The sequence below is a fragment of the Amaranthus tricolor genome, chromosome 2 (genome assembly GCF_026212465.1).
Source record: "Amaranthus tricolor cultivar Red isolate AtriRed21 chromosome 2, ASM2621246v1, whole genome shotgun sequence".
Taxonomy (NCBI): Eukaryota; Viridiplantae; Streptophyta; class Magnoliopsida; order Caryophyllales; family Amaranthaceae; genus Amaranthus; species Amaranthus tricolor.
The window spans coordinates 1,119,229-1,180,176 of NC_080048.1; the positions used below are offsets into that span (position 1 = coordinate 1,119,229).

At 32.5% G+C, this 60,948-nt stretch overlaps 6 protein-coding genes across 8 annotated transcripts; 3 read left to right on the plus strand and 3 right to left on the minus strand.

Moving 5' to 3' along the window:
* The first annotated feature begins 585 nt into the window (after positions 1-585).
* On the plus strand, positions 586-5,301 carry LOC130806974 (somatic embryogenesis receptor kinase 1). Its single transcript, XM_057672244.1, has 4 exons — positions 586-1,341; positions 2,445-2,705; positions 3,309-4,193; positions 4,571-5,301. The coding sequence occupies exons 1-4, from the start codon at positions 900-902 to the stop codon at positions 5,059-5,061; spliced, it is 2,079 nt and encodes a 692-aa protein (XP_057528227.1). The 5' UTR covers positions 586-899; the 3' UTR covers positions 5,062-5,301.
* A 3,968-nt stretch (positions 5,302-9,269) lies between these two features.
* Positions 9,270-10,741, minus strand: LOC130806975 (uncharacterized). The gene is made up of 2 exons (XM_057672245.1): positions 10,634-10,741; positions 9,270-10,109 (listed from the first exon to the last, which is right to left on the minus strand). Exons 1-2 carry the CDS (start codon positions 10,700-10,702, stop codon positions 9,465-9,467), a joined length of 714 nt encoding a protein of 237 aa, XP_057528228.1. The 5' UTR covers positions 10,703-10,741; the 3' UTR covers positions 9,270-9,464.
* An 8,517-nt stretch (positions 10,742-19,258) lies between these two features.
* Positions 19,259-20,621, minus strand: LOC130806976 (uncharacterized). The gene is made up of 2 exons (XM_057672246.1): positions 20,487-20,621; positions 19,259-20,054 (listed from the first exon to the last, which is right to left on the minus strand). The coding sequence occupies exons 1-2, from the start codon at positions 20,541-20,543 to the stop codon at positions 19,440-19,442; spliced, it is 672 nt and encodes a 223-aa protein (XP_057528229.1). The 5' UTR covers positions 20,544-20,621; the 3' UTR covers positions 19,259-19,439.
* A 20,126-nt stretch (positions 20,622-40,747) lies between these two features.
* On the plus strand, positions 40,748-44,092 carry LOC130806979 (putative disease resistance protein RGA4). Of its 2 annotated transcripts, none has more exons than XM_057672249.1 (2): positions 40,748-43,780; positions 43,874-44,092. In XM_057672249.1, the coding sequence occupies exons 1-2, from the start codon at positions 43,255-43,257 to the stop codon at positions 43,927-43,929; spliced, it is 582 nt and encodes a 193-aa protein (XP_057528232.1). In that variant the 5' UTR covers positions 40,748-43,254; the 3' UTR covers positions 43,930-44,092. Both variants share the same exon structure in this region; 1 of them encodes a protein (XP_057528232.1).
* An 86-nt stretch (positions 44,093-44,178) lies between these two features.
* On the minus strand, positions 44,179-50,738 carry LOC130806978 (peptidyl-prolyl cis-trans isomerase FKBP53). Of its 2 annotated transcripts, XM_057672247.1 has the most exons (10): positions 50,648-50,738; positions 50,458-50,531; positions 49,579-49,808; positions 49,305-49,435; positions 47,751-48,108; positions 47,007-47,280; positions 46,220-46,307; positions 46,078-46,119; positions 45,931-45,979; positions 44,179-45,294 (listed from the first exon to the last, which is right to left on the minus strand). In XM_057672247.1, the coding sequence occupies exons 1-10, from the start codon at positions 50,658-50,660 to the stop codon at positions 45,213-45,215; spliced, it is 1,341 nt and encodes a 446-aa protein (XP_057528230.1). In that variant the 5' UTR covers positions 50,661-50,738; the 3' UTR covers positions 44,179-45,212. The 2 variants fall into 2 exon arrangements, with proteins under 2 accessions (XP_057528230.1, XP_057528231.1); XM_057672248.1 differs by lacking the exon at positions 46,220-46,307.
* Positions 50,739-52,052: 1,314 nt separating this feature from the next.
* Positions 52,053-55,713, plus strand: LOC130806980 (uncharacterized). The gene is made up of 2 exons (XM_057672251.1): positions 52,053-52,295; positions 54,758-55,713. The coding sequence occupies exons 1-2, from the start codon at positions 52,053-52,055 to the stop codon at positions 55,412-55,414; spliced, it is 900 nt and encodes a 299-aa protein (XP_057528234.1). The 3' UTR covers positions 55,415-55,713.
* Positions 55,714-60,948: the final 5,235 nt, after the last annotated feature.

Genomic DNA, 60,948 nt, shown 5'->3' on the forward strand with positions numbered 1-60,948 from the left:
TTAAACAGTGCATTTATATACAACTGTGTAATTGAAATAATTGTGATTTATTGTATCTATTAATGTATGAGTTTTTCCGAAAATATAAAGTTGTAAATATGGTAAGTGTAAAAAAAATGCTAATTAGTTAAATTCCATTAATATTAAACAATGAAAAAAATACAAATGACATGCTCACAATCAAACTTCCTTTTTGCTATTATACAGTAAACTTAATAGGATGTATGATTTGTTAAAGTATATAACATATTTCGAGACCTCAACTATCTGCTTAAGCTTTTGGTTGAGTTGGTTTTTTTAATATAGTATCAGAGCCTACGTGACAAATGGTTACAAGTTAGAATCTGATCCACCCCTCATTTCGAAATGAAATATTTCGCGTCAGGTATAAGAAGAGCTTGTGCTGCTATCACAGTTCTAGCACGGAGTACTTTCGTGTGAGAGGATGTCTTAGAGAATATAACATATTCAAAAGTTTTAACCATAGGCTTAACCTTTCACCACGAAATTACTACCACATCGAATCCTAATTACTCTAATTAAAAATAAATGGTAAATGCATACCAACTGTCCCTCCTAGTTTAGGACCCAACATCCTTCTTTTTTAGAGAATGCTTAGCTTGGGACACATCCTCTGTCTCTTACCTTACTTAAACATCTTTCTGTTTGTCCACTTGAAACACTCAAAACATCACTCCTCCTCTCACTAGAAAAAAACACTTTTTTTTCTTTTTCCTTTTTTTTATACCACACAAATTTTCATTCCAAACAAAGATTCTGGTTGGTTATTAGGATTATAAATCAATTTAAATCCCCTTTTTCTCACTGTTTATGCATTTAAAATCTATAACAATGGAGGCTTAAAAAACCCATCTTTTGTTCTTTAAAACCCTCAAAAAATGCCCAAAAAAACCATGTTTTTCCCCATTAAATTCCTCATTACAATACTAATTTGTTTATTTTCCAATGTTTTTTCTAAATCAAACCCTGAATTAAAATCACTTCTTGAGCTAAAATCTTCACTTGATCCATCAAGTTCTTACCTTTCATCATGGACTGAAAATGGTAACCCTTGTGATGGAAGTTTTGAAGGTGTTTGTTGTAACGAATATGGTCAAGTTTCTAATATTTCACTTCAAGGAAAAGGGCTTAAAGGTCAACTTTCCCCTGCTATTTCTGGGCTTAAATATTTAACTGGGATTTATTTGCATTATAATTCTCTTGTTGGTGAAATTCCTAAGGAAATTGGTTCTTTATCACATTTAGTTGATCTTTATCTTGATGTTAATAATATTTCTGGGCCCATTCCTCCTCAGCTTGGTAACATAGAAAATCTTCAAGGTTAGTTATTTTTTTGGATATTTTTTAAAATTTATCATTTTTTAGTCCGTTCGTTAATACTCACTACTGATTGTAATATTTTCGAGTATAACATTTATGGGTCTTAACCCATTAGCATAAGAGTTGGTTTTTTGATATATATCAGAAGTCAATATGACAAAAGATTAGTCTGAATTTCTTTTTAAGTCTTAAGATATCTCTTAGTTGGGAGTAATTTTTTTAGTAATTATTTGTTGATTTTAGGTGCAAAAGATTTGAACTTGAATGAAATTTTTGATTTTTTTGGTTACTCTAAAGAATAATCTCATCTCATGATTCTTTTTCTTTTCTCGGGTAAAAAAGATTTGTTCTTGTTTGAAAGTTCCTTTGTTAAAGTGATTGTGGAATTTTATTTTGGTATAAAGATTCACATTTTGGGAATTAAAATAAATGTTCATGTCTTGTCTATGTCTTCTACTTGTATAGTAGAAGTACTTGCATGTTTATGAGGAGGTGTACAACCAAACAGAAAATTACCATAACTTCCTTTTTTCAAACAAAATAAAGTTATTTTGGGTTTCCAAAGTTGTTTGAGACATGCAACATTATTAGCACAATTTAAATTCCTTTTTATCCAAATCCTTTTTTTTAAATCAATATTATATTTTCAAATTTCAAAATGAATAGTCTAGTCTTTGAGATGACATGGAAAATGGAAGATGATTCGGAGGGCTAAGAGCGGAAAAGAATAAGAAAGATTTATTAAGAGGTAAAAAATTGAAATGAATGGTGAAGAAGAATTGATGTAGACAACCACTTGAACTGATCTAGGTCGAACATACTATGTTGGGATTAGAGGTGTTCATTCGGGTAATCGGATTGATTTGAAATTGGATTTCGTGTCCATTTTGTTCTTTACATAATTTATACTCCATAATTTTTTATGTCGGGTCAAATCGAGTTCGGTTACAGACATAAATTTTGGATTATCGGGTCTGTTTTGGACAACTCTAATCGGGCTCAAAACTTGTTGAAAATGTATTCTTTATTTTCACATTCAAATTTGTACTGTAAACATTAAAAATCTCATGAGATCTTGTTTCTAATGGGAAATTTTCTTGCAGTTTTGCAGTTATGTTACAATCAGTTAACAGGAAGCATCCCAACTCAATTGGGTTCTTTAAAGAAGCTGAATGTTCTTGCATTACAATCAAATCAGTTAACTGGTGCCATTCCTGCAAGTTTAGGAGACATAGAAACCTTAATGAGGCTTGATTTAAGCTTTAATCACCTATTTGGTTCAATCCCAGCTCCAATTGCTGATGCTCCTTTGCTCAAATCTCTTGATATTAGAAATAATACTCTTTCTGGCAATGTTCCTTCTGGTGAGTTTAAGTCATTTCACTCATATTTAGTCTTTTTAGTCATTAATGATGGATATTAATTAGGTTTTATGTAGCTTTTGTAGTGATTATAATTGATTTTTTCTGGTTAAAATGGTCAATTTGGAGTATAAAATAAATCCACATTAATCAAGTGAAATTTGAATAAGATGCTTAGGTTGATTTGGTTTTATTGAAATGGCATCAGAAGTCAACATGACAAAAACGTCACTAGTTTAAATCTCATCCACATCTCAGTTTTTGAAAGTGGAAATATTAACATAAGGGGGGCTTGATAGAGTATTTAAAATATCATGGGACTTGGGTAAAGATGCTAATTCGGGTCATCTGGTCGATTTCGAATCAGGAATCAGGTGTTTCGGGTTGGTTCAAAATTGAGTTTTGTTTTCATATTGGTTTTTACATTATTTTAAATTCATTTTAAAGTCGGATCAAGTCGGGTAAGGTTATAAGGTCGGGTTATCGGGTCAGTTTTGAACACCTTTAGACTTGAGCTATAAATTTAAGTTTTTAGTTGAATTGGTTTTCGTTATTACAATTCTTACCCATTTCGACATGTTTTATCCTGCATATGTTTTTTTGCAGCTCTACAAAAATTAAATCAAGGGTTTCAATATTCAAATAATCCAGGACTATGTGGAGTTGGCTTCCTAACTCTGGCAGCTTGTCCTGATTCTGATCATCTTGGTCAAATCAGGCCTCAGCCTTTTGGAGTAGGACCTGAAAATTCAACTGAGCTTCCTAGGAAAGAAATCCCAGAAACGGCAAATGTTAAGCTTCCAAATTGTGGCGAAACCGGATGTTCAAAGCCCCCTCGAAAACATAATGCTTCGGTTGCTGTCGGAGTTGTAGTTGTAACCCTTGCATTGTCACTCATTAGTGTCTTCATGTTCACTAAATATAGGCGTACGAAGCAGAAACTCGGGAGTTCTTTCGAGCTGTCAGATTCCCGTCTCAGTACTGATCAGCCTAGAGAGTTCGGTAGGAAAAATGGATCACCTTTGATTAGTCTCGAGTATCCTAATGGGTGGGATCCTTTATCTGATGTTCGGAGTTTTAATGGGTTCTCGAATGATGTGATTCAAGGATTTCGGTTTAATTTGGAGGAAGTCGAATGTGCTACTCAATACTTCTCGCCATCGAACTTGTTGGGTAAGAGTGGTTTATCGGCTGTGTATAGAGGAGTTTTGAGAGATGGTTCGGTCGTTGCTGTGAAACGGATTAGTAAGAGTAGTTGCAAGTCCGAGGAGGCTGAGTTTCTTAAGGGTTTGAATGTTTTGACCTCTTTGAGGCATGAAAATTTGGTTAGATTGAGAGGCTTTTGTTGCTCTAGGGGAAGAGGTGAATGCTTTCTCGTCTACGATTTCGTTCCTAATGGGAATTTGTTCAAGTACCTTGACTTAAAAGACGGAGATGCAACCGTTCTCGAATGGTCTACTCGAGTATGGATTATCAATGGCATTGCCAAAGGTTAGTCCCCTTTCCTCTAAAATTCTGATATGTCTCGAAATTTTAGTGAACTCGCCCTTTGTTCTTGGACCAAATTTTCGTTACTTGATAGTATTTTGATATGTATGGTATGTCGTCTTCCCACCCTCTTCGGACCTTGATAATAGCTCCTATGAGTGGGATATATCGAGTATGTTGTTGGTAGAGCTGTTCATGGGCGAGCTTGGGCTGGTATCGGACTGGGTATGCCTTAAAAATCTACCAGTGGGCTCAAATTTTCAAAATGCGGTCATAATTTTCTGTCTCTACCCGCCCGTTTTCTAGCAGGTGGGACCCGCAGGTTAGCGGATATTTCTGCACAAAATTAACATGACTCGCATTTTTACTCTTTTATGCAGGAATCCAATATCTACACAGTACAAAACCGAACAAACCAGCATTAGTTCACCAAAACATTTCAGCCGAAAAGGTTCATATAGACCAACGTTTCAACCCCGTGATCACTGATTCCGGTCTTTACAAGCTCCTTACAAATGACACCGTCTTCTCAGCACTTAAAGTTAGTGCGGCAATGGGATACCTCGCTCCCGAGTACACCACAACAGGCAAGTTCACCGAGAAGAGCGATGTCTATGCGTTTGGCATGCTTGTATTCCAAATAATCTCGGGTAGGAGGAAAATCACCAATACCATTCATATGGGTGCTGATTCATCGCGATCCCAAGACTTTGTCGACCAAAACCTTCATGGGAAGTTCTCGGAATTTGAAGCTGCTAAGTTAGCTAAGATTGCTTTGAGTTGTACCCATGAATTGCCTAACGAAAGGCCTTCCATCGATGCGGTCATTCTAGACTTAGGTAGTTGTACGAGTTGTTATCGATCTCCTTGACTCAGATCGGGACTAATTGATACTAATTAAGGGATGTTTTTGCCCTAATTTTCCAATCTCCTATGTCTGAGGAGAAATGTATGTCTCCTTATGTCAAATGTGCTTTGTAACCTGTAGTTGTAGGTACTTGTATTGTAGAAACACTGGAGAAATGCAATGAGATCTCCTGTTTGTAGTACTGCTACTTTCTGTTTTCATGTTTAGCATGATATTCAACTATATTTCATTCGTCCCCTTAAATTTGATACAACATCATGTTGGAAATACTTTACAGGTGAGGAAAATTTCACATTATTAAATAGTGGATTGTGGATTTACATATAATGCTTGGTGGGTAAGTTTCCTAATACCATATGGTTTCGGGTACTCATTTGTGGGTTTGTGGGCCCGAGCTAACGGGTGCCCTGCGGATGTGTCCACATGATTGTGACCATGGGATGATTATGTGACGAATTGTAATGGCCTAACACTTACTTTACCGTTCCATTGCGACGTTAAAACGAAGCCCATAATCTTCCAGATTAATAAGCATAATGTAGCAATCTCAATGTGATAGAAGAGTATCATAAAACTCTTCTATTTGTATAACGTAGCAATTTTAAGGAGACAGAATAAATACTACAAATAGTTTTTGTCGGAGACATCATATAGACAATTGGTTACAAATATCGACTATATTTGAAATTCCTCGATTAACACTCTTCTGTCTCTTTAAAACGTTCAGTTTTAACCAAAATTTTATTTTTTTGGTATAATGCAGTATAAAGCCGACAAGGCGATAATTTATACTAGCATAAAATTAAGTGTTAAAGTTTAAAACAAGTTGAAGAAAATAAGTCCTTAATGCAGATATTATATCAATTGTATACTTATATGAAACAACATAGCACCTCATACATAAAAAGTTAAGAGCTTCAAATTGAAGCAAAAGTCCAAAGATTGTTTATAAACTCATTATCAAAAATCAATTATGTATGTCTTTATGTTGATAAAATGAATCTAAGGAAGTATGGATGACTCTAATCTTTTTGTCTCTATTGATTTGACATCATCAAAACTTAATCAAATTGAAGTTTGTTTTTCTTCCACAAGACCAAAACAAATCAATACACTTAGGCTGCAGTCCTTTTCATGCCTTTTAATTTCAAAATCTATGTCATGTCTTAGTATTTGTAGTGTGGTGAATGGTCTATAATTTCCACTCACTGATATTCCTTTAATATTGCAACAAAGCAATTTTGTACAAAGACTTAATAAAATGAGATTATTTGAATTATTGTGGGGAAAATATTTTTTAAAAAGTTAAAATATATTAATGGGAATAAAAAAAATAGTTAAAACAATTTCATAAAAAAATTACAGTAAAATAAAAATTAACAGACAAAAAAAAGTATGACAAGATCAGAGTAACAATGACAATATAATACTATCTCTCTTTTAGGCTTGTAGCTATATTAATCTTGACTCTTGATGCACAATTTAATGATTTAAATGGGCCAAGAGAATATTAATTAATACTTTAAATATTTATGAAATTTGCTCGATTTTTCTTTTTAATCTGTTTTACCAAATTTATACAATTTTTATTTTTATCATAACTCATCATTTTTATTTAACTTTCATTCACACATTTAACATACATTTTCTATTTATACAATTCTATCACTTCTCCATAAATATATTAATTTACCTAATTTTCTTTATTTTTGAGTAAGTTGTATGGGTCAAATTTGTTGGATAAATGAAGAAATATTATTAATTATGATCAATCATGATAAGCCCAAGAAAAGTTTGATTTTTGAAGTTAACCTACATTAGTAATTTAAAGATTGTTACCCATAAATCTATTAGGCACATTGTTTGATGCTATATATGACAAAAATAATAATGAAAGTGAAAATACAAAGAAAAAAGACAAATATATAGGGTGGTCTTTTAAAAATAGGTTAGCAAGTAAGTTATAGGATACTCATGTGACAATCTTATTTATATACAAACCCCTAAAATTAGCTGTCCTATTGTTTGTTATTCATCTTCTTAACCTCTTCTGTTTGGCTTTTCTTTTTGAACCTTATTTCTGCCAACATTCTTATCTTTTACCTCTTTTTATTGCCATTGCAATAATATTAGTATAATTAGGTTTTGAGTACCCAATAATTGTGATTTTATTTTTTAATATGTGCAAAGAGATTTGTTCAATGACAACTAAAGGGTAATTAGTGAAATACTCACACTTAATTATGACATGTTGTGTGGAAAAATGTCATTATTAGTAACAAGTATAATAAAACGGAGGTAGAATATGTTAAAAGGGCAACTCAATAAAGAATTAAGCTAATGATCAAGACTTCAGACTATATATAGGACGAATCAGGTTAGAGTTTTGATTTATAATTAATAGAATTTTAATTCTTGAACGTTTCGTTTTTCACTAACTGATAATTACTCTTTTATTATCTTAGAATTTATTATTGTATTCTCTTGACTTTCCTTATTCTTGTAACCTCTAATGAGCATACTATAAATATTGATGGAATAGAATCCCTAAAATGTGGGGAATTAAATACACCGACTTTGAATAATATGTCGTGCGATGAAATTGGATAAGTTTTAGATCAAGAGGTTAATTGGACAAACACGAACCCAACGACCCACCTAGAATTGTTTGCAAGGAAGAGTCATTATGTGATATGAACATAGATATAAACTTAAAAATTAAATCTGTAAATATAGTTTAAATAAAAGACGTCGATATCATATTTTTAAAAAAATGTCTATATGTCACTTTATAATAAACAAAGACAATTAATACATCGATTTATGCTATGCTAATAATATTATTTTCTTAATTTTCACACGTAGTAATATTTGATGATACAAAAGTTGGTTCTTGGACTTTGGGCAAACACCACCATGCATATTTTTTCTCTTGATCCAAATACTTTGCATTGGTTCTATAATTTAAATATCGCTTATTCTTGTGAGAGACCGTTTCTCGGTAAGACGATCTCAAATATGGATGTCATAATTCATAAGAAACATATTTTCTCATAATTTGTAATAGTTGAGTTATTTAACCTTTATAAAGACGTTTTGTATTTCAATATTGGTTGCACAAAGTGGTGTAGGTTACGGTTTCACCGAGAGATGCGGCTCATATATGAGTTAATTGTCCATCTTATATATATTATGAGATTATAAGCTTCTTGTTTAAGGTCGTCTCACTGACAGACGACTCTCATAAGATAGTAGCTCTATTGGTTGGACTACAAACATATTTCACAATAGTTACAAATTACTTGGGCCATTAAAGGGATGATTCTGGGCCTGTTGAGTAATCATTCTAGCATATTGGGCCAACTCCATACTTATTTCTTCTAAAATTATAATCTATTTATTTATCACAAATTATTGTGAGAGACCATCCCTAATTAGGCCGATTCATTATATATTTTTAAAATATTGTAAGTAGAAATTAAAAATGATGTAAGTAGACATTAAAAATATTGAAAGTAGGTATTAAGGATACCGTAAATAAGCATTAAGGATAGTATAAGTAAGCATTAATAATACGGTAAATAGTTATTAATTTTTAATGAATTAGACTGGGCTTAAGATACATCTTTCATGAGACTGCTTGTTTATTTATTGGGCTAATTCCAAAGATCCAACATTTGAAGACCAACTGGAAAATGTTGCTCGAACTTGAGAATGATCACGTTGATTTGGAAGATATTAGTCTCTTCGGAGACTTCTTTTTTGAATGACAATTATAAAAATTTGTGAAAATTTAATGATTTAGTTTAGGATGGCTGAATAATTAGATTTGATTTTACTATCAATTAGTTGTTATGGCTGAATTATTTAATGACAACTATATTTTTGGAAATTGTTTTTAAAATTAATTAATAACTAGGTTCCTTTAATTTTAGGCGGAAACAAATAAATAAAATTTAAAAGAACCAAAAGAAATAATTGGTTTAATTTTGCATGATCTAACCCTCGAAAATTATCTTTAACATGCCAGTTCTTATCGAAGTAAAATTTAATAGTCCATAATTTAGCTAGATTTAATTATTTTCGAGGATTTCATTAATTTAATAATTGGTTTTAACGTTCAACTTTTCTACTCATATTTCTATTCTTCAATTTTGAGTTTGATTCAATTAATGAATTTCTCATAATAACATATGCATTAAATGCTCTATTTCTAACTCTTGCATCATATATATACTTATAACATAAAATTATATACAAATTAACTCAAAATCTTTCAAATAATCTCATAATTTTACTACCATATATTATATATATATATATTATACTTCATGACATGAACCAATGCATTAAAAACAAGACCTTTGGTTCTTCTAATTAGGATTAATTAATCAAGTAATCCATACTTAATCATCCATATCCTTTCCATTAGGGCATCTAACCCTAAATACATGTTCTTCTCCTGTATGCTGATCTATTCTCTTAATCCAATGACTCTTCCTCCCAAAACTACCACACCTCCTTTGTTCTTTCTTCTCATTACCTTTTTCCATTTTAGTCACCAACAAACCTTCCCCAATTGGTAACAATTGAGTCTTCAACCCTGTCCATTGCCATGAACTCGAACTCGAACTCGAACTCGAACATAATGCATTACACCCCAAAATTATACTTCCCTTACACTTCTTCATACAATTCATTTGCATTGCTCGAAGAATTGACTCGTGGTTGATAAGTTTACAATCGTTTAACACAAAATCGGCTTCTTTATAGTCTTCAAGGAGTAGGGTTATAGGATTTCCTATCACAAACTCGACAAGTTCAGTCGAGTTTTCATGACTTAGGGCTTGTTTGGTTGATTGTAACTCTTGGAGGCCACGAAATATGCAAATTACTCGACCTCCAGTTTGATAAGCTGCAGCTAATAGGGCTAGCAGAGTGGTGAGGCTTGTTTCCTCACCGCTCGTGACTACTATTAGCTGCGCATTGTTTCCTGCAGCTATTGCTGAGATGAATTCTGATATATCTGGTTCAGTTGGTCTCTTAATTCCCTACATCAAAAAGAAATAATGCACAAATTAAGTTCCTATAAAGAACAAAGAAAAAAATATATATGAAAAAACATAGTCATGCGTGATATGTACATCTGGTTCAAATTAGCTAATATTAATATATACTTACATTTAATAATCAATATTATTTTACTTTTTATTTTTTTATTATGTATATAAGAAAAAACATAGTTAAGTTTGATAGTAGAATCTTGTCTGAATCGTTAAAATGCATATTTTTCCATTACTAAAGACATAAAGAGTTAATATAATGAATTGGATAGCATATTAAAACTAGAAATATAACAACGGTTTCTCTAACTTATGTAACAGGTGTATAAGTTTATTACTTGTTTGATATTTCATTTAGAATATTCTCTTAAATATTATTACTTTTACTAATTTTAGAGGATATCTCCTATTAGATTTAGAATAATTGCCAGTTTGTTTTTAGGTGCTTAGGTTTGGAAAAACGATATAACAAAATATTTGTACAAATGAAAGCATACAAACTTAAAACGTACCATTTTTAAGGTTTTAAGGTAGGCTTTGGTTGCATTCTCAGCTGACCAGTTTGTGATTTTCCCCTCCATTTTTTTTAATTGAAGATTGTGATTTTGCTTAAAACTTGTTAAAGAGTTAGAAAATATATATAGGAGGCAAAACAAGAATAATAAAAGGTGGTTGTTGTATCAAACACTGACATGCCAACTGGCTTTTGTATCTTAATTCATATTACTCCAATGTCATGGTAAAACTGCTATGATATACCATATCTTAGCAACGTCATTGGTCCTATATCCGATATGGTTACGTGAACAAGTGTCAGATTTGACTAATTCGATAAAATTTAATTATCTTTTTAGATTTGTAACGATTATAAAAATGATCGTACTATAGAAAAGCCCTAAAATATGAAACATTTTCTTGTATTTATGAGAACGTTTTATCTGTCAATTTATCGATTTTCTGTTAAAAGTTAAAAACGACGGTGATTCTAATTTCTAACCTTAAATTAATAAAACTACAAATGAAGATAATTATACTAAAAAGTCGAGAACGACACTGATTATTATTTAAGCAATGATGTAGTTTTAGTATAATCACCTTCATTTATTTTTAATTAATGAGAGAATGTCAAGCTCAACAATGTTGAACAATAATAGTAAGTATCTTGTCAACAAATTTATAGATAGGGTTTTTTGGGGGGAATTATATGTGCTTAGCTTAATCACATCATAAGTGAGTTAAGAAAATACATGGGTTTCATGTATAAGTGTCGTTCTTGAAATGTATCAATTTCGTTCTTGTCTTTTATGCTCCGGTTTAATTAAATCGAAGAAGCAAATAAGAAACTAAGGTTGCTACTACAATTGTTTGGGGTCTAAACCGCAGCATATAAGGCTCTAAAACCCGCAATAAATGAGGTTTCTTCTATAGAAAGTCAAGAACGACACTACTTTTAACCCTAAACAAAACTACAAATGAAGATAATTACTAGTAATAAAAACCTCATTTATTGCGGGTTTTAGAGCCTTATATACTGCGGTTTAGGCCCCAAACAATTGTAATAGCAGCCTTAGTCTCTTATTTGCTGCTTCGATTTAATTAAACCGGAACATAAAAGACAAGAACGAAATTGATACATTCTAAGATTGATTCTATATAAAGTCAAGAACGACACTTATACATGAAACCCATGTATTTTCTTAAGTCACTTATGATGTGATTAAGCTAAGCACATATAATTCCCCCTAAAAAAACCTATCTATAAATTTGTTGACAAGATACTTACTATTGTTCAACATTGTTGAGCTTGACATTCTCTCATTAATTAAAAACAAATGAAGATAATTATACTAAAACTACATTATTGCTTAAATAATAATCAACTTGATTTGATTCCTATCTTATATGAGCACGATGATTCCTGACTATGTTGCATCATTTCCAATGTTAATTAACTAGTATTAGCTGTTATGTTGTTCTATAGTTGGACATTCTTGAAAAATCAAACACATAATCATCAGAAATTAAATAATTTAAATTATATAGTCTTGCTAGCTAGCTAGCTTGTTGGTGCAGAGATTTGACCTAGGAAACATACAATATAAGGGCTAAATATTAGAGTTTCTGGTCTGAACCATCAGTTTATGCTTTTATGACTTCTTGTCACGTTGACTTCTGATATCATGTTAATAAACCAACTCAACCAAAAGCTTAATCTGATGTTTGAGGCCTCAGAATATATATAATTATATACTCTAACACTAAATTTTACTTTTTCAGTAAATAACAAATCATTTGATTAAAGATCCTAGTAATTTTGAACTGTATAACATATAACATATAAGAATGGTAGTCCATCTAGTTTGTTCAACACATATGTAATTGTGAGTGTTCGACCTATCTTATACTAATATCCTCGTTTGCCTGTTGCATGCATTCTTAATAACTTGTTTTGTAATCTTGATTAATGAATTATTAGAGTTTGATTATTATCATTTGTTTAGTTTAATTTAGTACTGCAAAACAGTGTGCTAAATTTCCTTGTATATGTACTAAATTTGTACTGTTTGTTTGAGAATCAGACGCGGTATTATTGTGTGCAATTTACTCAACACTTTAAATTTTTAATCCTTTTTAGCAAACGTTTGATATATTCTATTTTTATGTATTAGAATTAGAAGATTTTAAAATTTTATTGGTTCTAAGGATGTGTCATTGTTGTTATTCAACTTAATATGTTAATTAGTTTAAAACATTTTTTGTGTGAGTATATAATTACATTTTAAAGATACAATCAAAAACTCAAGTAAGTGGTTATTGTAGTTCTAAGATTAATAGAATATCATCAACTGTATACCTTGAAGTTATACCTATTATATAGGAAGAATTGAACTCCATTAAATGGTATCAGAGGCCAAAGTGATGAAAGGTCACTAATACTGATCTCATCCACTCCTAATTAATTCACGTCAAATATTTAGTGTCGTGTACGAGGAGATTAGGATATGACATGTTTACACTTCTAATCTAAAGATTCTCTTGTGAGGATACATAAATTATAATAGAGTATATGCCATATCTTAGAGCTATAACCATACTGTAAAAGTAAGGCCGAATCAGCCGTGTTGTAAAGCTTTTCAAAACAATCAAATCAATATTTTTCGCATTGTTAAGGTGTTAAAAAAAATCACATTTTGAGACTTATTAGTATATATATTATTATTCGATCGATGTTTAGCCGTTACGGTAACTGCATCACTCATATTATCGTATGAGTACCATTCTGTTACTGCGATCATGACTATTATCATATTTTTTTACATTATGACTACAACTATCACCTTCTATCTACTTGGGTGCTTTTTTCACCAAATGGTAACAAACAAACATCATATAATGCACAAAAACAATCATACACACAAAATTTTTAGTATTTTCAGCAATGTTTGTGCAGAAAATCAGGAGTTATTTACATAAAATGCAGCTTTTAAGGCTGGTCTAGATCCTTCATTGAAGCACCCAACAAACATAGTGTTGTCAGATAAATGCATACTTACTACAAGTCATTAATCAAGTGTAAAACCCTCTGCAGGATAGAGTTATAATTATGTTCATTTGCAGGTACATTCACATACAGATAAATCTTGATATCCTGCATGTTAACAAACAACCAAGCCAAGAAGTTATTATCAGATGGCAAATTTTCCTACTCCCATGCATTTTCCCATACTTTGTTGGTTTGTAATACCTATCTTTATTGTTATCTTTTAAGTTACATTGCATCTATTTGTTCCAATTCTTCCCCCTTTTCCTACTAACATCTATATTGTTTTGTCTTTGGTCCCTCTCACCAGTAACACATGATCTATCAACTCCAATAGTAATTATGGCTATGCATGGATAATGAATGTGTCTCTTTTTTCTTTTTGGGTGGGTAAAATAGTGACATAATTGTCAAGTTACCGACTTAACCAAAAGTTTTATTAAACTGATGGTTGAGGCTTCAGAAAATGTTATATAATCTAACACGCCCTTTCATACAAGAGTTCTTTAGGTTAGAATAAAGTGTGGATGCAACACATACTCTCTTGTCACGCCGGCTTCTATCCCTTTAAATGAGAGGTTAGTGACATTTGAATCTATGACTTCTTGTCACGATGACTTTTGATATCATGTCAAGGAACCAATTCACCTAAAAGCTTATGCTGATGGTTGAGGCCCTTGAATATGCTATTATATACTTTAACAATGATTATATCAATTCTTTGAAAAATAATTTTCCTGTATTACGGGTTTTGTTTTAATAATATGAGCAACATTTTGACTTGACTCTATTATATGTTAAGATTGATCATTGTTCGTATTATCAACAAAATGAGAACAAAAATATTATTTGGAAGATTTTAAATTTATTAGTATCATTTAATTGACTTTATCGATCTATTTCTTTTGATTTGTAACATTAAGTAAAATAATACGAAAATTTATGTACTAATCAATTATTGCAAATTCAAGGAGACGTGTACGTATTATGAATTACAAAGATAATATATATACAATGCATCTCCTAGCTTTAATTCCTCTCCCTTTTCGTACTATCCTCTCTTATAATTCATCACTTGTCCTCTCAAGAGAAATACTTGATCCATCAACTCCAATAGTAATTGTGGGCATGGCTAATTTAATTATTGATTGTTACTTCTTTCCTCTTTTATGCTATATATTTTCTAGAATGAATTTTCAAATCTTAATTATTATTTTAAACTTAATTGTGATTGGGCTTTTGTTACAATAATGAAAAAAGTTGGTTTTAAAAAAATCACTCAATAACAACCTTACTTCATCATGATAACGCACTAAACGCTCGGATCTATCTAGACTGTGACTTTGATTATTTGATTAAAATAATATACATCAATCAAGTTGTACGTATATAAAGATAAATGTTTGATCCTCCCTAGCTATACTAAAATATTAATGTATTATGGGTAAGCTTCCTAATATCATATGGTTTTAGAAAATAGAAAACCTCATCCAGCATGTATGCAAGTCAATGCTTATTATTTGTGGGTATGAGGGCCCGAGCCCACGGGTGCCTATGGGTATATCCCCATGAGTATACCCATAGAATGATCATATGACAAATTATCACGGCTTTAACAGTCGCGATTGAAGAGAGCTCCTAATCTCAAGTATCGCCTGGCATGAATAAGATCACTATTGTACAAGAAAATTTTGATGTACCCATTAATTCTTCCCATACTTTAACTTGTTGTTTGCCATGTTTACTATGATCCAAGTTACAATGTACCTTCTAGTTTCCTCCCCCTTATCCTAATAACACCTCTTGAAGATTTCTGACACAAGTTATCACCAGAAACAATGCTGCCATTCCTGCAATCTTGCAAAAACATATAAAATATCCATAAACCCTCCATTTTTTTGGACACTCCTAGCTTCCAACCAGCTTCCCGTAGATAATTATTTTATCCATTAACAATTTACAAAAGAAAAGACTTCTATTGGCAGAATATGGTCTCCCTAACTCAACACACAGATCTGTTCCTGCTAGCACTGCCCCCTTTTCTCCTAAACAGCTTACTAAATCATTGGTTCCGTGGTCTTTATCTCCTTATGTATAATTTTATATAAAACTCCGCTGTGCTTGCTTTTCGCTTATTGTCCATTCTAAACTTGAATAAAAGAGGAGGGTGAACGGTACGCAGTGATGACAACCAGCTTAGTAAAACTTAGTCACATGATCATCATAACCGAAAATCAATTCTCATAGGGTGTCTCCTATTTAGCGTCGCGTTGCATTTTATTTTAGCGCCTTGACCCCAATCTTCTAAGATTAAGGTTCTGACACTGTTGTTGTATACAATTTTATATAAACTTGTTAATCAAGAAGGTTATGGTTGGATTAGAATCAAATTGTAAAATCGTATAATACAAATAAACTTTTTGTTAAAATATTTAATCTCTAAGATTGGAATTGTGACTTGAAAGTTTTTTTTAAGTTTATTTTGAGGGAATTAAAGGAGAAACGTTTAATAATTAGTTTAAATTTCATATCAATAATGATGTACTTAATTTTTGCCAAATTAAATTATGAACGTTTCAAACATATGCATTATGTAAAAGAAATTTGTGAAAATTGGTGAATAAAAAAAATTAATTATAATTGATACTAATTTTGTTGGATATATAGTAAAAATGTGTTTTAATCCAGAATCGTTAGATCCTATAAATATTACGATCCTACTTAAAACGAAACTCTCGTCTATTTACGAATGGTAGAACATAAGATCATATATCAGAATTAAGATTTTATTATCAATGTCGTTAACTATATGATTCATTTCATTACTTGAATATCATTAATGGACTTGTTCCACGATTCAGAAGAATTGGATATATATTACACAATTTTTCCTTGTGATAAAGAAGACATTAATTATGATTAACGTTAGGTAGCAAATATTATTAGCAACATATTAGAGTATACTTAATAACAGATCATGGAGTCTCAACAAAAGGTCTAACCCCTTAATAAGTAGAATATTCAACATTATGTATATCTTAAAGCATCAACTATCAGTTAAAGTTTTTGATTGAGACAGCACGAACTAAATATTTTCGTTGGGTTTGCAATTAAAATTTCTTGAGATTCTTCATTCTATAAAAAAAATTCCTAGTGCTCCTCAACAAGATGCATCGAATTTAATACTGTCTAATTGGGGATAAATCAAAGATATATTTTTGCCAATAGAATTTACAGATAAGCCTTACAAGGGACCATAGCATGCATACCTTACCTATTCATTGAACAACAATAATGTGGTCCTTACGTGCACTCGTGCATCTTCCTGTATTTTAGATTCTCCTACATCTACTCAATTAATTTTATTTTGTTTTAAAATTGGGTTTAAATAAATCTTATTTACTGTATTTAAGTTGTTGCAGTTGGGCCAGCTCATGATCATATGGTATACAATTATATAAGCTAACAAGGAAGTATCATGTAGGCACACTACAAATAACGAATTGTTGGAATATACTTCCTTTGGTTTTTATTAATTGCTATAAATAATGATATTTCTCTCATAAAATGTCACTATCTGTTGTAATTAATAAAAATTAGAAAAAGTATAACACATTATGAACCTCAACTAAAAGTTTAAAATTTTAATTGAGTGAATTTCTTAATTTGGTATCAGAGTCCTGCTTGATAAGATGTCATATCAAGTAACCAACTCAACTAAAAGCTTAAGCTTGTGGTTGAGGACTCATGGTATGTTATAATATACTCTAACACGGATAGATTGTCAGGGCTGAAATGTTCACCTAATAATCGCTATTTGAAATTTCGAGGAACTACGGACAAAATTTGGTTCGTTCGTCATTGTACCACTCGTCGGTAAAAATATTTTGTAGCTACGTTATGCCATTGGACCGGAAAATTTTGTTGTTAAAACGATAAAATAAAAGTTGGTAAAAGCACGCGTGAATAATAGATAGAGAAAATTTTAATACAAAAAATACATAACATACGAATTTATGATCATAAAATACACATATCGAAAATTAGAACGTTTTTTGAAACCAATGTTTGTAATACATGCGGGCACTAAAGGGCACCTTTAATTTAGTCAGCCCATGACATTAATATATCCGCCGACTACGACGAGTAGTCGTGGAATGGTCACTATAAGCGACGAATTTGTGGTGATCGGCTGGTCGATCGATGGCCAACTCATGATCATATTAAGTACAATTATTTATAAGCTAAGATGGGAATATGATGCAAGGCAAGTTGTTTCTGATGTTAATCAGTGATTATTCACATGAAACCAGAATGTATTTTTGGCCTTTAGGGTGTTTAATTAGGTATTAAGGACTTATTAGAATAAATGAAGATTATTATGATGAACTGAATTTAATACAAAGTGTTGTATATTTAGAGTTGAAAATTTATTTATATAATTAATCAGATCTCTGTATAATACTACTGTTATATGTCAGAGCATCCATCAGTGACAACAACATGTATATTGTCTAGTACAAGTTGGCATTGTAGAGTGTATATACTCTTTACATGTTACTTTGTGTATGGTGTACATCTTTCGACTTGTGAATTTTGTGATATATACGTACTAAACTATGTACTCTTTTGGTAAATTGGTTTGATCAACATGTAAAGGTAATTATATATGCTAATGAATATAATTTTTGATTATATTGTTAGAGTATATAATATATATTAAGATGATTCTCATTATCGATTTAAGTTTATGGTTTCAGTTGATTTTTTGATATGATATCAGATTTCAACGTGACAAGAGGTCATGGTTTCAAATCTCAATTACCCCTCATTTTAAGTGGAATGTTCAATGCTAGGTATGAAAATAGTATGTGCTGCAATCTGCATCCGCACTTTTAGCCTAAAAAACTCTCGTATGAAAGACATGTTAAAGTATATAATAAATTTTGAAGCCTTAAATCAACCATCATCTTAACCTTTTAGTTACATTTTGAATTAGTCTTTGACAAACATATAAAAAAATGTTCAAAATCAACTACACCGATGAGTTTAATTAAAATTAGTTTGACTTCTTTGAAAATCTATTTTACAAATGTCTATAGCTGTCGTTATTTACGCATTTTTCTTTTTCATTTCGAGATCAAAATTTTGATGTGAGGATAATTAATTAGTTGTCTCATTTTTTTTAAAATTGAAAACACTACATAATTTTTAATGTTTATTATTAGTATGTAATAGTGTTACATAAATAATTTGATTTTTAAATTTGTAATTTGGTTAAAATGATTAAAATTAACCAAAATAGAATATAATTTACCTTATCCGATTTGTAATTTGTGAAGATTGAAAATTAACGATTGGTATGTAATGAGAGAATGGGACTCTTAACATCAAAGGAATTGGCCGGGTATTACTAGTTTACAAGCCATAAAATATTTAATTAACTATAAGAAAAAAAAATTGTTCTTTCAAATTTATTTTTTGTTGTTCTTCATAAATCTTCAATATTAGCATTTTTTAAGCTATTCCACTCTTTTTTTTTCATCAAAAGTTTAGTGAAAATAAACATACACAACCTAAATAATCTTTAATATATATTAGAATTATTAATAGCAATTGCATAATGCTACATGATATTGAATACATATATATATCAAAAATATTTACTAATATATTTACACTTACAAAATCAAAATATAATTTAGTCATTTGATAAAAAAAAAACCAAATGAAATTACATTTCACCCTAAAAATAATAGTATTAAATAAAAATGTACCTATAAAACTGCAGCAATCTCAAATTTCCTTCTGGGTGATCTAACCCTAAAAACATGTTCTTCTCCGGTACACTTATCAACCTTAACAATCCAATTACTTTTCCTTACAATTTTCTCACCATTATAATTATTATTTTTTCCACCCATTCTTGTAATTAATAAACCTTCACCAATAGGCAATAAATGTGTCCTTAAACCACTCCATTGCCATGAAGATCCTTTACAAAATGCATTAAACCCTAAAATCACACCATTCTTTTCCCTTTTTATTGCATTAATTCCATGCATGATTTCCTCATAATTGTCAAGGTTACAATCTATCAGGAAAAAATCGGCGTATGAGTACTCATTCAGAAGTAGATCTTTAACATTACCAATAATAAATTTTATGAATTTTGCATTGGATTTAAGGGCTTGTTTGGTTGATTTTAGCTCATTTTTGTCTTGGACAATGCAAATTACTTGACCTCCTGTTTGTTGTGCTGCAGAAACTAAGGCTAGTAAATTGGGTGTAACTATTTTTTGTGCACTTGCTGTCACCATTATTTGTGCATTGTTTCCTGCTGCTAGTGCTGATATGAATTCTGCTGCGTTTGGCTCGTTTTCTTTTCTTTCCTGTTACAACAAAAATCACTTACATTAGTTATTGAAAGTTGTATATTATTAAAAGAATAAAAGGGAAAAAAGGAGTGATTCTAATCTGTATATGTTGTTAGAGTATATAACATATTTTAGAGTCTCAATCATCAGGTTAAATTTTTTGTTAAGTTGGTTTCTTAATATGATATCAGAGTTAGCGTGATAAGAGTTTTTGAGTTAATTCGAATCTCAACCACTGTGGAAATATTAAGCATTTAGTATGAGGAGGGCTTATGCTGCATTCATATTTCTAGCCCAAAATTAAAAGATCTTGTGTCAGGGGCATGTTAAAGTATATAACATATTCGTGAGCCTTAATTTTTAAAGGTACAAAGAGGTAGTTAGCTTTAATTTTCTTTAGAAGATAGCTTATTATATGAATCAATAAATCAGTTACGAAAGACTTACCATTTTGAGAGTTCGGATGTATGCCTTGGTAGCATTTTCAGGTGACCAAAAAGCCATTTTATTTTAAATTTGGAGTTGTTTTGCTAATGAAAGTATATAGAGAGAAAAAGAGATTTTAGTATTAGATGTGAAGAATGTAGTGATGGTTGAATGAATGGGCATCTTGTAAGTATATATATAGAAAGATTCAATGGATGGTTTATGGGACAAAGCTAGGTCAGTACAGCTGGGCTGTCTCAGAAGATGAGGGTATCCTTTATTTTTTTTTATTAATGGTACTTTTATATATTTATTTATTTATTTATTTATTTATTTATAAAATTTTAAAAGGAAAATAATTAAAGGGGTTGTGTGATTTGTGAATTAAGTGGGAATATTTGGATTTTGTAGCCTAACTCAGATTCATATAATCTCATGTACTTTTGAGGAAATCCTACCAAACAATTAAATTTTGGAAATTTAGGGATTATATGTACTATATTTATGTGCCATTTGTCCTATACTAGCTAGTACCTACTATCATTTGTTAATAGTTAAACTTAAATTATAAGCTTCTTTAATTATGTTGATCACTTTAGAAGTGAATTAAGTATTTGAAAGGTGAAAATGTAGAAAAGTAGCAATAATATGTATACTTTGTATGTATCTATGAGTGACATCATCACATTCTAGATTAGAATAAAAAATTATATTAATATTGAATTTTTTAATATATATATATATATATATATATATATATATATATATATATATATATATATATATATATATATATATATATATATATATATATAATTGATGTTAACATTCGAATTGCAACTAATCTACTATTGTTAAGTTTACATCTTAAGTATAGTTAACAACTATATAAATGATCTAACTCCATAATTTAACACCACTTGGAAAGATGTCAAAATTAAATATGTGCGAGTTAATTTCAAAATGAACAATATCATGATAACGTGGATTAATCTTCGACGTTTGGCTCAACTACTATGAATATCATTTTTCGAGGAAATTTTATTTACAGTTATCAGTTAATTTGGGGTATAAATAATCATGTAGTGTTGGTATGTTTAAACTAATCTCAACATGTTAATGTTTGAAAACCTCAATCTTTATTTATATAAATTTATCAAAATTATATATATATATATATATATATATATATATATATATATATATATATATATATATATATATATATATATATATATATATATATATATATAAAATGTACTATCAAAAGATTGTCAATTTTCCAAAACTACAAAAATGTAGTACTTATAATTATTGCTTTTTAAAGGCAAACTATATCATTAATATTTTTGAGCAATAATAATAATTTAGATTTTTGAACTTACACTTTTTTAATTGTTTATATAGGAAATTTTTTGTAAAATTTTGTACTATTGTGTACTTGAGAATTTTTAATTCAATTACTATTTTGATTGGTTATGTAAGATAAGCTAACTGAAATTAAAGTATGCCAATGAAGTATTAAGGATTGCGACTTTTTAAGGAAATTCTGTTAAAAAGTTTCATAATAACATACTTTTTTCAGCATAAATCATGTGTATTTATTAGAGTAATGCATTACACTTTTTCATGGGTCCATCACTATGAGCCATTTGATCAAGTAGTGCACTTACACGTAAAAATTGTTTATATACATATGCATGTACTTCTTTCGTCCTTTTTGATTTGCATCAAAGAGAAAGATGGATACTGAAGAGAGAATATGAATTATGTGATGAAATTAAAAGAGTGGTGAAATGTATGAATGAGATTAAAAAGAAGTGATGGACCATTATCCAAAAATAGAAATGATGCAAATTAAGTGGGACGGACTAAAATGAAAAATGAGACAAATTCAATGGGACGGAGGGAGTATATATATATATGCATCACTGTTGTTAACTCGGGCTGAAATTTTTTGTCAATACCAACATATTATCGTGAAAATACGAGACGTATATTCTCTATAAACCAAGGAGATATCATCCCAAAATCATATGCTTATTAGACGAACAGAGAAATAGCTTAATTGGAACTTGATCATTAAATCCATTCAAAGTAATTTATATAAAATTTGAGAACAAATTTAAGTACCTCTAGTTCATAAACTTATATTGAAAAAATATTGATGTTGATCAATTCATATAAGCTTACAAATTAATCAGTTTGTCATGCTTTAATTTGTAAGCTTGTAATTATAATTTTTTATAATTTATAGATCGTTCAAAATTCGTTAGTTGACCTGAAATCACACTCGGTTTTTAATAAATTTTAAGCTTTTTGATCACTTATGCATACTACCATACAATATACATCTTGATTCTATGTAGTATATACTAGTTAATATTTGCACTACTAGAATAGGTCTTTAGTTACAATTCATGCAACTTATGCTATTGCATTCAAAAGAAAATGCCTTCAGCAACAAGCATAATAAATACCAAAACCTATTTTAGTTTCATAAAAACACTTTTAATGAGCTTAAGTCCATTTATCTCTATGTAAATTTTATTTATTTAATAATTTATCTTTGTATTTCAAGAAAATATATACTAAAAAGCTTAAGTCACTTGTAAAGTGTATTATGAATTATGAATAATTACACATTATTAATTAGATGTCATTAGCTTAAGTCAGTTTATCTCTTTTAAAATCTTTAGTTAGATATTATGATAAGGGAAAGAGAGGACTAGATGAGAATTAAACCCAAAATTTTATCTGAAGATAAAACATGATTCAGTATATCTAATGTCTTCAAATTAAAAGAATGTATTACATGAATTTAAGTTTAGGATAAGAAGATGGCACTTTTTCTTGTAAGATCATTTTCAAGAAAAATCCAATTGTATAATTTGTATTAAACGTAGGAACGGAGTACATGTTTATGGGACTTTGACCATGTGCAATTGTTAGTGCAATGCACCAAAATGGTTGATGGGTCCTTAACCCATTTTAACGAGTGCACTTTTACGCGGGAATTTTTTGCGTGTCTCAAAATAACAGTTTTAAGTGCAAATAAAATAAAAGTAAAAAAAACTAACTAAAAGATAGTAAAAAAACATGTTTTATGAGAAAGTGAGATAAAGTATATTGAGATGAAAATATAAATTAATTGTATGAATGAAAATTAAAGAAAAAGTGTGAGTAATGGCTAAAAAAAAAAATGTGGTAAATTTTATTGAACGAGCTAAAAAAGCAAATTTGACTAATTTTAAGAAGAATATTATCATTGATTTCAAACTCATGGAGGTAAAGAGCTCATAATTTTCCATATGTAAATAGTAAATAGTAAATAAAGAAGTTTGTAATCTCAATTTCACGATGTGTTTAAGCTTTTAAGAAACTTTTAGCTAATTTTTGCATATTACTTATACACTATGTTTTGTTTATAATTTGTTATAATTTTTAATAAAAAATCATATACATAAAGAGAAAAATTGCAACTATATATTAAAAGGACAGGATAATAATAAATGTATGTTGCTAATAATTGTTACAAATTTGTTTAATATTTCGTGCAACTAGTTTCACGACTAGAATTTATCAGCTATGATATTTCCAAAGCTAAAAACGAAAAGCTCATAAAATAGCTACTTTAATCCAACAAACTGATATAATATTAATCGGTCTGTCTAATCTATGCCTTTAGAATTAGATAAATTAATTATATATTATTTTATTAATTTTAATCTAAAATATAGAAATTTAAAACAACATTACGAATCACTTATTATTAATCTTTATTATAAATATTCAGCTAATCAATGCTCCTTTGTTTCCATTTAATTTTAAATTTGGGATGAATCCGGCCAAGACAAATAATAATTACATATTTAATACTATTAAAGATGATTATAATAATATAAAATATAAAAATCTATAGATTAGTGTAAATGTACGAAGTTTATTAAATTTTATCGGGTATATTGTATATAAACTTCATTACATAAAATAAAAGTAAATTATATTGAAAATTAATTATAAAGCAACTAAGTTAATTTATAAATTAGAGTGTATGTGAAATAACTTCTTTGAATTATAATGGTTACTGGTTACTAAAGTAGAATGCTTCTAAATAATGAGAAGGATATTATGAACTTTCCAAATGGAGAATAATAAAAAGAATGAAGAGAATAATTATTATTTTGACTTTTAACTTCCTTATATTCATTCAACTCGAAGGTATATGGACATTTATCTAGTATTGGTAACAATGCTTGAACATCTAGGATTTTTCTCGAGTTGAAGGTCTTTTTGGTCGCATCTTCTTTTATGAGTATACGTTGTCGTTTTTCTTCCTTTTTCAGATCTTAATCATAGTTTCTATAGATGCGATACACTGAATGCGATGATGATGATGTTAACGATGCTTGAACCTACGACTTTGAGGTTGAAGTATGGTTCTTCATGTCACATTGTCATTAGTCTAACTAAATAGCTATCGAGTAAAGATCATCTATCTATATATATTATCATTTTTCATTATCTTTAAAACTAAATTCTTTAATAATGGTTGAGGTTAAGTACGTACATTTTAAAGAGTTTTAATTTGATGCATAATCTAGTCATTAATTATTGGTTTGAAGATATTTAGCTTCTTGGAAGCTTCTAATACTATTAGTATAATTAAAATGATCTGACATTGAACAAAAAATAATAAATAATGAGCTGTAATGTCTTATATTGGGTAGCATAAATAAGAATCAAATGGCAAATTGATCGACAAATATTTAATTATTATGAAATTTGTTTATTGTAGGGTACAAGACATATCATTAAATCAATGCTACAGGAACATACAAGTATATGGACAATTCATTCATGTGCAACAATTCATAGGCCCAATGTCTATATAAATTACAAAATGGTGTTATAAGGAAAGTATAATAATATGAAAAAAGTGATGAATTTATAGTGAGAGTTATTATTGGGAGAGACAGTAGGGATGACAATTCAGTCCGAATCCGACTCTAGTCCGATTCGATCTGAGAAAAATAATCCGATTCGAGTCCGAGGAAAAGGTTATCCGACTCCAACTCCGACTTCACGATCCGAATCCGAGTTAGAGACGGACTGGAGTTGGACCTTATTAAAAATCCGACACTCCGACCCGACTCCGACCCTGAAGGAAATCCGACTTTGAATTTGACTTTTAACCTTAACATTTTGTTTCCTTTAAAACTCTAGACGTGACTAATTCAAGTTCTCTCTCATACTAATTGTAATTTTCGATTTTGAAAAACTACTTGGTATCTTTATTAAGATCAATCAATCAAAATACGACAAATCAGATCAAGAGAAATAAAATACGCCAAATCAAAATGCGAGAAAATTTTCTTAAATTGTAGTATTAGGAATATTTCTCATGTTAAACTTGAATTCAAAGTACATATTTTTTTGTTAAATTGTATTTGAAAAATATATTTTGTTAACTTCGTATGCTTTAAATCATTAGTACAATATCACAACGATAAATTTTGATAATAATCCGACTCCGTATCCGACTCTGTTAGAGGTCCGAGAGTTCGAGTTGGGGCAAACTTGGAGTATGCATAATCCGACTCCGAGTGGAGGTGGACTGAAAAAAAAAGTTCGACTAAAATCCGGGGCAAAGTTGGAGTATGTATAATCCGAGCCGAGTCCGACCCATTGCCATCCCTAAGAGACAGTCTCTCGGTGAGACGACTTTAAAACAAAAAGTTTATATGCTGATAATTTGCATTAAGTGGGCTATTTAATCTATGTATGAGCACGCGTGTTATAGTAGGGATAATTTTCATAATAAGTTATTAGTTGTAATATACTTCTACATTATTGATTTATTATTAGTCTTAATACTAATATTGTCTTGTATTTTTTTAAATCTTAACTTCTAAGCTTTTGTTTTTCACCTTTATGTCTTTTTCAAATTGAGAGTCTTATTGGTTGCAAGTTGCAACTATCTTATTTCTTTTGATCATGATGATATGGTATGTTGTCTTTTGACCCTAGCCTCCTCAGATCATAATCATAGCTTTTAAAAGCAATATATACCGAATATAATGATGCTGATGATGGAGAATTTACTATAAAAAGGGAGGAGAAATTGATTTTTTTTGTTAGTGATAATCGAGCTCCTACTAAATGTAAAAGAGAAACTTTCAACCACTGCTCTAACTTATATATAATTTCTATATTAATTGTTAAATTATATCACTTAACACATAATTAATATTTATTTTATGCATAGCCTTTAGATACAAATATCATAACTCAATAATTGCACAAGCCAAAAAATGTACAAGGTACCATAATGATTGTACTAGCCTTTTGGAAATTAATTAAAGGAAGAATGATGTTTTATTGGTTTGCAATCTAACATTAGAATCTTTCAAAAGAGAAAATTAATCTTGAATCAAAATAATTGGAAGTTATCAATAATCCAATTGAAGAATTTTTTAAAGATAACCTTGATTGCAATTTGAGACAAGAATCATTGATGGGATAAATTGTTCAATTTAGGATGAATTCTCTAAATAAAAAATATTTTTCTTAAATTTTTATTAGAGACAAATTAAGTACGAGTTTGACTTAGTAGTTTAAGTAGTTGTTATCATAACAATTACTTTTACCAAAAAAAATAAATTTACATATCTAATTAGGCAGTTAAATATCAAACAACTACAATAATTCAACTGCTACCGATATTCGCTATCAGCTACTTAGACAATCGACATTTACCTTTCCAACTACCTTAGCTTGCGCCGAATGGGAATTTAATACATATAAAATCACTAATTATAGAAGGATTGAGATAGAATAAGCTTATGGATGAGATTAACAGAAAAAATGATACCATTGTCAAAAAAAGCAGTGCAAAATCTATAAAATAAACTAAAATAAAAATTAATGCAAATTGAAAGGAATAGGAAGATTGGCGTATTTGTGTGTTTGGTACTTTCGGACCTTAACTTTATAAGCGGGATTTACTTGGGGGTAAGATGGTAATGGTTGAGAGAGTATTTGCTTGTTTAGTAGGCAATTGTTTGAATAGACAATAGGCAAACAAAGGCTACACCGGGTTGATTGTATATCTTTTCAATGTTGTGAAAGACATAAACAAATAATTAAGAATGACGATGTTGGTTGTTTGTATAATTAATTAACAACAGTTCAGTAACAGCACTTATGTTCTCCCGGTATTTCTTTGTTACTGCTGTCTCATTCATGGTCTTAGGAATACCTAATACTACCTACAAATAAGAGGAGTGGAGTACATAAAAATAGATAGCTATGCCTATTTTAATTATTTTGGAAAAACAAACAGTAATAAATTTCTAGGGGGCTATGTAAGAATATTAAAGTATTTGTAGTATTCATATATTTTCTTACTTAGTTATTTTATTGTTTTATTGATGTTATTAAATGGGGTTATATATATATATATATATATATATATATATATATATATATATATATATATATATATATATATATATATATATATATATATATATATATATATAACTAAATACTGCCTGTGTGATGTATGGCTTTGTTAAATTTTTTTGACATATTTGTATAAACAAAAAATTTAAAATTTACGGTTATATGTTTTAACCATCTCAAAATATCATATACTTATTTAATAAATAACATTATAAAGATTTTATAAATAATTGAAAAAAAAAGTGTGTTGTTCTAATACATTAAACGATGTGACCTAAAAAGTAAAAAATCCATCAATATGAATAATATTATAGTTATAATTAGAAAGTTGAAAAGTCAAAGACATAAACATTAATCATAATAACAATGACATCATTATTGAGTTTTAGAGGAAAAATTTTTATTGAGAAAGTGACACGTAAGTAATTTTAAAAAGTAATGACATCAGCAATATTTTATTTTAGTAATAGATATAGATTACTCTTAAAAATTTAAAGATTAGTTGCAATTTACTGATAAAGTACTTAAGTTAGTGAACAAGAAATGAAAGTAAATCGGTTTGGTCCGATCCCTAAATAAAACATATATATGGACTTGGGCTCATGCCTATTGACCAAGCAAGCAATTGCCTTGTACGAGTAGGCAACTTGACCTTAAAGAGGTCAAAGCCTTCAAGGAAGTCTGCGTTATATGATAAGTATTTCTCTTATTTTTTTTTAGGGTTCTTCACAAATATTGTCCAAAGACTTTAAAAAGGAAGATCGTAACATTTATTTCCTCAAAAATATCTAGAAATAACGGAGATTAATTTCTCTCCAAAATAGCCATCAACTTGGCTTGATTTTCTCTAGTCCAAAGAGTCATTGAGCATCATGTTAGGATCTCTCGTCCATTTAAACTAACATTTAAACCAGCATCATCTTGAACAAGGAGCAAAACCCTTGTCTTTACATACTTATTATTAGGCATTCATTCCTTGTGCAAAATCACACCGTCAATATAGGAGAAAATCAGCACTTTGAAACTAGATGTTTTTAGAATACCCTAAACACACATATCTAGCAAAAAGGTTTTTGTTCGATCTCAAAAGTCACTTTATTTCTGCTAGACTATATAACATATCATCGCCTCAACTATCAGTTTAAGCTTTTGGTTGAATTGGTTCTTTAACACAATATCAAAAGCCAGTATGACAAGAGGTCACAGGTTCGAATTAAATGAAATTTTTTTATAAAAATCTCAAAATAAGCCAACAAATAAAAGAAAGACAATGCCATAATTTTTGAAATGACAAAAAGAACAACAAACACGACATTGTTGTTTGTTCGTTGTTATCAACAACGAACTAATATTTGATGATTTTTTTCTCTTTTAAAAGTTATGAAATTGTCTTTCTTTTATTCGTTGTTAGTAATAGCGGACAAATTAGTGGTAAATATTTTATTGACTTTTAACATGTTCTTCTCTTATTTGCTATTACTATCAACGAACAAGCCCTAATCTTAAACTCGAACACAAAGATGCTTATATTGAAAATTAATATTTATTCACAGTTTATTTTGAGAATTTTTTTAAAAAAGCATATTTTATTCAGCCAGTCTCATGAGAAACCGTTTCTCAAACCCAATCCATTAAAGTTTATTGCTTACTCTTACTTTATATTTTTCTTTATGGGCCGACCAAATCAGAGATGGTTTTTTAAGTAGACCATCTCTCACAAAAATTTATGTATCTTATTCAATTTTTGCTATCACAAATTCTCATATGAGACGGTCTCACGGTGAGACCATTTTAATTAGGTTGGCTCAATTACATTTATTTTTAAAGTGGTGACTTTTAATAGTCTTAAAGTTAGAAAATTTGAAAAAAATAAGACAAATAAACAACTTATTTCCCAAAATAAGCTCCGTGAAAACTTATTTCCCAAAATAAGCGTCCGTACATCCAAACCAGAGGTTTGGATAAGTCGCTGTTAGTAACAGCGAAAGAGGAAAAAAAAAAAAATTAATACCCCAAAGTCGCTGTTAGTAACAGCGAATGAGAAAAAAAAAAAATTAAAACCCCAAAGTCGCTGTTAGTAACAGCGACTTTAAGGTTAACTGATAACTTCTTAATCTCGTAGGTTGGAATGAGGAAGTAACTGAGAACTGAAAACTTAAAATACATTAAGTCGCTGTTAGTAACAGCGACTTATATCAAACCTAGGTTTGGATGTACGGACGCTTATTTTGGGAATTAAGTTTTCACGGAACTTATTTTGGGAAAAAAGTTGTTCAATTGTCTTATTTTTTTCAAATTTACCTTAAAGTTATCACTTATAACCTTAGTGATCACTTACAATTTCAAAGTGATCACTTAAAAAAATGGGCTTACTTATATGGACTCGTTTCATAAAAAGACGGTCTCATATAAAACAGGCTGTATTGCTATTTGAATAGAGGTGACCACCTAAGCCCAACCAACAAGTTTGAGCCGATCCAAATAGACCAATACATCAAGCCCACGCCCAAAATTAGATAGCAGGCGGCCAGGCCCACTTTTTATTGAAACTTATCTCTACCATATTGAAACTTTCCCTCCCTCAAATATGAAGGTTTTATGATACTTCTTCAACTTTATTATAATTATAATTGTTATATTTGACTTTTTATATAATTTAATATATTATTTTAATGCTTTATATTTCTAATATGCAAATATAAAAAATATAAAAACTTAAAATTATGTAACACCGCGGCTCTTCGGGTCGCCGGTGACTATCAATGAAGATTGTAGACTGGCTCCACCAAGAATACTCCCCACCAAGCACGCGACATTGTGGAGTTTCTAGCAAATGGGTTCCCATAAAAAGAAGATGCACCTTGTTGATATGAATAGTCTATCAATTCTTTTTTAAGCTAAATTTGGAGTATCACAGTGGAAGTATGGGATTAAAATATTCAAATAAGATTCTATTTTATTTTTTCATACACATTAGTCGTAATAGATAAAACAAGTTTGAATGATAAGTGGTGCTAGTAATTGTGGAGGTGATTTGAGTGCTGGTAATAATGGCTAACATTGAAGCAACTACCACATGAACTATAACAGGAAATGACAATCGCCAAGTGATGATGGAAGTTTTGGATTTGATGACTTATTATGTTATTTACTTTTACGAAAAGTTTGTGTAATATATATCCGTTATTGCTTCAAAGCCTAGACATTTTCATGGTTTTTATACTTGAGCGTATCAATAGATTGTGAAATCTATATATTGTTTATTGTGTAGCAGTTAAGCAATAATTAAGTACCTACCTTGAATATATATATATATATATATATTATGCACTTCACAAGAACACATTTTATAAATTATTGCAAACATTATTGATAATATATGAGTTAAAGTGTTTTTTAAATATAAAATGTCTTGAAATTAAATACAAACATCTATAACTAGTTCAATTTGCAAATTTTATAGAATCGAGCGATTTAACAATTTAATTTCACGATTTGATTCTGAGAGTTGTTTTCGAATCTATTCATACTAGAACTTAAAGGAACTCGATCACTGATGCGTGTGTTAGAATAATATAACATATTATGGGGTATCAACCATTAGCTTAAGTTTTTGGTTAAATTAGTTTCTTGATATGTTATATATACTTTAATAATATTACATCTAAATAGTCCAAAGTATTTTAAAATAAATAAACGCAAATTGAAGTAATTGAGATAGAAATCCTCACGAAGTGCAACGACTCTCTGTCTCACGTTTTATAATGTTACGTCAATTAAAATTTTATTATTTTCTTATAAAAACCTGCTATTCACGTTTTTAATAATGTTTATGTTTATATACACTAATCACTATATATACTTTATACGTGTATATGAATCCGACATTACATGTGAATCATCTCCAGTCCTTCAACGTTTACAAAGCTGTTAATCAACCTGTACACACCGTCTTATGATTCCCTAGGATTTGGAATCCTGTTATAATACCCTCCATTCCTAAAAAAATTCATTCAAACAAATATTTATCAAAATTAAGAAAAATAGAATATTTTAGATGGTAGATATATTATTTCTATTTTATTGAACAATAAATTAAACGGAAGAAAAGTGGAGATTATAAACTATAAAATATATACTTCCTCTTATTCGCCGTTATACTCTCAATCGACTGGACACATTTGCTAATAAAATAATTCTATCTTTAATATTTATTAATATCTCTAATTATACATATTTTAAAATTATAAAAGGCTGCATTAATAATATTTCAATAGATTTGAATCAAATAAGATTTCACTAACTATGTTATAATTTATAGACTAAGATTAAAATACAAGTTAAGAATGATTGATGAACAATATCAAAAGTCAAATAAGACTATTAAGTTGAATTGAACATAATAGTATTGAAAAATAATTAATTGAAAAAATATAGAAACCACAAATTATATTAAAAAAAATTATATAAAGTCAGTGAAAAAGCATATTAGAACTATAATAATACTTTAAGTTAGAGAATGATACTAGATAGTAATTCTATATATAATATTCAAATATTAAAATGAAAATATGTAATATTAATTTTATCCAAAATTTATAATATAAAAAAAAAATTTATGAGAATAACGAATATACAACGATCAAACAATAAATTAAAACAATTTAAGTTTTGGAGGGAGTATTAATTGAAGAGAAGCAGGTACGAGTTCATTATAGTATAAATCAACTTCTCATTTTACATCAGATCATAATATTCTATCCAGGAACCATTGAATTCTTTCTCTTAACCGTAATCCTTAGCTTGTTTTCTCATCATATTGAAAATCAATGGCGGATCTGGGGATTTCAGTGGCTACAAAACTCATTGAAGTACTTGCAGGAGAAAGCATCAACCATATATTAGATATGTGGGGATACAAAGCTGAACTTGAAGACCTCAAAGAAACTGTGTCGTTCATCAGAACCGTGCTTGTTGATGCTGATCCTGAGGCGGCCATTCGGAAGCTGAACAGCCAGGAAGAGGACTATATAGAGAAGCTCAAGTATGTTGTTTATGATGTTTTTGATGAGTTTCAAACCCTAGCCGAACTCAAGCAGCTTGGGGATTTGAGCAAGGTTGGTAAGCTAATGGATAAGATAAACAGTTTCTTCTCTTCTAAGAATCAAATTGGTGAAGCTTATAGGATGTCTAGTGAAGTTATGTTAAATTAGGCTGGACTTATTGTGAATACCAGCATATTAACGGGAGGACACAAGTGCACACACTTCATAAGCCAAGGAGATATATACTCCCAAAACCATATGGCAATGGGAAGAAGGTCTCTAATAGCTTATAAAGCGTGCACACCATTTTCAATTTATCGATGTGGGATAACTCATCCCAACAAGTTACGAACATTAGAAACAAATTGGAAACTATTGCTGATTATCATAGAGATTTTGAGTTTAAAAACGTTAATCAAGAGTTTTTTAGGAGGGAGGAAACATGTTTGATTTTAAAGACTATGCAAGTTACTGGGAGGGAGAATGATAAGAAGGTGATCATAGATATGTTATTAGATCATCAAAATGTTAGTGAAAATGTGAATTTCGTTACCATTTTTGGAGAAGGTGGGTTGGGTAAAACTGTTCTTGCCCAATTTGTATATGATGATGAAAAGATTAAGAATGAGTTTAAACATGATAATGAAAAGACGATTAAGAATGGGTTTTCTGGGGATTTTAGGTTATGGGTTTGTGTTGGTGATTTAGATAAGGAGAAATTTGATGTGAAAGTAATTCTTTGTAAGATTATAGAGTTAGTTAATAAGGAGAGTGTTGATGTTAATAAATCCTTGGAATTTGTACAACGCCAATTCAAGAGAATTTTAGAGACAACAAGTATTTCTTGGTTTTGGATGATGTTTGGAGTGAGGATTGTTGCTAAGTAATGACTCAAACTAGCAAAAATGGAAGAAGATGATTTTGGGTCAGAGTGACCTCCGCGGGGCGCGGAGTTGCTTCTGATCTCGCTCTGCGGCTCGCATAATTTTACGCGGGTCGCGCAATTGAAGTTTCTTTTCACGGGAACCGTTTTTTGGGACGGTTACCTTTATTTGTGGTCGGTTATTTGTGATTACTTAGTCCCTAAAACCGTCTTTCAAGTCGTTTTATTATAAATACACCTCCTTGTTAGCCTAGGGTTGTATGATTCAAAAATTGAAAGAGAGATCACAAGAGAGCCATCGTAATTTTTGAGCGTGATTGTAATTCATCTTGTATTCTTTGCGATCATAGTGAAATTGTTTGTTCTTAGTGCCGGTGGACGTAAATATCACATTGATAATGAACCACGTTAAATTTCTTGTGTTATTTTCATATTGTTTGCATTGAATTTCTTGTTGTTTCATTATTGTTCATCGATTTTGCCTCCGCTGTCGCACAACAATTGATATCAGAGCTCAGGTTTTAATTCCTTGGAGAGTTTTTTGAGTGAAACAATGGCCGGAGATTCGACAATAAGAATTGAGAAATTTACCGGGAAAAATAGCTTCGGGCTATGGCAAATAAAGATGAAGGCTCTGTTGAAACAGCAGCAAATCTGGCGTCCGTTGGGTTTATGGAGTACCACTGCGGGGTCGGATGATGGATTAACCGACAGGCAATTAACAGTAATGGAGGAAAAGGCTCATTCTACCATTTTGCTAAGTTTGGATGATCACATCATCACGGAGGTCGCTGATCAGGCTACAGCGGCGGAACTTTGGATGAAGTTGGAGTCATTGTATATGACTAAGTCGCTGACCAACAAATTATTACTGAAGCAGCGGTTGTTCAGTCTCTGAATGTAGTCAGGTACTCCCTTACGGGAACATCTTGAAAAACTTAACTCTATTTTATTGGATTTGCGTAACTTAGATGTTAAAGTAGATGATGAGGATGCTGCGTTGATTTTACTTGTGTCTCTACCGTCTAGCTATGAGAATTTTGTGGAGTCGTTTGTTGTTGGTAAAGACTCCCTGACCCTAGAAGAAGTGAAGGCAGCACTTCATACTAGGGAACTTTGTCAAAAGGCTATATGTGATAACGGGGAGAGTGGCAGTGGGTTGTTTGTTAAGTCCGGGAAGTCCAAAAAGAAGAAGGGGGTTAACAAGGGCAACAATACTGGGTCGGGTGCTGGAAACGGAAATGAGGGATCTGGTAAGACTGCGGGGAAAACCTGTTATTACTGTAAAGAACCGGTTCACTTTAGGGCTAATTGCCCGGTGAGGAAGGGCAAGTCCCAAGCTGCTGTAGTCGAGGAAAAACCGAAGGAGAACTATAATTCGAAAGAAGATTTGGCACTAGTAAGTTCTGCTAAGTCTGGGGATCTTTCTGATGATTGGGTTCTAGATTCGGGGTGTTCGTTCCATATGAGTCCACGTCGAGATTGGTTTGACACGTATGAGCCTTGCAATGGGGGTAATGTTATTGTAGGTAACAATGCACCTTGTAAGGTTACGGGTATTGGATCCATGAGATTGAGGACGAGTGATGGGCGAAGGTTGACATTGACTAGGGTGCGGCATGTCCCTGCTTTGGGGAAAAATCTGATTTCATTGGGTGCCTTGGATGATTTGGGGTACAATGGAGCGTTTTCAGATGGAGAGCTGTCCATTTATCGAGGTTCGGAGTTGGTACTGAAGGGTATCAAGAGAAACACCCTCTATGTCTTTGAGGGTGTCACACTGCCTAGTTCTGCGGTTTGCGTATCAGTATCTCACCAGGAGATGACCAAGATTTGGCACATGAGGTGATGTAAGTGTGATTACGAAGAACACACTTAGATTTAAAAGGTTGTGATTTAAAAAGAATAGAAGAAAGTAGATAAGAAAGAATAGTAGAATAATATTGATAAGAGCCAAATCACAAGAACAAACTCAATGATTTGGGGTTTTAGGCTAGAGACAAGACACACTCAATCTCCCCTAAGAATTAACACTCAAGACAAACTCAAAGTGATAATTGAAATTACTATTTCTTTGGACAAACAAAAGAAAAAAAGTAATGCATAAAACACAAGGTTTATATTATGAAACAAAATCTGCCTTTTTTTTTATTACAATACATGCCTTTATATAGGGTGAATACAAGATTCTAGAAGCTTTCAAATACATCCCCCCTATTTCGGTCAATACATCTCCCTTTGTTGGTCAACAAATGCATGCATTAATTAGAGTTCATGTACCAAAACTTCTTCTAGCAAATACAATGAACTTGCTGATTTCTAGAAACTAAATTCATCCCCCTTTATAATAAAGACAAAATTCATCCCCCTTTATAATAAAGACTAAATTCATCCCCCTTTATAATAAAGAAAATTCAGCCCAAAAATTCATAAGTAAAAATAAAAATTAATATTCTGGACCAACATGGCATATTAATGCCACCCTTGCTCTTTTGTACCATTTATTTGTTATCCCATACTAAGCATGTGACAAATTCTGGTTTGCGAAAAAAAGAATTAAACCCGAGTTTCTCAAGAATTAATGCAACGGGTTCATGAACACTCGATCTTGGATCATTTTCTTTTTTTTTTTTTTTGATTACAAGTTACAAGATAGGCACATGAGGCTTGGTCATATGGGGGAGAAGGGGATGCAGCTATTGTCTAAGAGGGGTCTACTATCCGGGATCAAGGTTGCCAACCTTGAATTTTGTGAGCATTGTGTGTTTGGGAAGAAACACAGGTCAAAGTTCAGCAAGGGTGCTCACATTACTGATGAAGTGCTCGATTATATCCATTCAGATTGCTGGGGTCCATCTAGGGTTGAAGGTATGGGAGGTTTCCAATATTTTGTGTCATTTGTAGATGACAAATCCCGATACACATGGCTTAGGTTGCTTAAGTCAAAGGATGAGGCCTTCAAAGCTTTTAAGCAATGGAAAGCTTTGGTGGAGAATCGACAGGGTAGGAAGATCAAAAAGCTACGAACAGACAATGGGCTAGATTTTTGCAAAGAGGAGTTTAATTAGTTCTGTGCAGATGAGGGTATTGGTCGACATCATACCGTCAGGATGACACCACAGCAGAACGGTGTTGCAGAACGGGTTAATCAGACACTGCTTGAGAGAGTTCGATGCATGCTCTCTAATGCAGGGCTTGGGAGGAGGTATTGGAGTGAAGCTGTGAAGACAGCTTGTTATATCATCAATAGGGGTCCTCATTCGGGAATTGACTTCAAAATCCCGTTTGAGATCTGGAGTGGTAAGTTGCCTAGTTTCTCTAATTTGAAGATCTTTGGTTGTGTTGCTTATTATCATGTTAGTGAGGGTAAGCTGGATCCACGAGCCAAGATGGGGTGTTTTGTTGGGTACGGTGATGGTGTGAAGGGGTTTAGGATATATTCACCTTCGGAGTGTCGGGTCATTCTTAGTAGGGATGTCACTTTTGATGAAAGCACCATGTATTCCAAGAAGAGCTCGGAGTCTTCTGATTTGGGAAAGGAAGGGGAGAACATACTACAGACAGATGGGGTGCTTGAGGTACATCAGTCATCCATTGCTGATTTACCTCGAGTGCAATTTATTGATGATGATGCTGAGGTTCCAGTGCCGAGTACTCCTGAACCTGAGGCTGTCCCATCTTCTCCTAACTCTGGGGAGCAGGTGGAGCAGTCTAATCAGGGGTCATCTAGTCAATCTAACACCATTCTTGAGAGACCTAGACGAGTTATCAAGAAGCCTATTAGGTTGATTGAAGAGATGGAAGGAAGGAATTGCTTTGTTGAGAATTTGACAGGTTATGCATTGAGTGTAGCTGATGATGTAGAGTCATATGAACCTGCCACGTATAAACAAGCAATTAGTTGTAGTGAGTCTGCGCAATGGCTTGCTGCAATGAGTGAAGAGATGCAGTCTCTTTACAAGTACAGAGTGTGGGAGCTTGTGAAGGTACCAGAGGGGAGAAAACTTGTAGGGTGTAAGTGGATCTTTAAGAAGAAAGAAGGGTCATCTGAATCTGAGAAAGTTCGTTTTAAGGCTAGGCTAGTTGCCAAGGGGTTCAGTCAGGTAGAAGGGGTTGACTTTGTGGAGATATTCTCACCGGTGGTTCGACATACTTCTATTCGTGTGCTATTGTCAATTGTAGCACATTATGACCTTGAGCTGGAGCAGCTGGATGTTAAGACGGCTTTCCTTCATGGCAATTTGGAGGAGGAGATTTTGATGAAGCAACCCGAGGGATTCGAGATTCCAGGGAAAGAACACTATGCATGCAGATTGCTAAAGTCGTTGTATGGACTTAAGCAATCCCCTCGGCAGTGGTACAAGAGGTTTGATTCTTTTATGGTCTCGCATGGTTTTGATAGGAATTTGTATGATTGCTGTGTGTATCATAGTAAGCTGGATGACGGTTCCATGATTTATTTGTTATTATAAATCGGACATTGCTAGACTTAAAGAGTTGCTTAACTCGGAATTTGACATGAAAGATTTGGGTCAAGCTAAGAAGATTTTGGGTATGGAGATCTATAGGGATCGGGCTAGAGGTAAGCTTTTCTTGACTCAGAAAAGTTACATCGAAAGGATTTTGTCTCGTTTTGGGATGGAGAAATCGAAGCCTATAAGTACACCAACATCTGTGAGCTGCAAATTGTCTTTGTCTATGTCACCTCAAACTGAGGAGGAGTTGGCGTATATGTCTAGAGTTCCTTATGCCAACGCTGTTGGCTGTTTGATGTATGCTATGGTCTGCACTAGGCCGGATATTCCGCACACTGTCAGTGTTGTGAGTAGGTTCATGGCTCGACCTGGGAGAGAGCACTGGCAGGGGGTGAAAAGGATTTTTCGCTACTTAAGAGGAACAGCTGATATTGGTCTTGTGTATGGAAATGGTAAGGAGTGTTTGGTAACTGGATATAGTGATTCTGATTATGCAGCTGATGTGGATACCAGGAGGTCTGTGACCGGATATGTGTTTACTTTGGGTGGTTCTTTGGTGAGTTGGAAGTCTACATTGCAGTCTTCGGTTACGTTGTCTACTACTGAAGCTGAGTACATGGCTTTAACTTCTGCAGCTAAGGAGTCTATATGGCTCAAAGGCCTTGTAGGTGAACTGGGTATCGCACAGGATTTTGCTACGGTGTATTGTGATAGTCTAAGTGCCATTTGCTTAGCTAAAGACCAAGTACACCATGATCGGACCAAGCACATTGACGTCAGGTATCATTTCTTGCGTACTGACAAGAGGGTAAAGGTGAAGAAGATCGGGACCGCTAACAACCCAGCTGATTTCTTTACTAAGTCTGTTCCATTTAGTAAGTTTAAACATTGCTTGGACTTACTAAATATTGATTACTATGTGATGTAGTAGGCCCTCAGGGGCGGTGTTGGGGAGCTCCTGTTGTAGGCATGTTGGCCTTAAGGTGGAGCTTGCCCGGGGCTTGTAATGCAGGTGGAGCGTTATGAGTTGTTATACTTGGTGACAAGTATGTGATAGGTCTTGGTTGAAGACTTGTCGGGATAAGTCTTGGTTGAGGACTTACCGGGATGTACGGTTTATGCATGAGCTTTACATCGGGTTTTGGCTTGAGATATGTTCACTATGTGTTGATGAGGTCGTTTGCTGAATACGAGTTTTCGTCAAGGTGGAGATTGTTGCTAAGTAATGACTCAAACTAGCAAAAATGGAAGAAGATGATTTTGGGTCAGAGTGACCTCCGCGGGGCGCGGAGCTTGGTCAGAATGGGCTGCGCGGGGCGCGGAGTTGCTTCTGATCTCGCTCTGCGGCTCGCGTAATTTTACGCGGGTCGCGCAATTGAAGTTTCTTTTCACGGGAACCCTTTTTTGGGACGGTTACCTTTATTTGTGGTCGGTTATTTGTGATTACTTAGTCCCTAAAACCGTCTTTCAAGTCGTTTTATTATAAATACACCTCCTTGTTAGCCTAGGGTTGTATGATTCAAAAATTGAAAGAGAGATCACAACAGAGCCATCGTAATTTGTGAGCGTGATTATAATTCATCTTGTATTCTTTGCGATCATAGTGAAATTGTTTGTTCTCGGTGCCGGTGGACGTAGCTATCACATTGATAGTGAACCACGTTAAATTTCTTGTGTTATTTTCATATTGTTTGCATTGAATTTCTTGTTGTTTCATTATTGTTCATCGATTTTGCCTCCGCTGTCGCACAACAAGGATTGTAATAAGTGGGATAGTTTGAAGAAAGTCTTGAAGTTTTGTGCAAGGGGAAGTAGAGTTTTGGTGACTACACGGTCGGAGAATCCGGCGAAGATGATAGGATGGAAGCATGCCCATAAGATAGGTAATTTATCAGAAGACAATGCTTGGCACTTGTTTAAAGGGTTAGCATTTGAGGAAAGGGATGAAACCCATCAGGAATTAGTTGAAATAGGTAAGAAAATTGTTAATAAGTTTCATGGAAATCCTCTTGCATTATCAGTTGTAGGAAGTTATTTATCTTATCAAAACATAAATAAATGGCAGACAATAGAAGAGGGTGGATTTCATGGACTTGGTAGAAATGATGGTGAAAACGAAAGTCTCAAAGAGGTTCAACAATGAAAAACAAATGAAAAATATAATGCAAAAGATGAACACAAGTGTTTATGAGGTATCTTGAATACCTCCCTCTCAAATATAGTTTATTATAATGAATTCAACAATTACAAGTATAATAAACCTCTCTTATCTTGAGAACAATCTCTCAAGAGCATAAATACTAAAGCAAAGTAAGAACACTCTCAAGTTTCTAACAATGCAATAGCCCTCTCAACAATATGTGTGTTTTGTGGTGAATGTTACTATGAGTGATGAATCCTATTTATAGGCAAGATATTCATCACTCTTAGTATTCCCTCATAAATCACCATAAACTCACATGTAACATCCCAATTAACAATCTAATTTACCATGACAATAAACATTGCAATAAACAATAGAGTAATGCACCACATTATTGCATAGTCACTACAAATTCTGACCAAAAACAGAATCCAATGTAGTCTGCTGGACTTCCGCTCGACCGAGCTACTACCTCACTCGGTCGAGCAAGCTTCCAGAGAAGCTACTGACTTGTTCTTCACACCTTGCTCGACCGAGCCAACACCACTCGACCGGTCGAGCAACACTTAACTCGATCGGGCGGTTGGTCGAGCCACTCACAGTCTGCTTCTTTATTCGTTGCTTTGATCAAGCAACTCTTATCAATCGTTCCAAACCTTAAATCACCTATATTCGACACATCTTTATCGACCCTCTCTAAAGTACAAGACAAAGCATGTTCGATTATATGTTTAAAGTTAACGTCATCATTAAGATTATTGGTACTTGCTTTAACAGATGGTGATAAAATGCTTTCTATCTTGAGGTTTAGTTATGACAATCTAGAAGCCCCATTGAAGAGTTGTTTTAGTTATTCTGCATTGTTTCGTAAAGATTTTAGAATTGAGAAGGAGAAGTTGATTAGCCTTTGGATAGCACAAGGATATATTGTGCCAGACAAAGGGCAAAGTCTTGATGATGCAGCAGAGGGACATTTTTTGACTTTGTTGCAGACGTTTCTTTGAAATTGATGTGGGTTCACCATTCAACCTTATTAAAATCCATGACTTTATGCACCATCTTGCTCAAGATGTGAGGAAGAAGGAAATGATTGATTCTCTCAATTCAAACCTGCAGGCCGATGAAGTTCGTCATGTAAGAGATATTTGTCTAGATAGCTTTAGATGTAGCCCTAAGATTCGATCATATATCAGAAAGTTTCATAAAGATGTAGATATAAGGAACTGGAAATACCTAAGGGTTTTAGGCTTATCTTATTCTAAATTCAAGAGTTTGCCCAAGTCAATAGGAAAGCTACTCCTTTTAAGGTATTTGGACCTGTCATATAATGATGAACTAGATGCACTCTCTAATGAGATTACAAAACTACATAATTTGGAGACATTACTTCTAAGTGAGTGTAGTAGTTTAAGGGAGTTTCCAAAGGGATCAGGAAAACTAATTAAACTTAGACACCTTGACTTGGGTCGATGTTGTAAGTTCATTGAGGAAGGGCCTTTAATGGATGTATTATTACTCAATTGGAGGTACCTAGGAGTGTTGAACATGTCTGGTTTGAATGGGGAGAGTTTACCTATCTCAATAGGTAAGTTAATGCATTTGAGGCATCTTGACTTTCTGAAAACATATATCTGAAGGTAGTCCCTGATGAGATTTCCGAGTTATGTAATCTGCAATCGTTAATATTACGTAAATGCTATCGTTTAAGGTGTTTGCCGAAAAATTTCAGTAAATTGTCTAAACTTAGGCAATTTGATTTGGATGATTGCATAAGCTTGACTTGTATGCCTCTAGGTATGGAGAAGTTGACAAGCCTTACTTTTCTACCTTACTTTGTGGTGGGTAGGAGAAATTCAGCTCAGATAGAATGTGATGATGAGTTGAAAGTTCTAAAACCTCTCACTAAAATAAAAGGTAGCATCAAAATAGTGATAGGTGAATATTATAGAAAAGTGGAAAGCTTGAATGACATAGAAGGAGGATATTTGTGGAGGATAGAACATCTTGAGGAGGTTGACTTAAAATTTGATTTTGATTGTGAAAACCCAGAAGCCACTTTGGAAACCCTAAAGCCACATTCAAATCTCAAGAAGCTAAAGTTATCCAACTACAAGGGTACAACCATTCCAAAGTGGGGAAGAGCAATAGATAATTGGGCTATCTCCCTTTCTGGTCTTGTCTCCATCAGCCTTAAGGATTGTACACATCTGCAAGAGATGCCCATGTTAAGTAAGTTGCCTCATCTGAAAAGACTGAATCTTGAAAAGTTGAATAACTTGGATTTCATGGAAATTTCGAGCAATGGCACCGAAAGAGAAGAATTACCAATATTTTTCCCGTCTCTTGATATCTTGAGATTAGAAGCCTCTCGGAGTTGAAGGGGTGGTGGAAGGGAGAGCCATCTTGGGTAGATGATGATTGTCGCTCAAAGAAGAGATTGCGATTTCCTTGTCTCTCTGAGTTGAGGATTAGCTCTTGCATGAAGCTAACATCGTTTCCTCAATGTCCACGCCTTGAAGCGTTGGAATTGAGTAAAAACAATGAAACGTTGGAGATAAGAGTAAAACCCAGGGCCACCGATGAAGAAGAAGAAGTCCTTTTACGTGAGTTGACAATAGATGACTTAGGTATTCTCAAATCACTACCAACAAGTCGTCTTACTCAACTCATCATAAAAACCGGGGTGCGTAGACTATATTATACGTAGGGGGTTGACAATTTATCACAAGAATTTTCCAGATGTGCCTCTGCCCTGAAAAGCCTATGTATTGAAGATATGAATATGCTAAGGATACTTTCCGGAAGAAAAGGATTTCACAATTTCACTGCCTTAGAGTCTCTAGACATAGCGGTGCCAGCAACGCCATTCATGTTCGTTGAATACGAGGATGATGACATATTTTGGAAATCTTTATCTCAAAGTCTCCGTATCCTGAATTTCGAAAGCGGGCCGAGAATGAAAAATGGTCTACCCAAGGGGATTCGGTGCTTGATGTCCCTCCAAACCCTCCAAATTGAGTCTGGGGACAGTGTGAAAACAATACCTGAATGGATAGATTGCTTATCATCTCTCCAATACCTGTCTATACATAACTGTCCTGAGCTTAAATCACTTCCAGAAGAAATGAAGAAACTCGACTCTCTGAAGAGTCTTGAGATAAACTTTTTTCCGGAGCTAGAAGAACGATGTCGAAAACCTGATGGAGTGGATTGGCCCAAGATCAACACATCCCCAACATTCAGATTAATGATACAAAAATTTACTGATGCACTGAATTCATCTCTTGGGCCTTGTTTATTAGGTGAGCTTAATTGTACTCTTTAAATACTTTCTATTATTTCTCATTATAACTTTATTTGGATTTTGTTTGAATTCTTTACATGCATTCCTACAGATGAATTAATTTATAAAGCATTTGATCGCAAATATTCTTTACATTTATCCAATTGATTGGTTTTCGCTCCCGACTCTCGAGCAAAGTGATTTTCAACAGGCAGTATGTTACTTGTCCTCGAGCTGCACTGATGCTTGTTCGAGCTCTTAGCCCAGCACCCCGGAAGCATCCTTCTGAGTTTTGTGTAAACTCTTCACTTCATAATTCTTTCCGATGAGCAGATGCATTTACTGATATAGTAAATCAAACCAATTGTAGTTCTTGATGTTAAACATCTTGATGAATATCAGTTGTAATTCCATTTTTGTCATGTTCTATACGTGATAATGTACAAATTATCGAGATTGCGACAGTTTTTCTATAATTAGGCCTCATGCTTGAATCAGAGAATAGTGTGCTTATGATTTCAACTCTATATACCCCGTGAGTAGTACTTTTGAGGTCCTATTGGAGACTACCCTGAATGAGGTTCAATTAGGCTCTTTTGTTCACATGGTGTAGACGGTGTCGTGTACATGGAGGATCTAGACGTGTTCATTCGAGTCTTCGCATTGTTTTGAGTCGGTTTAAAATTTGATTTTATGTCCACATTGGTTTTTATATAATTTAAAATGTAAAATTTATTTTAAAATTGGGTCAAGTCGAATTTGATTAAAAGATCGGATAAATATCGAATCACTATGTGGATCCATTTGTAGTGCTCTAAGTTATGCCAATACACACCAAAAACCCGACAAATATATCCAAAACTTGCAATTTTCTATGTCGATTGTAATTTGTTCAAGAGTTCATAGTTTGAGCTCCAAATTTTCATTAAAATAAAATAATTAAAAGAACCATTTTGGACGAAGTCATGTTGGGTGAATCTCATAAATTTCAGTGTTCTCTGTCTATGCATTTATTTTACTACGAGTTTGTTCAATATTCCGCTAAGTTGTTCATCTTCCTACTATAGTTTAAGCCCGGCCTGTTAAAAACCCGCAAAATGAAGTGAAATCCGGGTCCTCCAGCGGCCCAGACCGTTGCACGGGTCTAGTAGTGACTGATTAACTAAATCCAACAACTGTAGTTTCCTTGCATAAAAGGGGGGAGCCAAATCATCGGCTTTTGCAGTTCAAAGTGTTTTAAATTTCATTATGCATCAAAATCAAGTAAAACAAACGAGCTGTTCCAGTTGAATCAACATCACAACTTTACACCTCTCAAAAAATCTCTCTTAAGATAAAAGAAACAAAATTTTGCATCCATGGATGACTTGCTTGTGTCAAAACTTCGATAAACACTCAGACAGCTTGAAAACGTCTTACCACAAAGAAACTTTCCATGGAAGCAATCCATATCACGCGACATCCACCAATTCAACGTCAAAGAGTAGCCATGCATTAGACGGGATCTGAGGCGGAGCACCAGCAGCCCCATAACTGCACAACAAAGCAAATTAATGTGATTAGAAGCTAATACATGAATTCATATTCATAAAATTCATTGGTAGAATTGATAATTTAAAAGTTTTGAAAGCACAGCAAAATTAATCAATAAAGATTAAAAAAAAGAAATCTAAATCACTTTCTTGAAGGAAGAAGTGCCAAAATATATACTTTTTTGTTCTCTCGAGTTTGACACCCTTTTTATTTGTTGGAAGAATAACACAAAAAATGTTAAATTGTTCGAATGTTATTAAAATAACAGAAGAAATGTGTGAATGAGAATCAAAAAAAGTGGTTGAACCATTTTCAAAAAAAGACAAAAAGAATTGTAGCAAAATCAAATGAGATGAAAAAAAAAGGAAAATGTACTAAATTAAGGGGAATGGAGGGAGTATAGTATATCTTTGTGAGTGATTGTGTGCCAACTTGATTCAAATTGTACTAATACATTCCATGGAAATTTGCAACAGGTACATAGTTTGAATGTGGATAAGACGAAAAGATAAGTGGATGAGAATTAAAGAGATATTGTAGGGTCATGGCCAAAATTTAAAATGTAATAAATTGAATGAGACACCTTAAATTGGAATATGTAGGAAATTCCATGGGACGAAGGGTTAAAACACTTACCCCATTGAAGGTGGAATAGTTAGCCTTCGTTTATCTCCAACTCGCATGCCTAGTAATCAAATATCACACAACAATATGACAACTTTAGATCACCAAAAACGAACACAATGCAGTCAATTAAGGAATTTGTGAAACATTCAATTCTACCTTCAACACCAACATCCCAACCCTTGATGACTTGTCCAATACCTATCACGGGAAGCAAAACGATTAGGTCGACAATAAAACAGTATTAAGATGACAATTACAAGTGCAGAGCAATATTATCGATACTAGAAGTTTGTTTCACCTAGACGGAATTTAAACGGCTTTTTGCCGATGTTGGAGTCAAAATGTTTGCCAGTCTTCAACAACTTCCCGATGTAGTAAACACTAACCTGCGTTTTCAATGAAAAACTTCAGGAGACGAAACAAAATCTCCCACAAGAACGACGATTGTAGTAGTTTAAAACTCGAACAGCCAGAGGTTAAGTCAACGTCAATTAAGATATTAGAAGTTTATTCTAATTTTTATTTTTATCGGTCTTATCAATAGTTTTTACTCTTTAGATAACATTGTCCGTCGTCACTCATTTCTTCTTATGCAGGGCTCTTTCTTTTGGGGTAAAATAGACCACTTTCCTCTAGTTCTCACTTTAAGGGAATACGGGTATGGAATGTTCGTCACCTTCCCTCACCCAGACCCTGACTTTGAGCGGGATATTGGGTATGATGATGATGATGAAGTTTATTCTAAAATGTTCAAAGAGATCTTCAAGTGTCCCCGGGTTAAAAAGTAGATGATTCGTATATTGGACATCTTTAATGCATACTTGAGAGTGCTAACCTGCGCCGGTAAAGTATGGTGGTATAACTTCCAGGTAGAGTAACAATACAACACGGCGTCACATAATTAACTAATCTCTTGATTAAACACGAATTGAAAACGAATTATTCACACAAGTCCGACACTCCAGCTACTTTTGATGCTTAATAATATGCATCTTGAAAAAACGAATTAATTGGCGAATTGAAAAAAATCAATCATTTATATGCTTTGTGTAAACAGAAGCACTGATCTAGAAAATTGTAGTTACCTTGCTTCCACGAGAAGCTCTCTTCCCATCAGGTTTTCCCATTTTCAACTCCTCGATGGCCAATCCATTCGGAAAGGTCCTAACTTTGGCATGTTTATCATTAGATTTCTTGGTTTCCTTCTCGGGTTTGATTGTCTGCTTTTCATCTTTATTGCTTGCATCTTGCTTTAGATCTGCTACCTCTTCGTTTTTTTCAGTCTTGGCCTTCTTTTTCTTCTTATCCTTCTTCCTTTTGTTTATAGATGCATCTCCATCACCAGCTTCAATAGCACCACTGAAACTTCTCACAGTAAGCGATCAAAAAATATCTATTTCACAAATAATATAAGGCAAGTAAAAAGTTGCAATTATATCGCATATGTAAAATTACCAGAAATAATATAACCTTTTGCTTATTTCCCTACGATAATACCAATTTTTATTAACCATGAATAATACCAACTTAAGGGTATTTCCCTTGCATATCACTAACATGTTAAAAATCCAATTATAGGAGCTTATACGACAAAAAAATAGGTAAATCAGTTAATAAACTAAAGTTGGTACTATTCTAGGAAAAAACCCCTTAAGTTGGTGTTATTCATGGTTAATCAAAAATTGGTATTATTGTAGGCAAATTAACGAAAGGTTGTAGTATTCATGGTAATTTTTCCAATATGATACCACTTCCATGGATGTATTCTGCATAACACTATTGTTGATTGTTCAAAAGTGCAACAATAATTAAGATTTGCATAGTTGTACCTTTTCTGTTCATCATTTTTGTCGATAGATTCAACCTTCCTTTTCAAACTCCTTAAAGATTCAGCCTCTTCAACTTCAATTTTCTTCTTTTTTGTTATCTTTCCTTCGGCTGTTCCTGTTGTCGTCTTTGCTTCAAGAATTTCAGAATTAGTTTCAGTTTCACGAGATAAAGAAACAGGAAAACCATCTTCATCTTCACTCTCCAGCACTGAGGTACCAGAAGTTCCCTTAACAACAATTTGTTGTTCACCCTTTTTTTCGTTGTTAGAATCAGCCAACTGTTTTTTCTTCTTTGATTGTTTGGTTCCGGGATTTTCACTTGTAGCCTTCTCATCATCAACTATCTCCTCAATAACAACTACAAACATCAAAGAAAAATTCTTGAACTTGCAACTCAACCGAAAACAAAATATATTACTGTATTACAAAAAACACTTAAAGCCATGCAGCCAAAAGTACACATACGGAAATATATTTGTTTAAATTAACATATTTTTGTGTCAAAAATTAGCATATTTTTGTGTCAAAAATTAACATATTTTTGTAAAGTGGGCCCAATTTAATAAAATACAACAATAATGTCAGGTCATTAATCCCAAAAGATTGGAGTGGCTACATGAACCAAGTTAATAAAAATAATAAAACAAGTGTTTTTGGAACTTTATTCCAAAAATATGCTCTTCCCAGCTTCGGACAAAACTGAACCTGGAAAAGAAAACGCCCAACATAGGGCCATTGCAAAACAGTACAGAAAAGTCAACAGTGAGCGATTCTAGCACTGTTGACTTTTTTTAGCATTATAGGAAAATGGGAAATGATTTGGAAAAGAAGGTATGTCTGTTTGAGATCACAAGTTGCCTGCTGTTAGCGCGGCCATTGTTGAGCTGAATCAAAGAAAGTCAACTCAACAATCGCCCTTGCAACTAAGGACTCAAAATTGTTCGGCTTACTTTCTTTGACTCGGATCAACAATTGCTTGATGTTACTGCGAGTGTTGAGCTAACTTTTTGAGCTATGCTCAACAATTGTCCACAACCACAACAGGAAGACGTTTATTTTTGAAATTAAGTTTCAAAAACATTTATTGTTTTTGTAGTTACCCAAGTTCAAAAGTTTAGGATAGCCCTACACAAATAATTGCCCTTGAACGAATTAAACACAAGTTATTAGCAACATATATACACACAATTTAAAAGGAACTTATAAGCACAATCTATAATCAAACGCACACTCATTTAAGTGAACCACATGCAAGACCAATCTGATCAAATCACAAATTTCATGATGTATCTAGTTCTATGCAAATATATCCATTTATTTTCCCAAAACATTGTATCAAAATACATAATAGACCACACGGATTAAAAACCTTACAAACCATGAAAGAAGGATGTGTGTATGCATTGACATGAACTATCAATAGACGAGATTGAACTTCTTCCATAAGGAAAGAGTGGCAACTGGTTAAAAGTCTTACAAACACAAGAAACAATAATATGCTTGTAATTGTGCATGCAATAAAGAACAACTAGTTAACAAGAGCACTAGCTATACCTCCACTTTTTGGGACGGATGAAGGCGGGAACATGCTTTCATCCTCATTAAGAAAAGCATCCAAATCATCATCAGCTTCAAATCCACTACTTTCTGACTCGCTCTCATCAATATCTTCCCCATATGAATCGCTAAAAGATTCTCGATCAAGGAAATGTAAACTAGTCATTGGAATGATGAAAAAGACCAGGATAACGAATGAATTCCCTACTAAAAATAGTCAAATTTATTAGCAAGAACATTAAAATCAACAACAAATCGCCTTCAAGGATACGAATCTTCATCATCATCATCTCCATAGTCTCCATGAACAAAGCCAGAAAGATGAATACTAGTCGGACCAATAACAGAAAAAACCACTGCATCATCCTCCTCAAATTCAAGATTTAGTGAGCAACACTCCAATTTATCGGGCAACAAAGTGCAGAGGTAGACTGGACTTTTATGTCCTATTTTGACCTGAAGAATGCTCTTTTTCGTCGCTGAGCCGCTTCCTAGTGTAGCCTAACCATAGAAACATCAATACCACTTAAGAATATAGTCATCATATGTTATCATATGCCAAATTTTAATTTGTCAATCCTCAAGAAAATGATCATACGTAATAAACCACATCAATTTCGAGCATTAAAGCAATGAATTGCCGAAATCCACACACTACTCTTTCCTCGTGAATTTGCTACATTTGCATTGTTCTATATTAAGTTTTTGGTTTAGTTATAACAAGACAAAAAATTTGAAATGTGTGGATGGTATGAAGAGATAAATTGATGATAGAAAATGGGGCATTTCTACAAAAGGAAACCGAGCAAATTCGGTGGAACAAGACTACAGCGGAAAATGTAGCAAGTTCACGGGATATAGGGAATACATTACATCTTCTCACATAATTTTGGTCACTACAATGCCAAAAACATACACTTCTTAATAGAAACAACACCAGGTTCCAATGGCACAAATCTTCTACAGAAATAATCTTTAGATTGACATTATACAACCAAAAATCCTTCTTTAAAAACCCATCTTTGGTTTCATTTTCTTTAAATTACTAACAATTTACAATAAAAATTAAACATAAAGCATACTTCATCAAATTGGGAAATTTAAAATAACAAATTCAAACAAAAAATGAGCATAAAAATGGAAAACCCACCTGAGTTAATATGAGTTTACCACCCAAATCATCAGTATTAAAAGTATAAGGTTTTCCTGGTTTTACTTCAATCCCTGAAATCCGAAAAACCCAGAAAAAAATTTTACAACATGTATCCAAAATACAAATCAAACATATTAAGATATGAACTTTACATTATAAATGGAAAAAGAAGGCAGAAAATACAAACCCCAGAAAGTCATTTTCTCTTTGATGCTCAAAGGAAGTTGAGGACTTGAAAAGAAATGAAAGCGTTGTACTAAAACCCTAATTGAACCTCTTTTAACGATTTTTATTTTATTTATATTTATATTGTTTAAATTGTAAAAGCGTAAAAAAGTTACGACTCTTTATAAGGGGTCTTAAACCTTAATTAATAAAAAGAAAAATTATGTGTGAATAATACAATATTTTGTTAATTTTTTTACAATATTATCAACTATTGATTAATCATGAATAATACCAATTTAGGGGTATTTTTCTAAAATAATATCAACTTTAATTTATTAACTAATTTACCTTTTTTTTTGTCTTATGAATTACCTATAGTTTGATTTTTAATATGTTACGGATTTCTAGGAAAACACCCGTTTAAGTTGGTATTATTCATAGTTAATCAATAGTTGGTATTATTATAGGGAAATTAACAAAATGTTGTATTATTCACGGTAATTTTTCCTTAATAAAATTAGTTTTAATTAGTAAAATTAATTTTAATCAATGCAACTTAATTATAATTTATAATAACTAAATATCAGCTATATTATAAAATTTGGTTTCAATAATTAAAAATTAATTTTAATCAGTAAAAATTAGTTTTGATCAGAAAAATTCAATTTTAATAGGTAAAAAATTAAACAAATAGGTAAAAATCAAACAAAATAAATAGGGCCTAAATAAATATTTTGTATTCAGAATATGGATTTATATGCACCAATACTAAATTGAATAGTACCATGTGATGCATTCTTTTAATTGTATATCTTTATATCTTTATAAAATAAATTGTACGATATGGTTCTTATTTCATTTTATTATACAAGTTGTATGTAAGCAATTTTCATAAATCTTGATACAAATTAATTTTTACATTTAAGATATTTTTTAGTAACTTAAAAATTCAATAACTAAAAATGAAAAAAATAAAATGCTTGATATTGATTATAAAGTTTGAGCTGAGATAATTTAAAGTTTGAAAATTACTTTTTATAATATACTAATTTATTAGTCAATATTTTAAATATCCTTTAAAATCATAATAATTGTATTATTTATGATTATGACATTAACTCATTGAATGAAAATTTTCTACTATAACAAATTGACACCTTATCTCATTAAAGGTTGGACAATTCAAGAGATTTTATTTTATTTTAAATTTAATTATATTATAAATTATAGCAATTAGAGATGTACAAAATAAATTTAATAATCCAATATTTATTTAATTTTATAACTGAATTCGACTTAACCTAATTTCAAAATGAAATTAAAATTATGTAAAAATCAAAGAATACAAAATTCGATTTTAATCGAACCAAAACGGTAATTCGGCCCTTTTAATCGAACCAAAACGGTAATTCGGCGTGGACCGAATGACCCCCTTTAGTCCCAATTGTCATTTAAAGAACGTATGGGTAGAAATTGGGCGATTAAAAATCCATTTTTCTTGCATTCATCAAATTCTAATGGCGGATTTGTTCTTAAAGCAGGCAAGACAGTACGCAATTGCTCGTCCAACTTATCCAAAGGAGCTCTTTGATTTCATTGCTTCCAAAACTTCTCTACATGATCTTGCTTGGGATGTTGGCACTGGCAGTGGACAAGCCGTTCCTCATGTTAGTCTTTCCTTCAATCTCTTTTTTTAGGTATTCATAATTCTGTACTGTATGTGAATATTTTTCTCAATTTTGTTGAATTTAAATAATAAATTCTAGGTATGATGAAGATGAGTTGATGATGAAGATGTCCGCCCGACATGTATTGGGGGAAAGGGAAACATTTTATCATCAGTTTTTAAAAATTAATTTTGTTTTGTCATCTGTTGCTATTTTTCTTGCCTATGTCGTATTTCGGATACTTGTTTTCGTAGGCGCAATATCCTTATCTGGTATGCTACCCGTCTCCCACCTTATTAGACCTTGATCATGGATTATATGAGCGGCATATGTAGTTAGATGATGATGATGATTCAAAGAATTAATCGATTTATTCAAAATTTGCATGAATTGACAAATTCGCGTGGATTGGTCAAGAAAATTAGATAGTTTTGCTTGGTTTTTTATTTGTGGTGGGTTGGCCTAAAGGTGGTTTTGTTTGTATGATGGCCTTTCTATTGATTTCAAGTGAACAAAGCTAAAGTATATGCTCTAATTTGTTTTGTTTCCTCGCATTTTTTAGTTTTATTCATAATTAAAGAGATTAGCTGTAGGACGTTTTTGCAAGTTTGCCTCAAAAGATTAAGATTTATGCTGAAAGGGGCATTGCATTTCATTTGTTCATATGTATGGTGATCTCACAAGTCACAAGGCTTTTTATTTTTTTGATACAAGGGTAGTCGGTAAGTAGTAAAAAAAGTCTCAAACTACTATGCTAACTCATGATTCACGTTGATCTCACAAGTTAATACTATTACCATATAGGATAGTGAGGTCTCATTCGCCAGAACATCCCTATCTCCTTTGATAAGGGTCCAGCTTTCATCCTTTCCAAATCCTGATGATGATATTGCATATGATGATGATACTCTATTGGCTAAAAAGATAATATAGTTGAACTAAGAACAGAAGTTTTAGCTTCAGTATGGGAGTACAAACCACTCATGATGCAATGGAGTACTGTTTAATTTTGTTCTTCACTGTTTGGGCTTACTGCTATGTATGAGCCTGTGTAGTTGCCTATTCTAAAATTTTAGGGGTTGAATTTTGATTCCTCCCTTATTTTATTAATATTTGCATATGTCAGTTAAATAACACAATTACTGATATAGTAAGGTATAGACCCACATTAAAAAAGGTATAGAAGTACATTGAGAAGCAAGTCTTGCCTTAATTAGAGAGTATCACTTTGTCCTAGGGTTATTCTATTTGTTTGGGGAGCTATATAAGGGTCCTAATTCAGATTGGAATTTATAGAGGAGAGACCAATACAAGGGATAAGGGTTTGGGAAACCTAGAGGGTTTCTTCTTGTATTATATGAGTGTGCACCATTAAAGGTGCAAGCTTTAGCTTGATTGTGTGTGATCAAGCATTGTGAGTGGTATTTTATCAACGTAATGTGAATTAGTTAATGAAAATAATCCCATTTAAGGGAAGGTGTCCAAGACTCCATTTATGTATTGTGTGTGAGCTTTGTTCATCAAAGCTTCAACCTTTTCTTTGTTCTTGTTTATACTTTGCTTTCCACCTTTCTTCTACACTACTGCCATTGTTGGATCTAAGAATCCTTTCAAATACTATTGCCATACAGAATAGCAACTGCTACATTTTATTTTTGGCTGTCTCATACTCTTAGTGGCTATTTCTCCAGCCGAGGCCTAATTCACCCCAATCTCCTTACCTCCTTTGATAAGGGTATAAAATGTTATCATCCACCCTTCTCAGATTTATTCACAGTTTCTGGTTTTCTATGAGCAAATCAATGTCACGTGATTTGGTAATCGCCTCGCGAATTGTGAATAAAAAAAGCGAATTATGATCGATTTTAGGCTATTTTTGGACCACTTTGATCGAATCGTGAATCCAAAAGGCGAACTAACTAGCAAACTATGTTTCATAAGCGAAATATACCGCATATGATGATGATAATACTCTCACGGGCTAAAAAGATAATTTAGTTGTTCCAAGAGTAGAAGTTTTAGCTGCAGTATGGGATTACAAACCACTCATGATGCAATTGAGTTCTGTTTAAACTTGTTTTTCACTGTCTGGGCTTAATGCTATGTATGAGCTGTGTAGTTGCCTATTCTCAAATTTTAAGGGATTGAATTTGAGTCCGCCGGTATAGACGGATAGACCCACATCATATCAAAAAAAGTATAGAACTACATAGGAGAACGGAGTCTTATCAGTTAGAGCATGCAACACTTTTTTTCAAGAGAAACTTCAGTTTGATTCTCACTATTCCCTCCCCTTCCCTCAGCCTAGCCTGTACCCAAATATAGACCCACAAGTTTTATGATTTGGATCGCAATTTTGTATCAACATTGGTTATTACTATTGTATTTTAAACAAGGGAGGGTTATGAAATCAAACTTTTGAATATCTTATATGAATTTCTAAATACTTGATTGTTTTTCAGCTAGCAAAGATGTTCAAAAATGTGATTGGAACAGACACAAGCGAGAAGCAGCTAGAACATGCACCCAAGCTCCCAAATGTTAAGTATTATTGTCAAACACCAACCATGTCTTTACAAGAACTTGAACAAAATGTAGCCTCTGAATCATCTGTCGACTTGATAACCGTAGCACAAGCATTACACTGGTTTGACCTCCCCAAATTCTACGATCAAGTCAAGTGGGCCTTGACAAAGCCTAATGGTGTCTTTGCAGCATGGTGCTACACCACTCCTGAGGTTAATGACAAGGTGGACGCGGTTTTTGAGCCTTACTTCAAAATAGATTCGGCGCCATACTGGGATGAAGCTCGTAAACTTGTGAACGATAAATATATGGATATCTATTTTCCGTTTGAGCCTATAGATGGGTTGGATCATACAGGCCCGTTTGAGTTCAAGTCCGAGATGGTGAGGAATTTCGAAGACTATATGACATATTTAAGGTCTTGGTCTGCTTATGTTACTGCAAAGGAAAAAGGGGTGGAGTTGTTAACTGATGAGATTGTGGAAAAATTCAAGAATGCTTGGAATGATGGAAATGATGCAGGGGAGGCTAAGGTTTTGACTTATCCTATTTATTTGAGGATTGGCAAAGTTGGGGATCTTATTAAAGGATAACTATTAATTACTCCCTTTGTGATGAAGTGATTTCAAAACCAACTATTGACACAAGTAATCAGAATTCGATATGAACCACTAAATTGTGTGGTTATGATTAAAAGTGAAAGAAAATAAGAATAAATATATAGATAAGAATTAAAGAAAATAGTAGGAATAGTACGTAAAGTAGAAATGTTGTAAAATTATAGAAACAGAGGAAGTAGTATGTAAGTATCTATTTATTGGTAAGTATGTGTTGGTACTTCTTTTGTAATGCCTTTCTAATAAGTGAATTATTGTTATTTTTCGCCTATAAATTCTGTTTATCGCCATTTTTTTAAACTTTTTTTACCTAGTTCAAAATATGCCCGAACGATCATATTGATGCTTCTAAATAGGTTAGTTACTAGTCATTTTGTATTTGCTCGACTTTCACATTTACTGCAAATTTGTACTATGCGGTATAATTAAATAGATGAAGTAATATATATTTGATAAAGTAAAAGACATGTATCATTGGGGGAATCAAATTAAGATCTTAAAAATTAAATTAAGGTACAAAAACATAAGGATCAAGATATTAGAGGATCAAGAAAGAGTTTGATAGGTACAATACATAAAGATCTAACGAGTACACCTCAAATGAAATCAATTTCACATATTCGATTTGATAGCATATTAACATTATACCTAATCAGTGGCGAACCCACACTAGTGGCCGATCTAAAGTCCATTGTATTTTAACATGTTTCCTTGCTAATCCATATTATAATAGGATTAGGGCTCATTAAAGATAACAAAATTGAGTAAATTTTCGTGGCTAAAGTAGTAGATTAAAACTTGAAAATTTTATAATGTGTTTTTTTTGTCGATAGCACGTGCTACTGGGTGCTCTACTATAGATCCACCCATATTTACAAACTTATCAAACTATCGGTCATTCAATTATAATTTAATACTCTATCCTATTCTGATCAAATATCTCATTTGATTTTGTACATTTATCGATACACCATTTTAATCCTTAGTATCTAATTGTGCTTGGTTAAAAATTATAGAGTTAATATAAATAAAATTCACATTGTGATGAATCAAACAAAATCTCATCTAATTATAATTTATAAATTAAAAATAAAATACAAATTAACAGTAATTGTGAATAGTCTTAAATAACAAATAAGACATATGATCGAAATAGGAGAAGCAAGTATATCTACTATATGGTCCCTACCTACTATCATAGACTTTTTCTTTGTAAGAAGTAATAGTCTCAACATGACTAGAGCAACAACCATACCCAAGTCAATGCTATATTGTTAGATATCGTCACCATTTTCATTTTATCGTCACCCTCTCCCTAATGAAATTACGAATTTGCCTCTGGATTTAAAATATGTTTAACAAATGTAAATCGCCCTTAATAACACTATTATCACTTTAAGAACATTAAATTTAAAGTTTAAACGTAATCTCGAACATTTTTATCGCGACCCTATATATATTGAATTTTCAGACGCGCCCTTGTATGATATACGAATTCAAACACGGTACTATCTCTCTAAAAACGTTCTTCGATTTTAAACAAGCTGTTAGTTGGAATCGATTTACTATGGCTAACGAAAGCGACTATGAATCGGATCCGGTACGTACTTTAATCCATTTTAATCGATGTATTTTATTTAAAAAAAAAAAGGAAGTCGCAAAAACTGGGCGAGTGAACCGTGGTTGAGTCGCACAAAACGTGCGAGTGGACCACGGTTCAGTCGCACAAAACGTGCGACTGTACCGTGGTCTAGTCGCACGTTTTGTGCAACTGAACCACGGTTCACTTGCACAATTTGTGCGACTCCACCGTGGTCCGCTCGTGGTTTTTGTGCGACTTTTTTTTTGTTTTTTTATTATTTACATTATTATTTAAATTATTATCGTCTTAGTAAATTATTATTATTAATATTATTATTATTAATAATATTATTTGTATTTTTTATTATTGTTATTATTATTATTATTATTATTATTATTATTATTATTATTATTATTATTATTAGTATTACTATTATTATTATTATTAATTTTTGTTTTTATTATTATTATTATTATTATTATTATTATTATTATTATTATTATTAATGTAAGTAATTTATGTTATTAACATTACTATTATTTTGTTATTATTTATTTAAATAATTTATAATTATATGTTATTATTATTATTTTCTTATTATTTAATATTAATTTGTTTTATTATTATTACATTTATTTTATTATATTTTTGTATTTTTATTATTTTAATATTAATTATTTAAGTAAATTATAATTTTTAATTAATATTAATTTGTATTACTAATATTTTAATATTAATTATTAAAGTAATTTATAATTTTTATTTATTATTGAATGTTTTTATTATTAATGTTTGTATGTATAATTTTTTAATGACCTAATGTATGGTTTGTTTCATATTTCAAATTTGCAGGACTTTGAAAACTTAAGAGACAACGTAGATTACTTCGGTAGATTTGTTACGGATAGTGAATTTGATTCCTTAGATGAATTACATAGTTGGGCCGATGCGATAGCAATAACAATTGGTTTTCATTTTACACGTGCTTCTTATAAACAAAAAGAAGGACGTTCTAGAGTTAGTGTGTATTTAAGATGTCACCGCTATGTTAATATTAGGGTGATTTACTTAATCTAGATAATGTTGCTCGACCTGGTTCTAAAAGTAGAAGTTGTGGGTGTAAATTTTTGATTGTAGCAAGTAGTCGTAAACCAGGAGAAAGACCTTGGACGGTAAGGGTGTAACCTGGTGAAAAAGGAAGACATAACCACCCGTTCTTAGTGTACAGAGATGGTCATGTAAGGGCAAATAGGATCAATGTAGATATTCGGGTGCACATACGACAACTTAGTGCAACCGGCATGCAACGGGCCTTTATCATGACTTCTATTAGAGAAAATTTTTCTGGTTTTTTTACTAGTATGAATCGGATTTATAATGCTAGGCAATCAATAAGGAGGGAAGAGATGGAGGGTAGGACTCCCCTTCAACACTGTCTTTATATGGCCACAGAACTTAATTATGTGGTCTGGACAGACTTGGATAATGAAGAGGGATTGAGCAGATTATTAGTTGCAAATCCTACCTCTATCCAAATGGTACGTACGTGGCCGTATGTTGTATTGATAGATACAACGTACAAAACAAACAAACAAAAGTGGTCACTGTGTGAAGTAATAGGAATGACGCCAACCAATCACAACTTCTTGGTTGCGTTCTGTTTGATGCGAGATGAAGCGGCTGTATCATATTCGTGGGTGTTGCAGGGATTTAGAGATATTTTTGGCACAGCTCATACTCCTAGTGTCATTGTAACCGATCGAGACGAAGGTTTATCTGCAGCTATTCGTGACGTCTTCCCAGGTAAAAAGGTTTTGTTGATTAATTATTGTCGTTCTATTTATTGAATATGTCTTAATTACGTTCAATGTTGTGTTTAATGTAGATGTGCGGCATTTGTTATGCATTTGACATATTGCAAACGACATTGAGAACATGGTGGACAAGTTGTGTGGCGGGAAAAGAAAGCAACAAGGGCAGGTATTCAGGAAAAGTAGATGGAACCCCTTGGATGAAAGTTCTACAATCGACGAATTTGAACAGAGATGGCAATCCATTGTCACTACCTGGTCGGTTAGGAACAAAAAGGTCGTTCGGTATTTGGCCAGAACATGGATTCCACTTAGAGAGAAATTTGTGCGTGCGTGGACGAATGAATGTTTACACATGGGTAACCAGATTACTAGCAGAGTTGAAAGCCAACACTCGTCTTTCAAGTATTATCTTGGTAGCGGTAATAGCTCATTTGATACCCTTTTCAAAAGGGCACACGCACAGATTACAAACCAGCAAGCCAGGATCCAACAAGCACTACAGGAATCCATGAATTCTGTAGCAAGGTCGTTGCGACAACATTTCTTTAGACCTTTATATCGCCATGTATCTATTTATGCCTTGGAGCAGCTGCGGCTTGAGCATAACCGTATGTTAGATTTGGGTGATTATGTACTTAACAAATGCGGTTGTGTACTTCAACGCACCCATGGATTGTCGTGTGCTTTTTATTTATATATGTCCATCGGTTCACAAGGTGCTTTGTATTTGGATGACATTTATCCATTCTGGAGTACTTTAACGTACACAGAAGTAGGAGATGACACCAACGAAGGAGTACGATACGCAAACGTTGATGACAAAGAGTACTTTTAATCTTTGGTCGATGAAGTCCTAAAATCTGATCCCGCAGTTATACGACGCTTATCTCAGGTACTTGAGTATGAACTACACCCTGATGGAGTCGATATACCTAATCCTTACGCAAGTCCACCTAGAGAGGGAAGACCAACCACAAGCAAAACCCTTAGAAGAAATAAAAGCGCATTTGAATATAGCAGATCATCTTCTCGTGGCCGAGGGTCTAGATCTTCATCCCACGGGAGATCTAGTGGTAAATCTAGTGGTCGAGAAACGCAATCCTCAATTGGAATTAAGTTTAGTTTCAACTTATCCAGTACATGACTTTCCTTTTCGTCATTTAAATTAGTTTGTTACAGCTTAATCTTACTAACCTTATTTTCAATAATTGCAGATGATCCAGGAGGTCATGATTTTTCACTGTTTTCATGGCCTAATCACATCTCGCACATTCTTCCTCCTTACTTGTTTGATTGGATTGATGTCTTAGGTGATGGTAACTGTGAATTTAGAACTATTGCCGCCACAGAGTTGGGAGGCGAGGAGGCATAGCCTCTTTTAAGACGTGCTATGTGTATGGAAATGCAAATGAACAGAGACCAATACCTAAGTTTGTATCTATCGCAAGAGTTGTTAGACGATGCTATATTCAGAATTGGTTCACACGGCAATGGACCTGCTCCTTATATTCATTGGATGGATACACCGATGGCATTGTACTCTGCAGCAACGTTTCTTAACATTGGCATTGCTTATTATGATTCTGCTGACGGTAATCCACTGTACAACTGTTTGGTTCTTCCGTTAAGGAAAGCATCGGGCGTGCATAGTATAAATAAAGTTATACATATATGTTGGGTGAATGGAAATCATTTTGTTCAACTATTAATGAATGACGATTCATCTCCACTGCCGCCAGTCCATCAACGTTGGAGAGAAGCGGTTGACAATTTTTCCAGACATATAGAAACACATTTTACTAGTAGGATTATGCTTTGGAATAAACTATGCGGGCCTCGACCACCACAACGTAATAACACCACTGAAGATGCTGTAAATTTAGATAGTCCATAGTGTAACGTGATGTGTAAATCATTATTTAGTTTTACTATAGAAATTGTAGATGGGATTCAATTTGTAGATAGTCCATAGTTATACTATTGTGTACGTCATTACTATAGAAATTGTAGATGAAATTCAATATGTATAGTAATATTGTAAACTAATAAAAGCATTGATGTAAACATGAATTAAATTTAATGTAGAAAGCGTTGATGTAAATAAATAAATGCAT

Excerpts from the sequence above, each read along its gene's own strand:
- LOC130806974 (XM_057672244.1), top strand. The coding sequence starts at position 900 with ATGCCCAAAAAAACCATGTTTTTCCCCATTAAATTCCTCATTACAATA. Across the intron at positions 1,342-2,444 it reads TAACATAGAAAATCTTCAAG|TTTTGCAGTTATGTTACAAT; the intron begins GTTAGTTATTTT and ends ATTTTCTTGCAG. Across the intron at positions 2,706-3,308 it reads TTCTGGCAATGTTCCTTCTG|CTCTACAAAAATTAAATCAA; the intron begins GTGAGTTTAAGT and ends GTTTTTTTGCAG.
- LOC130806975 (XM_057672245.1), bottom strand. The coding sequence starts at position 10,702 with ATGGAGGGGAAAATCACAAACTGGTCAGCTGAGAATGCAACCAAAGCC. Across the intron at positions 10,110-10,633 it reads ACCTTAAAACCTTAAAAATG|GGAATTAAGAGACCAACTGA; the intron begins GTACGTTTTAAG and ends TTTTTGATGTAG.
- LOC130806976 (XM_057672246.1), bottom strand. The coding sequence starts at position 20,543 with ATGGCTTTTTGGTCACCTGAAAATGCTACCAAGGCATACATCCGAACT. Across the intron at positions 20,055-20,486 it reads ACATCCGAACTCTCAAAATG|GAAAGAAAAGAAAACGAGCC; the intron begins GTAAGTCTTTCG and ends TTGTTGTAACAG.
- LOC130806979 (XM_057672249.1), top strand. The coding sequence starts at position 43,255 with ATGAATATGCTAAGGATACTTTCCGGAAGAAAAGGATTTCACAATTTC. Across the intron at positions 43,781-43,873 it reads TCTTGGGCCTTGTTTATTAG|ATGAATTAATTTATAAAGCA; the intron begins GTGAGCTTAATT and ends GCATTCCTACAG.
- LOC130806978 (XM_057672247.1), bottom strand. Across the intron at positions 49,809-50,457 it reads GTAAACTCATATTAACTCAG|GCTACACTAGGAAGCGGCTC; the intron begins GTGGGTTTTCCA and ends TTCTATGGTTAG. Across the intron at positions 47,281-47,750 it reads AAAAATGATGAACAGAAAAG|TGGTGCTATTGAAGCTGGTG; the intron begins GTACAACTATGC and ends GAGAAGTTTCAG.
- LOC130806980 (XM_057672251.1), top strand. The coding sequence starts at position 52,053 with ATGACCCCCTTTAGTCCCAATTGTCATTTAAAGAACGTATGGGTAGAA. Across the intron at positions 52,296-54,757 it reads GTGGACAAGCCGTTCCTCAT|CTAGCAAAGATGTTCAAAAA; the intron begins GTTAGTCTTTCC and ends ATTGTTTTTCAG.